Raw genomic sequence first — 72,089 nt, 5'->3', positions numbered from 1 at the left:
GAATCCAAACTTGTTGAGTGGTCCAAGTTTGTGATATATGTAGCATCCAAGCTCATTGAGTGGTCTGAGTTCATTATGGATGCGAGCATATAAGCTCATTGAGTGGTCCGAGTTCGTGATATATGTGAGAATCCGAACTTGTTGAGTGGTCCAAGTTCGTGATATATGTAGCATCCGAGCTCATTGAATGGTCCGAGTTCATTATGGATGCGAGCATCCGAGCTCATTCAGTGGTATGAGTTCATGATATATGTGAGAATCCAAACTTGTTGAGTGGTCCAAGTTCGTGATATATGTAGCACCCGAGCTCATTGAGTGGTCTGAGTTCATTATGGATGCGAGCATCCGAGCTCATTGAGTGGTCCGAGTTCGTGATATATGTGAGAATCTAAACTTGTTGAGTGGTCCAAGTTCATGATATATGTAGCATCTGAGCTCGTTGAGTGGTCCGAGTTCATTATGGATGGGAGCATCTGAGCTTGTTGAGTGGTCCGAGTTCATAATGGATGCGATACATGTAACACCCGAGCTCATTGAGAGGTCCGAGTTCATTATGGATGTGTTACATGTTATATGGTAGCTTTGGCTACGTATGTTTATGTGGCACTTATGTGCAAGTTTTCGTGTATCCAATAGTATTCCAAGTGTTCAACAAGTATTATAATTAATGATGCGATGAAAGTCCTGAGATGGGCATGGTAATGAAGGTAAAGTTATTTGATATGCTACAGATACGTACAGGTACGTATGTTATACTCATGAATAATGCTTTGTTACAGGATGATATATGACGAAAAGGTATATTCACGTATATGTATATGAATATTTGATTAATAAGCTAGAATGCTTGAATGATGAATAATCTTGGTGATTATGTTATTATGTCATCATATGATAGTTATCATGATATTGCACTAAAATAGTTTTGGACATCAGTAGTTGTGTGATTTCGAAAATCCACCAAAAATTATGGAAATTGAATTAGGGACTGAATAAGATATAATATTAAAGCTTATTGAATCTAGTTTCACATAAAAGAAACGGTGTAAGCAAAAGATTTTCATATTATGAGATATTTTAACTTTTGTAAGATAGAGGCAGAGTGCTTTCGTGCTCTCCTATCTCAACTTTGGAAAATCACTAAAAATTGTACAAAATTATTATTTATTAGAATTTATATGACTAAATCCTTAATGAGTCTATTTTCAAGAAAAATAGACAGAAACACTAATTGAATCATTTACTAAGAGATAATTAATTTTTAGTAAAGAAGGGTCGAAGCTGTCAAACAGCAGAGCAGGGGTGAGTTTAAAGAATAAAATATACTTATTGACTGACTACTCCAAAAATTCTGAAAATTTTATGATAAGAAGATATATGAGTCTAGTTTTAGGAAAATTAGCAGATCTTGATTTGGTGTTCTATAGCTCTAGATATAAATGATTTAGTGAGTATGACTCGAGAAAACAACATGACCAGAATATAAGTAAAAGTATAATTATGGTTATATTACCATGGAATCATGTTGATAATTTTCTTATTATTTTCATATGGACTTACTAAGCTTTAATCTTACTCCCTCCTCTCCATTTCTTTAGTGTTATCAGGTCGGCTCGGGGTTAGAGATCGCTGGAGGCAGCATCACACTATCAAGCTACCACCTTTGGAGTATTGTTGAATCTTAACGTCTTCAAGTGAGTGGCATGTATAGGGACTTAGTCATTATGATGTGTATTCTTTTGATTTGGCCAAGATGTTGGCTTAAATTGATTCGTTGTGTTTAGCAATGAGATGTGGCTTGTATGGATTATGGCTTGTAAGCTTATTTATCCAAGCTATTTATTGATGCCTTGTGATGTGGTCATGTGATTATAATTGTTTGACATGAATGGTTAGTATTACAATATGTATGCTTGATGAATGTCTTATGACCAAATGAAGTGGTCATAATCAGAGAATAAAAGTGTGATATGGCAGTAAGTCAATAATGCTTGAACACGAAATTGGTGTGGAATGACTTAGGCAAGCATGGTATAAATGTATAAGTAATAATCAAAATGACATGTTCAATTGATTGTGAATTGGTGTGTTTAGACTTGGTATAAAATGAGTAAGCAAAACACATGTATGATGACATATGAATATTACAATTGAGTCTTAATGGAGGATGTTTAATCATTTACTTGATGCTACATTTTATGTGTCTATAATATATTTAAGTATGTGAGGTATTAATGGTAACAAAAAGGCTTGGAAAATAGCCTAAGTGCTAGCCACACGGGCAGAGGCACGGCCATGTGTCTCAACTCTATGGAGGACACGGCCTAGCACAGGGTGTGTGATCTGTCCAAGTGGTTCAATTTGTTTTGCTGACGTCATAAACAGAGAGTTACATGGCCTGAGGACACGGGCGTGTTGGAGACACACGAGTGTGTCCCTGTGTCCACACGAGTGTGTGACCCTGTTTCATGAAAATTTTTATAAGTTTCCCAAAACTTTCTAAATTTCTCAGTTTAGTCCCGAACACCCCGATGTATGTTTTAGACCTCAAATGGCCCGTATAAGGAACGATATACATGTATTTGAAAAGTTTTAATTTCGGGAGAAATTTTGTGACTCGATTTTGCGTGTTTGTGAATGTTTAAGCCCGGTAACGCCTCAAACCCTGTCCCGGCATCAGATACGGTTAAGGGGTGTTACACCTGGATTCTTGTTCTTTCTCAATATCAGAGACCTATACAATGGGTGGGGATGCCACCGGTCTATCTTGGTCTTCTAAGTCGTCATCTGAGGAAGATAGGTCATAATTGTGAATGATTGGTGGAAACACAAGGAATTCCGGTAGTGGGGATGGCCTCAGTTGGCCTAATATGACTACAATAGAACTGCTCCAGGCTCTGGTATAAGCATAAAACAAATTTTGGGATCTCTCTATATATTCTACTGTAGCGACAAGCTTGATCTGCCTATTGTTAATTAATATTTTTTAATTTATTAATAATTTTGTACTCATCTATAATGAATTTCAATGAATAGTTTTCCAGGTTCATTCGTTCTAGATATATATATAATTTTTTTAGTTTTTAAATTTTGTTAATATAATTGTCATGTTAGCATCATTTATTACTTCAACACAGTTAACAGCTAAATCGATCAATTGGTAATTTTTATTAATAGAAAGATTAATTATTATTTTTTCATTAAATGCTCAATAGGTGGAAACTTTAATGAGTTTGATTTTTTTTTGGTAAGACTTATTTTGACGAGTAAAGACTAAAGACCATTTGTGTTAGAACCTAGAAGTAGCTTAAATAAATCTCACATGCTAATGTTATGGGGCTAGATCTTTCGTCTCGCGATCCGTGCGACCTTAAGCGATCCGTTCGTCCAAACTTGCCTAAGTTAGCCTTTACTCAAGTGAGGATTCTTTAAGAACTCCTCCAATGCACCAATTTGTAGAGTGGAAGCGATTTATGCTAAAAGAAGCTTACAAAGAAAAATAGAAAGAGTGTACACAAGGTGTTTGAGTAAATGCTCTCAATATTCTCTTTTTCACAAAGAATAATGAAACAATGAATGGAGTGAATACAAATGAGGGGGAGACTCTCTATTTATAGTTGAGCTCCCCCAAAACCAACAGTCAAGATTACAATATATCGACGGACGAGATTCATCCTATCCCTTAAATCATAGGATTTACATGATATGCCATCTCAAATCTAATCTAATCTTTGCAATATATGATTCTACCAATCCTCTAAGATTATTTACCAAAATAGCCTAAGTTATCATATCTTCATTATCGGGCCAACCAGCTTTAATCTGACAGGCTTCTTCAATAAATTACTGAACTGGGCCAGTTCTTGCGGGCCAAATGATCCCCATCTACACAATAAACCTCCATTGGATGCATTTGGTACAATGGTCATAGGCTTTGAACTGTGGCCTGTGACATTCTCCTCCACCCATTCTCGCAACGCCCTCATTGTGACTTCCGAATAGCACTAACTTGACTCGCCTCAATCTCATCTCGATGCCTTAGTTTTTCCCTTCCTTCGAGACTTTTTCCTCAGCTTACGTTGCTTCTTAACTCAAACTATCCTGCTCATTTCATTTACTCTAGTCAATTGTCCCACTTGCATCACTTCTTTACCCTTGAGGTCCGGTGCATCACCTACCTCTCCTATAGGTGGAAGACTTATCAATGACTCGGCCAATTCCGACACTTCACTCAAATTGAGTCTCATTGGTCCCAGCTTCACAATTTTCATTGCAACTTTTTCCTCTAAGTTTGATGACAAACTCACCTCTTCCTTGGGTGGAAGCCCCTTCGATAACTCACCCAGCTCAGATGTTCCCTTTCCTTTGAGTACGAATTGCTTTAGATAGTTCCACAACTTATGCAGACCACGACACAAGAAGTACTTTACTCGCTTCTTTTTACTCCTCTTTTCCCTCTTGGCTAAGGCTTTTCCCTTGCTCGAACTAAGCTTCTTGGGCTTCTTGTCTGCTCCATCATCCCCTTCGATGACAAACTTCTTTGGAACTTCCACAACCTATGCGGACCATAACATAAGAAGCACTACACTGGCTTTTTGTCACTTTTGGCCTCCTTAACTTTAACACCCCTTACGCTTGAACCAAGTACCAAGGCCTTATCCACCAACTTCTTCTTAAGCGCGAATTTTTTCAGACATTTCTTCAACATGTGTGGACCGTCAAAGAGAAAGCATATCAGCTTGTCCATTTTCTTCTTGGGTTTCTTCTTCCCAACTCATGGTTTCCCATTACCACCATTGTTGTCATTTCCATTGCCATCAACAACATCTTCTTGTGATCCCTTTCACATACGCCCCTTTCACATACGCCCCTTTCCTCAAACTTGGAAGACCCAAGCTTATCTTTCCCTAAACTAAGCTTGACCACGGACTCTACTACCGTCATGCCTTTCGAAAACTTTTAGACACCTCTTTGTTCCACATCCTATCTAACCCATTGCTTCAATCCATTCTAAAAAGCAAGCTATGCTTCTTTTTTAGTCACATTTGAAACTTAGAGCATGAGTTCCTTGAACTCTCAAACATACTCCCTCACTGTGCCCCGTTGCGTTATCCCTTGCAAATTTTCCCAAGCTTCTTCCTCAACAAGTTTTGGGTAAAATTGTCCCTTCAACTCACATTGGAACTCTTGCCACGTCTCAATCTCACTTTGCCTTTTATTTGTAAAATTGCCTCGCCACCATAAAAGCGTAATTTTAGTAAGAAACATTAAAGCGGTGTTTACCTTAACTGCATCATCCACGATGCCTTTGGCATGGAAGTAGCTTTCCATCCTCCACAAAAAAATGTCTACATCTCATGCAGACCTTGTCCTTGCAAACTCTTTCGGCTTCAAGACATCCTTGTTACTCAGTACTGCACTTAACACTCCTTTCCCCACGACTGCTCGGTACAAGGCCAGCTCTCCCTCGAGCTCCTCTGTTCTTGTACTCAAAGTCATCGTCGTGGCCATTGTTTCCTCCTTTAAAGCCTTCACCATGGCTTCAATTGTATCGTTACTCTTCGTCAGCTTCTTCTTTTGGGAATCTAGCAACTCTTGCACTCTATCCCTCTGGGAAGTGAGATACATGGTCACAGAGTCCCTAGACTGCTCCCTCAAGTCATCTATGCTTTCCCCAAGTGCATTGTCTGACTCTTTCACGTCCTCCATGGACTCCTCAAGTTTACCCATGCATTTCTCAAAAGCCAACAGCATCTCCCTCAAAGACTTTCTAGGCCACCTTTATTCAAACTCTTCTTTCGACATCCTAACGATCCCTTTGAACTAATAGCTCAGATACCACTTATCACGGGGCTAGATCTTTTGTCTCGCGATCCATGCTGCCTTAGGCAATCCGTTCGTCCAAACTTACCTAAGTCAGCCTCTACTCAAATGAGGATTCCTTAAGAACTCCTCTAAGGCACCAATTTGTAGAACATAAGCTATTTATGCCAAAAAAAGCTTACAAAGAACAACAGAAATAGTGAACACAAGATGTTTGAATAAATGCTCTCAATATTCTCTTATTCACAAAGAATAATGAAACAATGAATGGAGTGAGTACAAATGAGGGGGAGGCTCTCTATTTATAGTTGAGCTCCCCCAAAACTGACGATCAATATTACAATACATCGATGGACAAGATTCATCCTATCACTTAAATCATGGGATTTACAAGATATGTCATATCAAATCTAATCTAATCTGTACAAGATATGATTCTATCAATCTTCTAAGATTAGTTACCAAAATAGCCTAAGTTGTCATATCTTCATTATCGGGCCAACCAGGCTTTAATCTGATAGGCTTCTCCAACAGGTTACCAAATCGGGCCAGTTCTTGCGGGTCAAATGATCCCCATCTACACAATAGACCTCCATTGGATGCATTTGGTGCGATGGTCACAGGTTTTGAACTACGGCCTGTGACACTAGGGGCATAATAAAAATTTATAATAATATACATAAATTAAAATATTAAAATAAAATAAGATTAGTCAATTGTCTTTTTACTAGAAATGTGGGGTTTGTCTTTCTTTTTCTTATATATATATATTAGATTTACTTAAAAATAAATATATGAAAGTTATTAAAAAATTACAAAGGAAATGGTTTATATTGTTTATTTTTGAATTTATGAAATTTCTCATTTCATAACGTAGGTAATTAGATATGATCTAATATTCATTTTATGGAAGAATGTTATTTTTTTATTTTTTCATTTTTAATTATATAGATATTTAAGGGATTTCTTAAAAGATCATTTAACCATAGTTTTTATTATATTTGGAATAAAACTTGAAATGATATTTCAGTTTTATATTTATTTAGTTAGTTTTGAATTTTGTGTTTTCTATTTAGTAAGAAAATAGAAGTTGGTTTTCTTCTATTGCTCAATCAACTTATAGTCATATTCAACCCATTTGTCCATGACATATTAATATTATTTTATTTAAAAAATGTAAACAAATAACTTTTCGTGCAGGGACGAAGCTAGGGGCTGGCATGGGCCCCGACCCCCCTAAAATGTAAATTTATTTTTTTGGCCCTTAAAATTTTTTAAAAATTTTAAATTAGTAAATGTAAAATTGCACTTTGGCCCCCCTAAAATTATAAAAATTTGATTTAATCCTTTACAAATTATAAAGATATAAAGTATAAAAAATTAAAATTTTATCCGGCCTTCCCTAAATATTTATTCTGGCTTCGCCCATGTTTTCATGTGATTTTCTTTTTTTAACTTTATTTTCACATTTTCATTTATTTTTCAATCCAATAATATTGACAATTTATCTAGCTAAAAAAGTATTGACCATAATTCTCATTACCTATTCATTTTGTATTGCAATTATAGTATGATGTTCTCCGTAGCTATTTTATAAAAGAGTTACCCTTATCCATACTTTATTGTAATATTGAAAGAAAATTGTTTGAAACCAATTAAATACATGCTATTTTATAGAAATCTAAGATCTATATATTTCCATAAGAGGATTCACTACAAAAATCTAATTGATACTCCATTCAAATATTACCTTTTATCATATGCAATAAATGACAGAGAAAAATAATTGATATAAAGAAAAGCAGAATTCCTATATAATATCATTTCAAAGCATGATAAATTTAAATAAAAACAATTAAATTATTCAACAAAAATTCTTGTATGAGAAAAAAAAATATTTTTATTGTTTAATTAAAATTTACAAAATGCAAAATAATACATTTTTATTTACATCAATTAATATCTTTATTTTTGAGCAAATATATCTGTCGACACATTTGAAGGCAAGGTTAATCTAGTGATTATTTCAATGGTTGAAACAATGGCCACAACTTCAGGCACCGTTTCATTGTCTTACTTGTCTATTTAAGAGTTAGCAAATATTAGAACAAAAGTAGTGGGCTATCTGTTTTGAAGTTATTCGGACAAATTAGATTCCAAAACATGAAGACTAATTGAATTGAAATTGAAGAATTGAAGATTGGTTTCTTGTGGATTAAGCATGGTTACTTGCGGAACAAGTAAAATCACTTTCTATAATTGAAAACTTTGGATTACACTGAGACTCTTATAGAACTATAATCCCATGCTGATTTTTAATTTTACTTTATACAAAATTGATTAGACAATGACTCTTATGTAAACAAAACTTAAGTAGTATATAAATTCAAGTTTTGTCTAGGTTAAGTTGATTACAGAGAGTAACCGTGAGATTGAAAGCTTGGTAGAGCACAAGTTTGTGCAAGTCAAGAACACATATGTGTGCATTAATTATATAAGTTGTAACAGCCCGTTTTCAGTAAAATCAGAATAGTGATTTCGAGACCACGAATCTAATGAGTAAATTAATATTTTATTATTATTTTAATGCCTAAGAAATTTTAGTAAAGTTGTATAAAAATTTTGATAAAAACTTTTGACATTTACATGCTTAATTAAGTGAAAAGGACTAAAACATAAAAAGTACTAAAGTAGAGTTCTAGTAGCTAAAGGTGTTAAATAGCTATGGAACTTAAATGTAAGAGGACATAGATGGTAATTAGACCATTTATAATGTTAGTGGAATTATATGGAAAGGTTTTATTGAAATTCTTAAATTTTTTAAAGGTTATTTTAGTAAATGGTAAATAAGTCATACAATAAATAAGTAAACAAATATCATCTTCTTCCATTTATTTTTCTTCTTCAACTGAGATTGTCAATGAAGCCGTAGGTAGGGTTCGACTACTCCATTTTTGCTTGCATGGTATGTATTTCGATTCCATTTTTAATTGTTTTATGTTTTTGGAATCGTTGTAGCTTAATCTAGCTAGCCTAGGGACTATTTTACAAAATTGTTAAGATTTAGGGTTTTTTCATGGATATATTTGTATGGGTTTTGAAGTTTAATGGAAGATTTTGAGTCCTAGTTTTAAATAAACAAGTTTTGTAAAGGGATTTTTGATGAAATTGTCATTTAGGGACTTATTTATAATAGTAAAATTTCATTATAAAATTGTTAAATGCTAATTTAAATAGGTTGGTATATGCCCTAGTGAATTCGGCTAGCATGAAATGTGGATGAAATTGCTTAAATTTCAATTTACGAGCTTAAGGACTAAATTGTAAAGAAGTTAAAATATTAGGGGTAAAAGTGTAATTTTGCAAAAGTATGAATTTTAGACTGAATTGACTAGTATAAATATTAAATGGATTGAATTTTCCTATTTAGATCAAGATAGACCTCATACAAATCTAGATTGAGGAAAAGCTAAAGCCTCAGATTAGTTGATCTCGTTGCTACGTCTTTTTCATCAACGTAAGTTCATATAATTAAATAATGTTTTAATGTTATATTGATCTATATATTCATTATTATTTTCCATGAAATTAAATGATGGAAATCAAATGATGTTACGACGATTATCGAGCCCCGTTTGAACCTTAGGAATACTTAGGATATAAATGACATGTTGTGAAAAATAAAATAGAATAAAATAAATAAAAATAAAGAACACATAAATTTTACGTGGAAACCCTTTCGGGAAAAAAACCACGGGCAGAGGAGAAGAAAATTCACTATGTCGAAAAATTTTTACTCAAATACAAGAGGAATAGACTATGTCTATTTATAGGCTTGCAAAGCCATATTCTAGTAGGATTGAAACACCTTATCCTAATCAATATAAAATAGATGGAGTTTAATAAGGTTTAAAACCTTATTCTAAAATAAAATAAAAGAAGTTTAGTTCTATATGGATTTTACTTTTATTTTATTTTCCATCGTATTTTATTTAAATAAGAATTTGGGTCACTTAATTCTAACAATCTCCACCTTGACACAAATTCTCAATGAACAAGTTCTTCATCGCGAACTTTCAATAAACAAGTTCTTCACCTCTTCCAAAAACCCCTTAAGGGTTTAACTTCAACAATGAACACCAACCAAGTCTAAGCAATGCTCAAACTTGGTTATAGGAAGTGACTTAGTCATCATATCTGCAGGATTTTCATGAGTGCTAATTTTGCTCACAACAATATCACCACGAGCAATAATATCACGAACAAAATGATACCGAATATCAATGTGTTTTGTTCTCTCATGAAACATTTGATCTTTTGTAAGAAAGATGGCACTGACCGTCACAAAATATCGTGCTGATTTGAAGGTCTTCATTGAGTTCACTAAATAGTCCCTTCAACCAAATAGCTTCTTTACAAGCCTCAAGAATCGCCATGTACTCACCTTCAGTGGTAGACAAAGCGATCGTAGTTTGCAAAGTGGCTTTCCAACTAATTGCACAACCTCCGATTGTAAAGACGTAACTCGTGAGAGATCTTCTTCTATCAAGGTCTCCAAGAAAATCAGCATCAACATACCCTATAACTCCATCTTTAGTTCTTCCAAACTGTAAGCAAACATTAGTAGTGCCTCGTAAGTATCTTAAAATCCACCGAATCGCTTTCCAGTGTTCTTTACCAGATTCGCCATGTATCGCTAACCTGACCGATCGCATATGATAAACTGGACGTGAACAAACCATAGCATACATGAGAGATCCTATCGCACTAGAGTATGGAACATGTGACATGTACTCAATCTCATTATCCGATTGAGGAGATAAGGCCGATGAAAGTCTGAAATGGTCGCTAAAGGAGTACTAACAGCTTAGCACTCTGCATATTGAACCCGCAAAGAACTTTCTCAATGTACCCCTTCTGACTTAGGTAAAATTTACTTGCTTTTCTATCTCCGAGAATCTCCATACCAAGTATCTTCTTTGCTGGTCCTAAATCTTTCATCTCAAATTCTTCACTTAGTTGGGCTTTAACCTTTCTTATCTCTCTTTATCTTTTGTCGCTATCAACATGTCATCAACATAAAGAAGTAGATACACAAAAGAACCATCACTGCTTTTTCTTAAAGTAGACACAACTGTCAAAACTACTTCTTTTGAAATCATGAGAAGTCATAAAGGAATCAAACCTCTTGTACCCTTGTCTTGGTGATCGTTTCAAACCGTAAAGGGACTTTTTCAGCAAGCAAACATAGTCCTCTTTTTCGAGACTATAAAACCCTCTCGGTTGTTGCATGTAAATATCTTCCTCAAGTTCTCCATGCAAAATGCGCTTTTACATCTAACCGCTCAAGCTCCAAATCATGCATGGCCACAATACCAAGCAAAGCTCGAATCGAACTATGCTTAACAACCTGGAGAGAACACATGTGAAGTCCACTCGAATTTGATCAGTAACCCTTTGCAACAAGCCTTGCTTTATATCCGGGTTCTTCAACTCCTCGAGTCCTTTCTTTCTTTTAAACACCCATTTACAACGAATGCCTTTTTACCTTTAGGAAGTTTTACAAGATCCCATGTTCGCTTTTTGTGGAGTGATTCCATCTCCTCTTGCATAGCAAACATCCACTTTTCTCGAGTCTTCACAGCTAATCGCCTCGTAATAATTAAATGGCTCTTGATTCGCATCTATATCTTCACCACATTTAAAGCATAAGCAACTAGATCAACCTCGGCATACTTCTTTGGAGATTTAATTTCTTCTTGTCCTGCTTTTTGGCGATAGAGTATTGCGGTGAAGAAGCAACTCTATTCTCAATTTTTGTCTTGGCTTGAGGAGTTGATTCGGATTAACTGATGCTCCACCGCTTTTGGTTTTCTTTATTGGAAGAGTCTTTAAGAGATAAGTTAGGTAGCATAGCGCTTTCATCAAAAACAACATCTCTCGCTAATCACAACTTTTCTATTTTCAGACACCATAACTTATAGCCTTTTACACCACTTTATAACCAAGAAAACGCATTTAATGGATCTCGGTTCCAATTTTCCATTATCAACATGAGCATACGCAGACACCCAAAAATCTTTAAATCGTAATAATTAGCGGATTACCGCACCATACCTCTTGTGGAGTCTTTTTCTCAATGGCAACGGATGGAGATCGGTTGATCAAAAACATGCAAGAGAGGTCGCTTCGCCCAAAATGACTTCGTAAGTTGGCATTTGACAACATACATCGAACCTTCTCCATGATCGCTCTGTTCATTCGCTCGCAACGCCGCTTTTTTTGTGGAGTATGACGAATCGTCAAGTGTCTCATGATCCTTCGACTTGCACAATCTATTAAACTCATCGTAAGCGTAACTCTAAGCCATTGTGCACGGAGGTATTTTATCTGCTTTTCCGTCTGCTTTTCAATCATAATTTTCCAAGACTTAAATGTGGAAAACACATCGCTTCGCTTCGTGAAGAACGCCCAAACTTTTCTCGAAAAATCATCAATAAAGGTTAGCATATAATTAGCTCCACCTCTCGAAGGCACTCGACGGCCCCCACAGATCGTAATGGATATACTCCAACGCTTCCTTCGTGTTATGGATTCCTCTAGTGAATCGAACTCTCTTTGCTTCCCAAAACACAAGTGCTCACAGAAATTCGGTTTGCAAATTCCTTGCCCATTAAGAAGTCCTCTTTGCTTAATTCGCCATGCCATTCTCACTCATATGCCCTAGGCGATATGCCAAAGTTTAGTAATATCATCATCCGACAAGGAAGAGGAAGCGACAATTGCATCCCCAAAGAATAAAGAGAACCTCAGAAACATATAACTTGGCAATCTTTCTTTGCCCTTTCATCACAACAAGGGACCCTTTGAAATTTTAAAACCCCACTTTCATTGTGTATCTGCACTTTTGAATCAAGAGTACTCAACGAAATTAAATTTCTTTTCAATTCGAACATGCCGCACGTCACTAAGTGTTCGACAACTCCATCAAACATCTTAACTTTAATTGTTCCAACACCTGCGATTTTACATGAAGCATTATTTCCCATCAAAACAACACCTTCAGACATCGTTTCATAAGTTGTAAACCAATCCCGATTGGGACTCATGTGGAAGGTACAACTGAATCAAGTATCCACTCCTCGCTTACTTTAGAATCATTGATGAAGCAACTAGAAGTTCACCATCGCTGTAGTCTTCTACAACATCGCCTTCACCGGAATTTTTCGGTGTTTTCCTTTTGATTCGCAGCCTCCCTTTTAATCTTATTTTGTAGCTTATAGCACTCAGATTTAATGTGCCCTTTCTTCTTGCGAAGTTGCAAGTTTTACCCTGCTTGAAGATTTCGATCTACCCTTAGATTTACCACGAGGATTCCGTTCTCGTGTTCTACCACGATCATCATCAACATTCCGGTCTTGTCTCCCACGAACAATGAGACCCTCTCCCCGAGAGTTGGGTTTAACCACAAGATGCTTCATCTTATCATACGAGGTTAAAGAATCATAAACCTCATCAACCGTGAGAGACTCGGCTATATAAAATCGTGTCTCTAAAGGTTGAATAAGACGGGCAACGAACAAAGTAGAATCAACCCTAGATCTTCCTTATCATATTGAACCTCCATGGCCTCCAAGTTTGAGAGAATTTCTTTAAACACCGTTAAGTGTTCGTACAAACGCACCTTCCTCCAAACGATGAGCATAAAGACGCCGCTTCATATGCAACTTGCTTGTTAGAGTTTTCGACATACATATTTGTTCTAGCCTCTTCCATAATGCAATGCAGTTTTCTCTTTCATCACATCCTGCAAAATTTCGTTGGACAAATGCAGATGTAATTGTGTTAATGCCTTTCGATCCTTACGCTTCTTCTCTTCATCTGTTAATGTCGAAGGCATCTTATCTATCCCTAGCAGGGCATCCTCTAGATCCATCTGCAAGAATCGCTTGCATCTTAATTTTCCACAACGCAAATTTGGTGTTGCGGTCCAACAATGAATTTCATACTTCAAAGACGCCATTACCGTGATCGAGATGAATAACCCTAAGCTCGATACCAATTTGTGAAAAATAAAATAGAATAAAATAAATAAAAATAAAGAACACATAAATTTTACGTGGAAACCCTTTCGGGAAAAAAACCACGGGCAGAGGAGAAGAAAATTCACTATGTCGAAAAATTTTTACTCAAATACAAGAGGAATAGACTATGTCTATTTATAGGCTTGCAAAGCCATATTCTAGTAGGATTGAAACACCTTATCCTGATCAATATAAAATAGATGGAGTTTAATAAGGTTTAAAAACCTTATTCTAAAATAAAATAAAAGAAGTTTAGTTCTATATGGATTTTACTTTTATTTTATTTTCCATCGTATTTTATTTAAATAAGAATTTGGGTCACTTAATTCTAACACATGTCATTAGGGTTACCATGTTTCGAGTGTTGGTCTTGAATGTCCTATCGATGGCTGAGGTCCTGCATTTATTGTGGATACTCTAGAGCTTGTGTGAGCAGCATCTTGTAGCTTACATTCTGACCTACAACTTGTGTGAACAAACCCATTTCGCAGCTCATGTAAGCAACGATGTAAAGGAAAAGGAAAATAATGGTTATATGTTTAGCACACTTTGTGTGAGCTTCCTCGTGTATCCGATGTTATTCTGAATGGTTCAACAGGCATGAAAAGGAAAGGAACGATAGGTGTTCAAATGACTTATGTGATGAATCTATGAAAAGGAAATGTTTAAGTAAAGTATGTCTATGTTAATGAAATCAATGATTTCAAATGATGTTGTTCATGTATAATGACTTACCTTATGTTAATTCAAGTGAATTATGAGCGAGAACACTAATATGTATTGTTGATAATGCTTAGCCTTATGCCAAGCTTATGGTTGGATTGTATCATTTTTAAAATTTAAGGTTATGTGTTGAAATGGTAAGTTATGTTCATGTTTTATGAACTTACTAAGCATTATATGCTTACGTAGTTTTCTTTCCTATGTTTTATAGATAATCGAAAGCTCGACCGGTTTGGAAGCTTTTCGGAGATCTATCACACTATTTAGTGATTATATTGGTAGTTTTTGATGTTTTGGCCAAGGTTATAATGACATGTATAAGTGGACTTGCGTTTGAATGTTAGTTGATAAGTTTGGCATGTATATGTTATTTTTGTTGATGTATTTTTGGTACTTTTGATGCCTTATTGGTATGTGATAATATGACTAAGATATGATGCATGTTTAAGAGACCAAATGGTATGTTTATAGAGAAGTTCTAATACTCATGACTATGGTATGTTTGGAAGTGGTATGGAATTATGTAAGTATGATTGAGATATGGTAAATGTACATGTTTAGGTATGTTTGGTTAATCGAAATTGAGTTGCCTTATATGGCATATTGGTTGAATGGATTTGGTCATTTGAATTGGTCATTTTATGCATGTTTTGGTATGTTTTTGATGCCTTGGTCTTGGGTGCAAATTGCTTGTAGGTACATGTTTGTAATGGTGATGGAAATGGCTTGATTTTGGCCAATTTCATGTCTACACAGCTTGAGACACAGGCGTGTGACTCAGCCATGTGTGACACACGATAATGCGACACAGATATGTGTTCCCTGCAGGTTTTTAAGGCATACAAGTCAGGCAGTTACATGGCCTAGCACACGGGTGTGTGAGGCCATTTCGAGAGTTATACGGCCCGGCACACAGGCGTGTGGCTTGACCGTGTAACCCAACTTCGAAAGTTACACAGGCACAAACACGAGTTGGGACACAGTCGTGTGTCCCTATTTCAAATGTTACACGACTTGAGACATGGGCATATGTCTCAGCCGTGTGAGTCACACGGTCTAGCCACACAGATGTGTGACCCCTATAGTTCAAATTTTCTAACTTTTTCCTGAACTTTTCGAATGATTTCAATTTAGTCCCAAATTTTTTCTAAAGTGTTTTTAAGGCTAGATTAAAGGACGACATGCATGTGAATGAACGTTTTATGCCATGTTTATATTGAGGTACTAAATGTATGTTTAATGTTATGATTTTATGGTAATGCTCTGTAACCCTATTTTGGTGACAGATATAGGTTAGGGGTGTTACATAAGCAATCAACAGAGTCTCTTGAATTACAAAACTAAGTTTTCAAGGGGGAAGCTTAGTGGGAGAGTGATCTAGTCTTTGTACAATGGTGAGATCACTACATTAGTGAAAGTCAAATTGATGTTCAAACCTAAATCGATGGTTGGACTGTAAGAAAGATAGTGGATCATTACTCTAGGCAAGGCCATGCAAACGTAGACTGAGGTCAAACTGTAGCTACAATTCCAAGCATTATTTTAGCCGTAATTTCTCTTTGCAAAGAAAGTAACCTTTATTTCTACAATTAGTATTAAAGCCTCTCATTCAATAGTGATTATCCTGGTTAATATACTTGATCGAAATGGAAGGATCTTTTGTCTCACGCCCTCTTTGCTTGATGGAGTAAATTATGCTTATTGGATAGACTCATTCCTTTATTGAAATTTAAGGAGTAAAAACTCCCAAGTCGAGGCAACTTGGATTACTAAAGAAGAAATAACTACTAATGCCAACTCCAAAGGTATTTATGATCTTTTTTGTGGAGTTGATGTTTTTCTTACTCAATTGTTAAAGAAATGGCCAAGAAATAGTTTGGAACGAATAAATAATCTAAGTCATCCAAATCTAGAAAGGAAAATTTAATAACAAATTTGAGTCAAATAAATATGTTAAGGAGAAAAAATAGGGAATTCAATGTCATGAGTGACATGGTTTGGGGCATATCTAAGCAAAATGTGCTAATACCTTAGAAAAGAGTAATGAAAATCTCTATGCGTGACCTAGAGTGATAAGGAAACCAACTTAGAATCAGAGTTTGATGATGAATAGGTAAACAACTTTGTAGCCTTCACATAAAAGATGAGTGAACCAAATTCTTCTAATTGTGAATTTGTCGAGTGCAATGAAGAAAAGGAACATGAAGAATTGCTGAAAGCCTACAATCTCTTGTTGAAAAAATGGAATCTTTTGTGTGAGGTAAATTCAATGATTTCTACTGAGAAAGATTTTCTAAAGAATGAAGTATCCATGTTGGATGGTTAGGTAGATACAAAGCTAATGGAGCTTAATGGGCATTAAAAAGGGTTGAAAAACTTGAATAAGAACTAAAGGATACAAGGCAGACTCTCGAACAATTCAATTGCAACACTAGCAAATTGAATGTATTGATAGTAGCTGGAAAAAAAAGGATTAGAAGAGAGGTGGACCATTCTCTAGAGACAAAGGCAAAGTTGTTGTAGAAAATCCCACAAAGTTTTTAAGGCAGGGAACAACAACTTTATAGAGAGTGTTCAAAACAATAAAAAACTCAAGAGAAGCCTAAACACCATACCAAACTAGCTCAATCTACTAGGAGAAGATTATTTACCACTACTGTGGTGTTCCAGGACATTTTAGATCGTGTTTCTTCAAGATGATTAGAAATCTTCAATGGGAAAAAATTGCACCCACTATTTCTAGCATTGTTCGAAAGAAGGAAAACTTGTATGGAGAAGAAAAGATCAGCAATGTTTGTTTGCAACACAATAGTTTTTTAAATTTTTAATTAACAATGTTGGGACAATGAAGATCTCAAGTCTGAGGATCATATACATAGTTATCATTATGATTAATGTTGTGACTATTACATAATAATCCAAGAAACATACTCATAGTGGGTCAGTCTAGTATGTTGTTCTCTAAAACATACTTATGTATCGATTTTGACATCTCTATGTCAATGACAACATTTTATCATCAATCAACTACACATTAGTCTCAATGTATTATCATTGCCCAAACACACAATAATACTTGACTAAGGACCTTTTAAGAATAATCATATTATTCTCAGGACTTTATTATTAATCATTTTATTTATACACACAGAAAAAGAAACTGAAATAACAATGACAATGCCTAATATTAACAAAGAATATACAACGAGTATGTGATTACAATCATCACATGATTGGTCTTTGGGCATACTTTAACATCCAGGTAAATGGGTTAATTGGTCTTGATCCATTCATTAATTCATATATTAATGATAAAATTAGCAGGTCTCATTTAGGTGGTTTTTCCCTTAATTCCAAAAAGAGCAATGATTGTTTGGGAAATTTTTTGTTTGCCGATTTGGTTCAAGTGAACCTACTTTAATTTGGACAATAATAATTTTAAATCCCTTACTGACGAGTTCTCTACATGCTCGATCTGATGCTTCAATCCTATATTTGAAGATCCACCTGAAAAAGCCGTGATTTTAAGTCCTAGTGTTTTGGATTCGAGGAAACATTCTGATATAACGTTTAAGGAAAAAAGTGACCATAACATAAGATTTAATTCAAAAAGTGCTAATTTTTTAGGAGGTACTCAACTTAAACATGAGATAAAAGGATGTGGCTCTGGTGGAAAAAATGAGAATGGTCGGAATGGAAGAAAACTCAATAAGGTCATTAAAGAACAAGATTAATTTAAGGTTATGGGTGCTTCGATAGTTCCTCTGGAAAATACAATGAATTCCATGGTGGAATTATAAGTAATCAGATAGGAAATGACTTGTGCAAGGATTCTTCATGTTCATAAGAATTATAGGCCAAGGATTTAGGTTTGCCCAGAAAGTGAAAGGTGTAACACCCCTAACTCGTGACCGACGCCGGTGTCGGACACGAGAGGTTAACGGCCAAATCCTCTCAAGATACCAACCAATTTGACATTACCAGTCAGGCTGGAAAACTGCGTCACCGTTGCCTTAAAAATCATATCTCGAGTTTCAAAACTCAGAAACTGGTTTCGTAAATTTTCCCTGAATTTAGACTCATATACCCATCCATGGATTTATTTTTAGAATTTTTGGTTTGGCCAATTGGTACATTTTATTAGTTAAAGTCACCCATATTACAGGGATCGACTGCTCTGACCTTCGTGCGTTACAACTTGGATATCTCTCTGTACAGGGCTTTAATACTGGTGCCGTTTGTTTCTAATGAAACTAGACTCAAAATGGAATCTGTAAACATAAGGCATGACTCCTAATTCTTTCTGGATAATTTATGGAGAATTTTAAAAGTCGCGACAGGGGTCCCAGAAACCGTTCTGGCCCTGTCTCACGAGAACTTTAATATCTCTCAATATACTGCTCATATGGTCGTTTCGTTTCGTCCATATAAAAATAGATTCATCAAGGTTCAATTTCATAATTTACTCACTATTTAATTCTACTTCTACTATTTTTAGTGATTTTCAATCTCATCTCACTGCTGCTGTCCGCAACAGTTACTGCAGAGACTATGCCAATTTCATGAATCTTTCCTTGGCCTTAATCATCCATCATACATGACACAAGTTATGGGCACCATATCAAAATTAGAGTTTCTAAAACTCGTGGCTATAGGTTCTAGCATCCCACTCGATGACCACATAGGCCATTTTCACATGGCTTAAAGTTTACAACCCACAATTCGACAAAACAAAATAGCCTATACATGCCAAATGTTCTTCAACAACAAAACAATACCACAAGATTTCAGCGGTGTGATGACTCCAACGACGGCCCGATCACGCAAACAATACGAGTCCGAGAGACCTAAAATGGGTGACAAGAAAACACCGAGTGAGTTTACAACTCAAGAAGTCATAAGCATTCATTAATCCACCGATAAAGTTACTACTACATGTACAACAAATGAGGCTAGGTACTCGTCCATATCGAGTCTATACCATAATACCTCGGACCTTTCGGTCCAATCTCGCACCAAGTCATACATCCACATTTCATATTCTACACAACAAGATAATCAAACATTTTTACACATTAACTCATTTTCCAGCACAACCATACAATTTCAATCATCACATAGATTTAAGGCTTACCAAATTCAACCCCAAGCATGAACGTATTCTCTATTCGTCATGAGCTCGAGGTACTTACCCGATTCGCTGTCCGGATTAACTCGATAATGTCGCACACTCAGTGCCAATTGTAATACAAGAGCATATAGTGAATCCGCACACTTAGTGCTATATATTTTCAGCTCGCACACTTAGTGCTATAGAATCAAACTCGCACACTTAGTGCTGTACAATTTTAAACCCGCACACTTAGTGCCAATCTTGTCACCGTGTCCATTTATACCCGCACACTTAGTGCCGTGACCAATGCCTTATGCATTTTGCTGCCTTTATACATTCAACAATGGCATCATTCCATACACATACATTTTCATTTACACATCAATTCATTAAACACAATTGCATATATATTATGATCATTTAAATCAACACCAAATATATGCTTAATGACTTACCTTGTATTAGGTAAAATAGTTCCAAGTCGGCTACTCGATGACCTTCGATTTCCCTTGTTGGACGCTCTCCTTTAAGATCTTGAGCTAAATCAAACAAATTTATTTCTCAATCGACACATACACACGGCAACCATATACATTTCAAAGGTCAATTTATTCGTATCATTTGTCCATATATTAGCTTTTAACGATTTGGTCACTAGGGCGACCATATTTAACTTTCAAGCATTCATTTCTAATTTTAGTTAAACAATGCCGAATGCCATTAGCTACTAATGACACACACACACATATAAGCACATTTAGCATTTGATACATTCGCCTTAGCATAATTTCATTAAGAGTCCCCATTAGCCACTTCACTCATCAATTATCTCAACTACTTGATAATCCATACTTATCATGCTAGCCGAATATTTCTTATTCAAGTTCATCATCTTCATATTCGCACTAACATCACAATCTCATATCATGGCGAATGCTCCTCTTAAACTATTGTTCATCTAGATTTAGCATGAAACAACAATCATCACCCTTGTTAGTTACCCTAGTCAAAAACTCACTTATTCAAAACCAAGATTTCAACATGGGTTACCTAAAGAACTTGATAACTAGTTCAAATTTCATCCATCTAACTTACTAATCAAATGTGTACAACATTTCCACCATCTTCTTTAACATCTACCATGGCCGAACGCTCATATCACCATAATTTTTCAAAGATTTCGGCATGGTTAAATAAGGGGCTTAGAATCTAGCTTAAAACCATGCTAAGATTTAAAGAGCTAACTTGAATTCTTACCTTAATTTCCAACTCAAGGTGGCTGAATTTCTTCCTCTTTTTCCTCTTCTACACGGCTAAGAAGAACCAAAGTATGAAGCCTTTTCCTTCTCCCCTTTTTTTTTTTCGGTCATGCATGAGAATGATGGACACATTTTTTTTCTTTGTTTTCTTCCTTTAATTTTTCATTAGTTTATTTCCCATGCTTCTTTTTTTTATTCCTCCTTACATAATCCATTAGCTAGACATGTTTGAAACATGTTTCCCTTGCCCATAACTTGTCATGGTCAACACTTATCCAAAATAAATGGAGTATTTGACATGCAACTCCATTTATTTTACTTCATTCTTTATTAACCTCTTAAAATAGCCACATATATTTAAATCCTTCACATGAGTCCTTTTCTTTCAATTCACAATCAAATTAACTAAATCAAATAATTCAAAATTCACACATGTATTTTCACATATTCTAGACAATAAATATTACGTTTGAACATGTCGGTGACTCGGTTTAGCGGTCCCGAAACCACTTCCGACTAGGGTTAAATTAGGATGTCACAACTCTCCCCACTTAAGAAATTTTCGTCCCGAAAATCTTACCAGTAAATATGCTCGGGTATCGCTCTTTCATAGAGTCCTCAAGTTCCCAAGTGGCTTCTTCCATCCCGTGTTTATGCCACAACACTTTCACTAATGGAATTTTCTTGTTTCGTAGCTCTTTTACTTCACGCATCGAATGCGAACCGCTCTTCTTCATAGCTCAAATTAGGTGAACCTCGACCTCGGATGGAGTAATTACATGTGTCGGGTCGACCTATATCGTCAAGCATCGAAACATGGAAACCGTTGTGAATCTTTTCGAGCTCGGGGTAAAATTAATCGATACGCCATCGCCCAACTCGTTCAGATACTTCAGATGGACCGATGAACCTCGGACTCAATTTGCCCTTACGGCCAAATCTAAGCACCTTCTTCGTGGTGAAACTTTGAGAAAGACCTTGTCTCCAACCCGATATTCAACATCTTTTCTTTTCAAATCCGCATACGACTTTTGGCGATCCGGCGACTTTCAAACTTTCACGAATTACTCGAACTTTTGCTCGGCATCCTTAACCAAATCAACCTCAAGAATTTACCTTCACTAAGTTCAGTCAGAATAATGGGGTACGGCATTTACGATCGTATAAAGCCTCGTAAGGCGCCATCTTAATACTTGATTGAAAGCTATTGTTGTAGGCGAATTCAATCGAGGTAAATACCGCTCCCATGAACCACTAAACTCAAGGATGCAACATCTCAACATATCCTCGAGTGTTTGAATTATCCGCTCGGATTGACCATCGGTTTGGGGATGAAAAGCGGTGCTAAAATGCGCTTGGTACCCAAAGCATCTTGCAATTTCTTCCAAAATCCCGACGTAAATCTTGGGTCTCTATCCGACACGATAGAAATAGGCACCGTGTAATCTCACAACTGGGAAACGTACAATTCGCTAGTTTGTCCATTGAAAATCCCGACGACGGGGATAAAGTGAGCCGACTTAGTTAGTACATCGACAACGACCCAAATCGCATCCTTCTTACTCACTGACAATGGCAGTCCGGATACAAAGTCCATTGTGACTCGATCCCATTTCCATTCGGGTATCATGATCGGTCAAGTAATCCCGATGGCACTTGATGTTCCGCTTTCACTTGTTGACATATCGGACACCTTGAAACAAATTCGAAATGTCTCGTTTCATACCGGGCCACCAAAATTGGCGTTTGTGTCATTGTACATTTTAGTACTACCCGTGGATTGACATTCGACCACAATGGGCTTTATTTAGAATTATCGAAATAAGTTCAATTCTTTGGAACACACAGACGACTTCGAACCTCAAACAATCGTCATCATCAATTTGAAACTCGATTCCTTGTTCGTAACACACTCACCCGCTTTTGCAAGCAACTCCTCATCAACTTTCGAGCTTCCCGAATTTGATGAGCCAACAATGGTTTGGCCTTTAATTCGGCTACTAACACATTGTCGGGTAGAATAGACAAGTGTACATTCATCGCTCGTAAAGCAAACAGTGACTTCCGACTTAAGGCATCCGCAACCACATTGGCCTTTCCCGGGTGATAATCAATAACGAGTTCATAATCTTTTAACAACTCGAGCCATCGTCTTTGTCGCAGATTTAAGTCTCTTTGTGTCATCAAATATTTGAGACTTTTGTGATCCGAATACACTTGGCACTTCTCACCAAATAAGTAATGTCGCCATATCTTTAAGGCGAATACGATGGCAGCCAATTCGAGGTCATGGGTTGGATAATTTTTCTCATGTGGCTTTAATTGTCTCGACGATAGGCCACAACTCGACCTTCTTGCATCAATACGCAACCTAACCCAAGTAGGAAGGCATCACTATAGATGACAAACTCTTTGCCGATTCGGTTTGTACTAGAACCGGAGCTTTCGTCAAATGGGTTTTCAATTGGTCGAAACTTTTTCGACACTTTTCCGTCCATTCAAATTTGACATCTTTTCAAGCGGCTTTGTCATGGGTGTGGCTATCATCGAGAATCCTTTCACAAACCGTCGGTAGTAACAAGCAAGCCCCAAAAGCTCCTAACTTCGGTAACATTCCTTGGAGGTTTCCAATTGACTATGGTCGAAATTTTGTTCAGTCCACCGACACCGATCGCGACACCACGTGCCCCAAAAAGCTAACCTCTTTCAACCAAAATTCACATTTCTTGAACTTTATGATAATCGCTTATCTCGTAAGATTTGCAACACTAGCCTCGGTGTTCAAGATGTTCGGTTTCATCTTTCGAATAGACCAAAATGTCATCGATAAATACAACTACGAACCGATCCAAGTATGGCCTGAAAATTCTATTCATTAAATCCATAAACACCGCAGGGCATTAGTGAGCCCAAATGGCATCACCAAGAATTCGAGTGACCGTACCTCGTTCTAAAAGCGGTTTTGGTATGTCCGATTCTCGGACCTCAACCGATAGTACCCGACCTCAAATCTATCTTTGAAAACACCGAGGCTCCCTTTAATTGATCAAACAAATCGTCAATTCGTGGCAATGGATATTTATTCTTTATCGTCACTTTATTGAGTTGACGATAGTCGATGCACAACCTCATGGTTCCGTCCTTCTTCTTCACAAACAATACAAAAGCGCCCATGGAGAAAAACTCGGTCGAACTAAACCTCTATCCGTCAATTCTTGCAATTGAACCTTTAATTCCTTTAATTCCATTAATGCCATACGACACGGGCTATTGAAATCGGCGTAGTACCGGTACAACTTCGATGTCAATTCCACTTCTCGAACCGGTGGCAATCCCAGAACTCCTCGGAAAACATCGAATACTCACAAACCACGGTACCGATTCGAGTTTCCTTTCCGTCTCTTTACTTTCAAACACATACGCAAGGTATGTTTCACACCCTTTTCACATATCTTCGACGGTCATAGAAGATATTATCGCTGGCACTCCTTTTAAATCAGTAGACTCGACTCGGACTACCTCATTATTTGCACTCCTCAAATCAATGGTTTTCCTTTTGCAGTCCACCACTGCATCATGCACGGTCAGCCAATCCATACCAAGAATAACATCGAATTCATGAAATGGTAGAAGCATCAGATCGGCCGGAAAACAGGATTCTCGAATTATTAGGGGGCATCTCTTGCACACTTTATCAACAAGCACGTATTGACCCAAAGGGTTTGACACTGAATTATTTAATTCAAGAGACTCAACGGTAGAGTCTTATCGATGCTAAGGTTTCACATACATATGAGTGAGTAGAGCCGGGTCAATCAATGCAATCACAATAGTATCAAAGAGAGTAAAAGTACCGTTGATAACGTCGGGGAGGATGCCTCCTCGTATGCGCGGATGGCATATGCTCTAGCAGAGCATCGGGTCTCGGATCGGACGGCCGATTAGAGGCTCCTCTCTAATTACCACCCCTACCTCCAGAGATTCTCGGGGCCTACCTCCACCGTCGCTCCACTAGGTCTTGCACCTTGCGCCTTATTCCTCTCATCTAGCTCCGTGCAATCTCTAATGAAGTGGTCCTTCAACCGCATCCATAACAGCCCTATTAATGACTTACCCCAACATTCACCTAGGTGTCGTCTTCCACATTGGGGGCATTCAGTCTCTCTTGACGACTATTGCCCACACTAGCTACTCAAGTAGCTCTGGAGTCCGTCAATGGTCGGGCTCTAATGGAGATTCAGCATGTCGCCTCGACTTCATGGTGTCCTCCCCGAACCTCTTTACAGCCGAGAACGGAGCTTTACTCGTCGATCTTTTACGGTAATCTCTTGCTTCACATTCAGCCTTCTTCTTCTCCTTCCCAAGTTCTTCCGCCTTGCGTGCTCGCTCGACTAGTGTCACGAACTCCTTTATCTCCAAAATTCCCACTAGTAACTTTAACTCTTCATTCAATCCTTCTTCAAATCTTTTGCACATCGCAACCTCATCAGCCACACATTCCCGAGCATACCGACTAAGTCTTACGAACTCATGTTCAGATTCAGATACTGATCATCCCGCCTTGCTTGAGTTCCAAGAATTCCTTACGCTTATGATCGATGAACTGTTGACTAATGTATTTCTTTCAAATTGGATTGAAAGAAATCCTGTAACTCGCTCATTTGGGACTATGGAAATTAAAGTCCTCCACCAATAGTAAGTCGAGTCTCGAACAAGGATATAGCACACTTAAGACATTCATCGGTGTGCATGACAGTTCATCTAACACTCTAATGGTGTTATCGAGCGTAACTCGGCCTTTTCGGCATCATCAAGAACTATGGCCTTGAACTCCTCGGCCCCGCGCTTCCTAATCAAGTCCACGGTGGTTTACTCACCTCACAGGATCAATAACCGGAGGCATTGTGGGCTCTTGGGTGGAGTATTTAAATTCGGAATGGTTGGACAGCCGGGTTGGTTCGGGCATATTGCGCGACCCACTCATTCATCATAGTGAAGAAGGCTTGTTTCGCCCTTCATTTTGATTATTCGCGGATGACCGAGGCTCAACAGCGGTGTCCCTTGCGCAGAGCAGCCGCTACACTTTCAACGTCATCCGCCAAGGGTCTCTCTACCGGGTTCCATCGCTAATCAAAACAAAAATTTCAACCGTCAAGTCATCACATTATTAAGCACTATCAATTTGGCATGTATAGCTAGACTCACACGCCTATGGTAGTCCTAGAACCGACTAAACCATAGCTCTGATACCAATAAAATTGTAACACCTAACTCGTGACCGACGCCGTGTCGGACACGAGAGGTTAACGCCAAATCCTCTCAAGATACCAACCAATTTGACATTACCAGTCAGGCTGGAAAACTGCGTCACCGTCGCCTTAAAATCATATCTCGAGTTTCAAAACTCGGAAACTGGTTTCGTAAATTTTCCTGAATTTAGACTCATATACCCATCCATGGATTTATTTTTAGAATTTTTGGTTGGGCCAATTGGTACAGTTTATTAGTTAAAGTCACCCATATTACAGGGATCGACTGCTCTGACCTTCGTGCGTTACAACTTGGATATCTCTCTGTACAGGGCTTTAATACTGGTGCCGTTTGTTTCTAATGAAACTAGACTCAAAATGGAATCTGTACATATAAGGCATGACTCCTAATTCTTTCTGGATAATTTATGGAGAATTTTAAAAGTCGCGACAGGGGTCCCAGAAACCGTTCTGGCCCTGTCTCACGAGAACTTTAATATCTCTCAATATACTACTCATATGGTCGTTTCGTTTCGTCCATATAAAAATAGATTCATCAAGGTTCAATTTCATAATTTAATCACTATTTAATTCTACTTCTACTATTTTTAGTGATTTTTCAATCTCATCTCACTGCTGCTGTCCGCAACAGTTACTGCAGTAGACTATGCCAATTTCATGAATCTTTCCTTGGCCTTAATCATCCATCATACATGACACAAGTTATGGGCACCATATCAAAATTAGAGTTTCTAAAACTCGTGGCTATAGGTTCTAGCATCCCACTCGATGACCACATAGGCCATTTTCACATGGCTTAAAGTTTACAACCCACAATTCGACAAAACAAAATAGCCTATACATGCCAAATGTTCTTCAACAACAAAAACAATACCACAAGATTTCAGCCGTGTGGTGACTCCAACGACGGCCCCGATCACGCAAACAATACGAGTCCGAGAGACCTAAAATGGGTGACAAGAAAACACCGAGTGAGTTTACAACTCAGTAAGTCATAAGCATTCATTAATCCACCGATAAAGTTACTACTACATGTACAACAAATGAGGCTAGGTACTCGTCCATATCGAGTCTATACCATAATACCTCGGACCTTTCGGTCCAATCTCGCATCAAGTCATACATCCACATTTCATATTCTACACAACAAGATAATCAAACATTTTACACATTAAGTCATTTTCCAGCACAACCATACAATTTCGATCATCACATAGATTTAAGGCTTACCAAATTCAACCCCAAGCATGAACGTATTCTCTATTCGTCATGAGCTCGAGGTACTTACCCGATTCGCTGTCCGGATTAACTCGATAATGTCGCACACTCAAGTGCCAATTGTAATACAAGAGCATATAGTGAATCTGCACACTTAGTGCTATATATTTTCAGCTCGCACACTTAGTGCTATAGAATCAAACTCGCACACTTAGTGCTGTACAATTTTAAACCCGCACACTTAGTGCCAATCTTGTCACCGTGTCCATTTATACCCGCACACTTAGTGCCGTGACCAATGCCTTATGCATTTTGCTGCCTTTATACATTCAACAATGGCATCATTCCATACACATACATTTTCATTTACACATCAATTCATTAAACACAATTGCATATATATTATGATCATTTAAATCAACACCAAATATATGCTTAATGACTTACCTTGTATTAGGTAAAATAGTTCCAAGTCGGCTACTCGATGACCTTCGATTTCCCTTGTTGGACGCTCTCCTTTAAGATCTTGAGCTAAATCAAACAAATTTACTTCTCAATCGACACATACACACGGCAACCATATACATTTCAAAGGTCAATTTATTCGTATCATTTGTCCATATATTAGCTTTTAACGATTTGGTCACTAGGGCGACCATATTTAACTTTCAAGCATTCATTTCTAATTTTAGTTAAACAATGCCGAATGCCATTAGCTACTAATGACACACACACACATATAAGCACATTTAGCATTTGATACATTCGCCTTAGCATAATTTCATTAAGAGTCCCCATTAGCCACTTCACTCATCAATTATCTCAACTACTTGATAATCCATACTTATCATGCTAGCGAATATTTCTTATTCAAGTTCATCATCTTCATATTCGCACTAACATCACAATCTCATATCATGGCCGAATGCTCCTCTTAAACTATTGTTCATCTAGATTTAGCATGAAACAACAATCATCACCCTTGTTAGTTACCCTAGCGAAAAACTCACTTATTCAAAACCAAGATTTCAACATGGGTTACCTAAAGAACTTGATAACTAGTTCAAATTTCATCCATCTAACTTACTAATCAAATGTGTACAACATTTCCACCATCTTCTTTAACATCTACCATGGCCGAACGTTCATATCACCATAATTTTTCAAAGATTTCGGCATGGTTAAATAAGGGGCTTAGAATCTAGCTTAAAACCATGCTAAGATTTAAAGAGCTAACTTGAATTCTTACCTTAATTTCCAGCTCAAGGTGGCTGAATTTCTTCCTCTTTTCCTCTTCTACACGGCTAAGAAGAACCAAAGTATGAAGCCTTTTCCTTCTCCCCCTTTTTTTTTTTCGGTCATGCATGAGAATGATGGACACATTTTTTTTTCTTTGTTTTCTTCCTTTAATTTTTCATTAGTTTATTTCCCATGCTTCTTTTTTTTTATTCCTCCTTACATAATCCATTAGCTAGACATGTTGGAACATGTTTCCCCTTGCCCATAACTTGTCATGGCCGGCCACTTATCCAAAATAAATGGAGTATTTGACATGCAACTCCATTTATTTTACTTCATTCTTTTATTAACCTCTTAAAATAGCCACATATATTTAAATCCCTTCACATGAGTCCTTTTTCTTTCAATTCACAATCAAATTAACTAAATCAAAGAATTCAAAATTCACACATGTATTTTCACATATTCTAGACAATAAATATTACGTTTGAACATGTCGGTGACTCGGTTTAGCGGTCCCGAAACCACTTCCCGACTAGGGTTAAATTAGGGATGTCACAAAAGGTTAGTCTTCTTTTCTCTCATTATATCAATGAATTTGTCAATTTTCACTTGGAATTGTCAAGGTTCTGCCATTGTTAAGTTCCCTCATATTTTTCAGGAGTATAACTTGGAATTCAAGCCTAATATTGTTGGTTTATTTGAAAAACGAGTTAGTGGTGTCAAAGTAGATAGAATCATCGCTAAGTTGGTTTTTCAATATTCTTACCTAGTGGAGGCTATTGGCTTTTATGGAGGTATTTGGATTGGTTAGAAAGAGTCTGTTTGAGTGAAAATAGTTTATAATCATTCTTAATTTGCTCTTGTTCAGATTTTTAGATATGTGTTTGCTCAACTTCTTTATATCGCTTTTGTTTGTGGTAGTCCTGATAGCTAGAAATGGAAAAAGCTTTGGGAGGGGTTAAAATTTATTATTTCGATCAATAATGATCCTTGGGTTGCCATTGGTGATTTTAATGTTTTTCTATCCTCTAATGATAAAATAGGCAGAAAATCTAGTGGGAGAAGGTGTCCTCTTTTGGTGACCTAATGGAGTTTGTTGAAATTCAAGATTTGGGATTTAAACGACCCTTATTCACTTGGCATAGAATGAGTCTTTGAACGTCTCAATAGAGTAATAGGATATTGTGCTTGGATTAATGTTTTTCCTAATTGTACGGTAACTCATCTTTTGAGGTTGAAATCAAATCATCAGCCTCTTTTTCTTTCTTTAAAACTGGAAAGTATTATGCCTAAAGGTCGACCTTTCATATTTTTGGCCGATTGGGTTGAACACCCAAATTTTATCAAGTTCGTTAAAATAATTGGGATTTTAATAGGAGTATAGTGGATTCTCTTGATCATTTTACATTAAATATCAAATCCTGAAACAACACAATGTATGGCCACATTGGTGCTAGTAAAAAATAACTTTTGTGGAAGCTTTCAAGTATTTAAAAGGAGATGGAAAACATGACTTTTGACCTCTTAGCACATTTGGTAATGAAGGTGAGAGAGGAGTTGGAAGGTGGTCTTTATCATGAGGAATTATTATGGAAATAGAAAGCTAGATGTGATTGGTTGTGCTTAGGGGATCGTAATACCACATTTTTCCATAGATGCACCTTATAGAGAAGGAAGCACAATCAGATATATACACTGAAAAATGAAGATGGTGAGTGGCTCTTTGAAGAAGTTGATCTATAGTTAGAGGCAATGAGATTCTTCTAGAAATTGTATAGGAAGCATCCTGGTGGTATGAGTAATTTACCGGTTAGTAATTTCCCAAGGCTTGATTAGAGTGATCTTCTTCTTTTGGGCAAGGAGGTTTCGATGGATGAGATTAAGATCACAATGTTTGACATGTCTACGTTGAAAGCCTCAGGAAGTGATGGTTTTCATGCTTTTTTCTTCCATAGCCATTGGGATATGGTTGGTGAAGTCGTTTGCAAGTAGGCTCAAAAGATGTTTGCTGGACAAGCTATCAAGCCGAAGCTGAATAATACTCTAATTGTCCTCATCCCTAAAGTGATTAGCCCTGAGATATTTTCCCATTTTTAACCTATTAATTTATGCATGATTCTATACAAATTGGTTATGAAGGTGATAGCAAATTGCTTCAGAGTTGTTTTTCCTAAAACCAGGATTCCATTTATTCCAACGCAAGGATTCAACAATCGTTTAACCAAAATCATGAAACTATTCATACGCTCTTGAACAGAAATAAGGAATCCCAGTCTTTGCTAATTTTGTCATCATCTAATTGTTTTCGCATGGGCCCATTCAACTATGTAAAATATCATAATATGATAAAATAATCAATTAAAAAAAATCCTTTAATTCCAATTAAGAATTTATTGGGTCCTTTGGGAACAACCCCCAAAATTGCGAATTTTTATTCATCATTTTACCCTTTAATTACTCATAATCAGGCCTCGGCAGTGGAATATTTGGAGCTTGACAATTTAAAATAGGCTTTTTAAGTACTTAACTATTATTTAATAGCTGAAAATGGGAGAATTTATAACTTCGATCCATGCCGTAACATCTTTTTGAATGCAGTCAATTTGAATTGGTATTTTTCCCATCATCCTTATCATCATAATTATTGTGAAGAAACGTCGACAATAATTAGTCTTGGGTAGTTTATTTGTGAAAATGTATGTATACCCAAAAGTGGACCACGCCTAAAATCAGGTCAATGTTTTATTATTCAAGCTGATTCTATCGTAATAAGATCAGCTAAGCATTATTTGGCTACTCCCGGAGCAACTGTCCATGTAACACCCCTTCCCCGTACCTGACACCGGGACAAGGTATGAGGCATTACTGGACGCATACGTAGACATTCTGACAAAATACAGGTCATAAAATTTCTTTTTGTTCTAAAACAAATCATACATAATCATATTGTCACTATTACGGGCCTACGAGACCCAAAACATGCATAGGAGACGGTCTAGGGCTAAACTGAGAACCCAAGAAAAATTTCAGGAAAAATTTCCTATTTGAGCCTCACACACCTGTGGGGAGGCCTTGCACACGCCCGTGTGCTAGGACCCACCCGTGTCCATTTCTGTGTGGAATTATTTTTCATTAAGAAGCTGCAGTGGTTTTCACACGATCGAGCACACGTCCGTGTCCTTAGCCCGTGTCCCTCACACGGCTTGGCACATGCCCGTGTAGTAGTCCGTGTGATTTTAGCGAGCATTATGTTTATGACGTCATCATGTAATTCGAGGCACACGGCCAAGCACATGGTCATGGCCAGAGGCCGTGTCCTCAACACGGTTGAGACACAGTCGTGTCTCTGCCCGTGTTTTTACTACCATACAAACTGCCCTAAATTTTCAAAGTGCAGGGGACATACAGCCGGATGACATGCCCGTAGGGGTGACCGAGTGTCACACACGGCCTAGACACACACCCGTATGTCTACCTGTGTGGACCACTTGAACGCTATTTTCCAAGCTATTGGTCACCTTTAGTCAATCATACACCCTTATCTTTTAGTCATACCACACCAATTTCATAGTTTACCATATTCCTTACTATTAATCCATTTGGGTATCAAATCATGCAACCACATACAAGCAATTAAATAGGCATCCATCAAACAAAACATATCATTAACACATACACAAGTTAGCATGCATGCAAGGGTAAATTTAGGGATACATCCCAATTATTAACATGGTCCAAATCACATGGCCATATACAAAATAATTAATACTCAAATGGGCCATTAAATTGGCTACTTCAACATGACACATATACATAATATAGACAAATTTTCTATACATGCCATGAACGAAATAATTAAACCATTTATACTCAAATTTCTTGAAAATAGTGTGATCCGAGCTCCGACGTCCCCCGATCCTTTGAGCTAGCTTGACGTATCTAAAGAGGTGGGAAAAGAGAGAATGTAACACCCCGTACCCAAGACCGTTGCCGGAGTCGAACACGAGGTGCTAACCGACTTAATTCATTTACTCTCACAGTCCATTTAAAAATTTTCCAGACGACTGGCTAACTGCGTCACTGTCACCTTAAAAATCATAAATTGAGTTCCACAACTTGAAAATCAGTTTCGTAATTTTTCCCCAAAACTAGACTCATATATCCATCTACATATTTTTTTCTAGAATTTTTGGTCTGGCCAATTAGTACAGTTTATTAGTTAAAGCCTCCCCTATTACAGGGTGCGACTACACTGACCTTCATGCATTACGATTTGGATATCTCCCTGTACAGGGCTTCAATACTGATGCCGTTTGTTTCTATAGAAACTAGACTCAAAAAGGAATCTATACATATATGGCATGACTTCTAAATATCTCTGGTTAATTTATAATGAATTTCCAAATTCAAATCAAGGGATCCAGAAACCATTCTGGCCCTGTCTCACGAAAACTTTAACATATCATAATAGACTGTTCATATGAACGTTTCGTTACTTTCCTATGAAAATAGATTCATCAAGGTTCGATTACATAATTTATTCGCTATTTAATTCCATTCCTACTATTTTTAGAGATTTTTCACATCCACATCACTGCTGCTGCCAGCATCTATTTTTAAGGTAAACTTTACCTATTTCATGATCCTCCATGGATCAACTAGAGTTTGTCATACATATACCAAAAGTGATTATGAATAACCATTCCCATGACTAACCGTTACCAACATTTCCATACCTCTCGACGGACGACATACAAAATGATTATAATGCTATGATCAAAGTGTACTTAAGCCATTTTCGCATGGCTATCCAAATTTACACAAAACCGAAAGGTACATGACCTACAACAAAAGGGTAGTCCTATACATTAACCAAAATATCCTCTCACTACTAGTCTATTCTATACATGCCATAAGATATTCCAAAACGTAGCAGTACCAAACAGTGGATGGTGATAATGTGACTAGTTGCTGACGATCCCCGAGCCACAGTAGCTTCCAAATGAGATCTATAAAACAGAGGAAACAAAGTACACGGAATAAGCATTACAATGCTTAGTAAGTTTTAAGCCGTGTCAACGGATAACAATCAAATTATAACATAGTTGTTCGTATTTTTATTTCACTCTTCCTTCGGTATACCATCCCTTTTCCGAATATGCACGCCTCATCATATGTAATAGGCGAGATAAATTCTCACTTGATGGTGACCTCTTATGATCATAGGTACATTACATATTTTTTTACCTGACTTTCCACATTGACCAAATGCACAATAATCATAGAACAGTCTCATTGCTTTACTCACATGTGCATCACATAACGACCTTGTGATTTAGTCTAAATCAAACTTAAATATAATCTCAAAATACATACCTGACCAACTTAACGCATTGAACGTATTTATTACTAATTGTCACTGTGAAGTTGCATAATCTTACGCTTTACTTGAATCTTCAGCAAAACCTTTAGTTCAGGGCTTACCCAGACAAAATCTCCACACGTAGTCATCAGGTCATTAGAGCTCGGATATAGTACGAGCACGAAGCCTACGGTCATTAATCGGTGATAATATTCTCGCATAAAGCCTGCGGGGTTTTAACCCGGATATAGTACTAACACAAATGCCCTTCGGGACTTATCACATTTATACACTTCCACATCCATCACGTTGGCCACTCGGCCCTATCACATATATACACTTTCACATTCATCACATTGGCCATTCGGCCTTATCACATATATACACATTCACATTCATCACATCGGCCATTAGGCCTTATCACATATATATACACTTTCACATTCATCACATCGGCCATTAGGCCTTATCACATATATACACACTTTCACATTCATCACATCGGCCATTAGGCCTTATCACATATATATATCTCATACATATTTCATATTTTTCTTGTACATCAATTTCAGCAATAACTTATAAGCAACTCAAATAGTTTCATCAAAGTTTACAACAAAATCACATATTCACTACAAGTAGTTTTCCTGAGCAACAGTCACTAAATTGTTTATAACTGGAGCTACAAAACTCAAAATCAATTGCCATTAATTTTCCCCAAATGTAGACTCATGTATCTTTCATCCATAAAATTTTCAGAATTTTAGGTGTGGCCAATCAATACCAGATTTTTCTTAAAGTTTTCCCCTGTTTCACTGTTTGACTAATCTGACCACTCCTCACTACGAATCAAATTTCTCATTGTACAGAATTCAAAATGTGTTATATTCAATTTCATTTGAAACTAGACTCATTAAGGAGTCTAAGAATATAAATTTTACCTTATAACCATTTTTGTGCAAATTATAACGATTTTCTAAAAACAGAACAGGGGATTTCGGAGTCATTCTGATACCGTCTCACACAACTTTAAATATCTCTTTATAGGAAATTTCTTTGCTCACACGGCCTCTTTTATAAGGAACTAGACTAATTAAGCTTTTATTACATATTTTATTCAGCCTATAATTCCACACCAACAATTTATGGTGATTTTCTAAAATCACGTTACTGCTGCTGTCCTAAGCAAATTATTACAATTTGCTCTTAAATTTCCAAGTCCAAACACTTATGAACTTACCATTTGAGTTTAAAACATATCATGGCCACATCATATCTTATTAAATCAACTCATTATGTTCTATTATGATTGAATTTACTCAACGTTTAATCACTTAAAACTTACCTCGGATATTTTGAATAGTTGCGGATAGGCTACTCGATTGCTTTTTCTTTTCCTTTATCTGATTTTGACCCTCTTAGCTCTTGAGCTTGATTCAAACAAATAGATCTTATTTAATAACTTATCAAATTAGCTATTCGATTAAATACATGTATATTATACAATTAAGTGCGAATGATTTTATTAACTAGTTATTCAAGCATTATACATATCCTCTACTCATGCCCCATCGAACATAATACTAGCTTAATACCTTGCATATTAGGATTTCATAGACATCATTTAGTTTCACATAGTACACATATTGTCCGAAATCGACACAAGAGTCAAACACATCACTCAAAATGCCGAAATCCAATTAAGTCTACCATTATAGCATTATCATATTTATGTACTTGGTAAGTTGGGTTTGAACACGTTTGGCACTAGGTGTCCAACCAAATATTCCTTGAACACTAAACTCAATTTATAATCTTTCCTAATTAAAACATTTAACACCGATTAGACATGTTTACAAGCCTAGGCTGAATATTATTTTAGACATTCGAGAAATCATTTCTCAACTCGTGATTCACTAACTTGGGAGTTATTTTCTAACAAATTTTAACTTACTCTAATACCGAATGCTACTCAAGCTTTAAGCTCATGTCCTTTCATTATTAAGCAAATGTTATAACATAACTAACATCCCCTTTTCAATTTGAACATCAACACATAAAGAAATTAAACACAAAGATTCATAGCCGAAACCTATACATAACATCATTCAAGGTTTAATCCCCTAAATTCATGCACAAAGCCGAACCTATTGAGAGATGTATATAAAACAATATCTAGTTAGTACATTCAAGCTGTGACACCCCTAAATTGACCCTAGTCGGAAAGTGGTTTCGGGACCACTAAACCGAGTCATAAAAATAATTAGCCGTCATAGTTGATGCTCATTATATGTACATATGCATGTGTGAAAAATTCATGTTTGAAATTTTGTTAATTGCAAGTGAATTTTATCATAATAGGACTTATGTGTGACACTTTTGAAATGCGATGGGTTAATCTATAAGGACCTATTAATGCATGTTGTATAAAAGAAGGGTTTGCATGTCAAATTAGCCAAAAAAAATCTAGATGGTGGCCGGCCATGCTATGGGAAAAACATATTATAGACATTTTATGCTAATATGTGTGGGAAGAATAATAAAATATGAAGGGAGTGGGAGGAGAAACCAAAGTTGTCTCCCCCTTACTCCCCATTGCCGTGACTAGAGAAAGGGGAGGAAAAACAAAATTCTTTCTTGGTTGTTCAACATGGCCGAATAGAAGAAACAAAGGAGGGGAAGAATTTTTGGTCACTTGAGTCATTAAAAAGGTTAGTATATTATGTCAAATGGTGAAATTTTAACTTGTTTTAGGTAAATAATCATGGTTCTTACTTAGCCCATGCTAAAATTTGTAATTTTGATGGATGATTGGAGCATTCGGCTAGGGTATAAAGGAAGGATTTTGATTGTTTCATCTAAGTATTGATGATGAATGTGTTATGGAAAGAAATCGGTCTTCCTAAGAATATGATTTGTGAATGTTTATATTAGTAATAGCCAAATTAAAGAGGTTTGATGTCTTGAACAAATGTTGATTATATGATTCAAAATGAGATATGTTAATGATGAAGTATAATCGCCATAGAGGTAGCTCATTTTGGAAGTGTGATTTGTGGTATATTTTTCTTTGTGGTTGATTATAAAATTTGGCTTAAGTGAGGTAATTGGTAAAAGATGTGTTTATGATGTAATACATATGTTCTCATAAGCTAAGTTATGTATATGTGATATCTTGCATATTGGTTGTTATGGTAAGGTTTGAGATATTGACGTATGAATATGTTTTGTTTGTGGTTCGCAACTAATGGTTAAGTTGTTAAGTTACATGCTTGAGTTTAAAATGTGCCTTATATGTGGTTTATGAATTTGGTAAATGATAGATTGATATTTTGGATATTTCATTAGTCAAGTGATATTGTAAGTATGGTATTATTTGATTCGCACTTATGTGTAAAATTGGTAGTTATTATTTTGGTAAAATGTGCAAAATTTGGTAAGACCAAATTTTATACTTAAGCTTAAGTGAAGTTGTTAATGCTGTATATATATATATTAACGATTAATAAATCATGTGGTTTGGCTTGACTTAGTAAATAGTGAAGAAATGCATATTTATACATAGTGTTTATGAAAGGTAGTTTTATAAATGTGATATGAGTATTTTGTTTGTAAATGAGTAGTAAATATGTTAAGAATGGTTCTAAAATGTATATGGATGCCGTGTGATTGTGTTTGATTGGGAAGTAAATTGTTTGATTTAGCTCAAGAGCTTAGAGGATCAAAGTCGGATAGGGAAAAGAGAAAGTGTTTAATAGCCGTGGATATCTAATCGTCGACCACTTCCGAGGTAAGTTTTAAGTGATTAAACGTTGAGTAAATTCAATCATAATAAGACATAATGAGTTGATTTAATAAGATATGATGTGGCCATGATATGTCTTAAACTCAAATGGTAAGTTCATAAGTGTTTGGACTTGGAAATTTAAGAGCAAATTGTAATAATTTGCTTTGGACAGCAGCAGTAACGTGATTTTAGAAAATCACTATAAATTGTTGGTGTGGAATTATAGGCTGAATAAAATATGTAATCAAAGCTTAGTTAGTCTAGTTTCTTATAAAAGAGACCGTGTAAGCAAAGAAATTTCCTATAAAGAAATATTTAAAGTTGTGTGGGACAGTGTCAGAATGACTCCGAAATCCCCTGTTTTGTTTTTAGAAAATCATTATAATTTGTACAAAAATGGTTATAAGATAAAATTCATATGCTTAGACTCCTTAATGAGTCTAGTTTCAAATGAAATCAAATAGAACACATTTTGAATTCTGTAAAATGAAAAAATTGATTCGTAGTGAAGAGTGGTCAGATTAGTCAAATAGTGAAACAGGGGAAACTTTAAGAAAAATCTGGTATTGATTGGCCAAACCTAAAATTCTGGAAATTTTATGGATGGAAGATATACGAGTCTATATTCAGGGAAAATTAACGGCAAGTGATTTGGAGTTTTGTAGTTCCAGTTATAACTAATTTAGTGACTATTGCTTAGGAAAACAGCTCGTAGTGGATATGTGATTTTGTTGTAAACATGGATAAAACTTGTTTTAGTTGCTCATAAGCTATTGATTAAACCCATACGTGAATTCTAAATCGTGATATTGTAAAACGATATATGAGTGTTAGATGGATCTTTGATATTAAAATTTGTGAAATTGTAAGTTTATGAGTATTCGAATATGAAATGATAGTATGGCGTGAAATTGAATTATTCATTGGAAAATGATTGATGTAGATTCGGCCAAGACAAAGTGTATACATGATAGTATATGTGGTATGTGAAGTATATTTGGATAATTGTGATGTGGATACATGAAAATTTATATTTTGATTTAGGATTTTATGTGATGAATGTGAATGTGTATATATGAGATAAGGCCGAATGGCCAATGTGATGAATGTGAACATGCATATATGTGATAAGGCCGAATGGCCAATGTGATGAATGTGAACATGCATATATGTGATAAGGCCGAATGGCCAATGTGATGAATGTGAGCATGCATATATGTGATAAGGCCGAATGGCCAATGTGATGAATGTGAAAGTGTATATATGTGATAAGGCCGAGTGGCCAAGGTGATGAATGTGAAAGTCTATATATGTGATAAGGCCGAATGGCCAATGTGATGGATGTGAAAGTGTATAAATGTGATAAGTCCCGAAGGGCATTTGTGTCAGTACTATATTCGGGTTAAAACCCCGCAGGCTTTATGCGAGAATATTATCCTGATTAATGTCCGTAGGCTTCGTGCTCGTACGATATCCGAGCTTTAAAGACCCGACGGCTAAATGCTAGGATTCAAGTAAGACTTTGATATTGAGTATCTGCATTAAGTTACCATCAAATAAGTATTATGTATTTAAGATGTTCAGTACGATTACTTACTCATCGGTGGAGTGATTTCGAGGTGAATTATCAAGATCAAGGAGGTAGGTAAATGTGATTAATATTATAACTCCAAATATGAGAATGATCTAATTGGTAATGGTATGTTTGTATAATAAAGTATGTGATGAAATATTCTTTTGTATTAGTGCATATTCTGCCCAAAAGCCTTATGATTTGAGTATGGGTTGGATTGAGCTAGATGTGCCAGTACAAGGTAAGGATTATGATTTGTAAGCTTACGTATATGTGATAAGGAATATGTTTGGTTCTTTATGTGCCTATGGTAATTTAGTACTTGTTAGGTTGAAATACTTAAAAATATGAATGTGATTATGAACAAGTGGAAAGGATTATTGAAAGCTGAAAATTGATGAAGAATGTGCTTTGGAAATATTTGACCATCTAGGTCATTATTATTCGAAAGTATATATGTGACAGCCAAGTGTTGCGTTTAATGATATTATAGTTCGAGATGAAGCTCTAGATTAACTCCATCGAACAGTTGAAATGAATGACCAATGATAGTGATTGAGAACACCTTGTTTTGCTTAAAACTTACTAAGCATTAATTGCTTACTCCGTTCTTTGAATCTCTGTTTTATAGATTTTGGTTCGTCAGCTATCGGACTCGGGATTATTGAAGTCGAAGTCGCCCACACTATCAAAGCCCTTTTGGTATACTTTTGGTTGAACTCTGAAAATGGCATGTATAGGACTACCCCTTTTTGTTGTTGGTCATGGACCCTTTGGTTTTGTATAAATTTGGATAGCCATGCGAAAATGGCTTATATACACTTTGAGCTTAATATTATAATCGTCTTGTATGATGTTCAGTCAGAGGTATGCAAATGTTTGGGAATGATTAGCCATTGGAATGGTTAATCGTGATCATATTTTGTGCTATATATGCAAAAGGGCTAGTTGAAGCATGGAAACTACTTAATAGGTAAAGTCTACCTTAAAATTTGATGCTGATAGTAGCAGTGACATGAATGTGAAAAATCACTAAAAATAGTAGGAATGGAATTAAATAGTGAATAAATTATGTAATCGAACCTTGATGAATCTATTTTCATAGGAAAGTAGCGGAACGGTCATATGAACAGTATATTATGAGATGTTAAAGTTTTCGTGAAACAGGGCCAGAACGGTTTCTGGATTCCCTGTTCCGACTTTGGAAATTCATTATAAATTAACCAGAGATAATTATAAGTTGTGCAATATATGTACAGATTCCTTTTCAAGTCTAGTTTCTATAGAAACAAACGGCATCAGTATTGAAGCCCTGTACAGGGAGATATCCAATTCGTAATGCACAAAGGTCAGTGTAGTCGGACCCTGAAACAGGGGAGACTTTAACTAATAAACTGTACTAATTGGCTCGACCAAAAAATTCTAGAAAAAAAATTTTAGATGGACATATGAGTCTAGTTTCAGGAAAAATTTACGGAATTGGTTTTCGAGTTTTGGAACTCGAGATATGAGCTTTAAGGTGACAGTGACGCAGTTAGCCAGCTCGTCTGGAAATTTAAAATGGACCGTGCAAATAAGTGATTTAAGTCTGCGAACCCCTCGTGTCTGACTCCGGCAACGGTCTCGGGCACGGGGTGTTACACAAGCACCTACGGCATTCCCTTCAATTTAATACTAAGACAAACCAAAAGATTTATTCATGTAAATTCAAAAATTTCAAGTTCATCTCTTTCACATATAAATACCAAAATTAAGTATTAGTAGCTTAAACTCTATTAAACCTTAAAACATGAATCTATCCCCTACCATTTTCCCCCATGGCCGAATGCTCAAGACACCATAAAACTAAAAATTTTGTCATGGGCTATGTAATGAACTTAACATCTAACTCAAAATATGCTAAAAAAAATCCATAAGCTAACATGAATTTCTCACCTTATTCATGACTTAGAATCACCGAATGGTTGCTCCTCTCTCCTCTTAGAATCGGCCAAGAAGAAACAAGAATAAAGACTTGTTTCTTTCACCCTTTCCTTCTTTCTTCTTCTTCTTGTACGGCTAAGAAGAACAATGTGATGCCTTTTTTTTCTTTCCTTCACCCTTCATCCCCTTATTTTATTACTAACTCATTATTTTATTCTTTCCAACATGAACATTAGCACACCATGCTTAAAATATGCTATGACCCATAGCATGGCCGCCACTAGCTCAATTTTTGGGCAATTTGACATGCAAACCCCTCACTTCTATAACATGCATTAATGTGCCACTTTACATTTGCCTAGCACACTTCTAAATTTTCTCACATAAGTCCTATTTACTAAATTTCACCTACAATTAGCAAAATTCAAATATGAAATTTTCACACATGCATATATACATATAGTAAGCATCAAACATGACAGCTAATTATTTTTATGACTCGGTTTTGTGGTCCCAAACCACTTCCCGACTAGGGTCATATTAGGGCTGTCACAACTCTCCCCCACTTAAGAAATTTTCGTCCCCGAAAATTTCTACCGATGCATAGTTTAGGATAACGTCCTCTTATTGAATTATATTCATATAAACATTAGCTCATTGATAGCAATTGTAATTCATTATTGATTTCAGATCGAGCTATAAAATCATTTTCTTATCTTAAAACAAATACATAAACATTTCTACAAGTATGCACCTATATCTCATTTTCTTGATTTCATAAGCAATAATCACTTAATTTAATTCACAATGCATTTCAAACACATATTAAGCACATTTTAACATGTATAATTCACATCATCAACCCACATATTCATTCATGTATAAGTCAGAATCTCGACCGAAAGTACACACATACTCAAACACCCCAATAAATATCCTTTATAACTCCATCGTATCTCAATATTCAACTTAACTTATTTCCAACAGAAAATTCAACTTCCACACACCGAACATTTAATTCATTCAGCACATTCAATCACCGTTAATGCTACCCGATATAGTCGATTAGGCATAAAGCCTCAGATAGTACATCGGCATGGGATTTATGTTAGCACGTAACCCATATATCCAAAATTATCAGCATTCATCACAAATTCTTACAGACTTTCAAATGTCGAACTTAATCGAAATAATTTCTTGAATATGATTAACAACAAAAAATAGGGTCATTTAGCAATAGCACATATGACTTCATATACCAAGCATTCCATAGACTAAATCCATAACACATTTATAACTTGAATTCATTTCTTAACAACATATCCACCATCTTTTTACTTTCATCCGATTTTCTCATACCTTCCGTACATACCGTATCACTTATTCGATCTTACTTAATTTATCATCTTAAATATACCCGTTGAATCATTCAAATCATTACGGATACTCATTAAGCACATATAGTTTTACAATGCCATATCCTAGATATGGTCTTACATATTCTCACATATCGAGCCAATGCCATGTCCTGACATGGTCTTACACACTATCTCAAATCAATGCCTTCGTCCTGCATTTAGGTCTTACATGAATTCCACTTCACACACTTAGTGCCCATCGACCGATCTCGCACTCATAGTGCTCGGTTAAAGGAATTTGCACACACACAAGTGCCTCTAATCATTCACACACATAGTGCTCTTATTCATTCGTTATTACACATTGAAATGACTTAACCAAGTCTATAAACATCATGTATGTACACTTTTAAACATATCATCTCATTTAAGTTTGAATTCAGATAGTAATGAACACTTAAACTTTGCTCAAATTACCGCACGAAGCCTACTAGGCACGAAGGCGTTAATACACGCCACCAAAGATGATTGCTCTTCGAGACCTAGCCCGGATACATCACTAGCACGAATGCTCTTCGGGACTTAGTCCGGTTGCATTACTAGCACGAATGCTCTTCGGAACTTAGTCCGGATACATCACTAGCACGAATGCTCTTCAGAACTTAGTCCGGATACATCACTAGCACGAATGCTCTTCGAAACTTAGTCCAGATACATCACTAGCACGAATGCTCTTCGGGATTTAGCCCGGATATATCACTCTCAATTCTCATGTACATATACACATATAGCAATACACATTAGTATATCATTTACGTTACTTGAATACAAACACAACATGCTTATCGACCATTCAACTTCCAGTCCCATAGCCACATACAAAAATCACATTTATAGTCATAACACTCTTTCAAAATTGCATCACTTATACCCTTAATTCAATCCAAATCAAGATTCAAATACGAGTACATGATAATGCACTGATCAACTTAATAATTTAGGCATATCTAAGTGAAGTTATATCGCAAACTCTCATAGTCAGAAGCTTGCTACAGCTCGATCGGGATCAAGATTCATTACAATACAGCAACCACATTTTAATAGTCAAAAATCATCACACTATCATTTTATCACTTTATGCATGTATAAATAGACTCACGCGTGCTACGTTAGTCCTAGAATCGACTAAACCGTAGCTCTGATACCAATATAATTGTAACACCCCGTACCCGAGACCGTTGCAGGAGTCGAACACGAGGTGCTAACCGACTTAATTCATTTACTCTCACAGTCCATTTAAAAATTTTCCAGACGACTGGCTAACTGCATCACTGTCACCTTAAAAATCATAACTTGAGTTCCACAACTCGAAAATCAGTTTCGTAATTTTTCCCCGAAACTAGACTCATATATCCATCTATATATTTTTTTCTAGAATTTTTGGTCGGGCCAATTAGTACAGTTTATTAGTTAAAGCCTCCCCTATTACAGGATGCGACTACACTGACCTACATGCATTACGATTTGGATATCTCCCTGTACAGGGCTTCAATACTGATGCCGTTTGTTTCTATAGAAACTAGACTCAAAAAGGAATCTATACATATATGGCATGACTTCTAAATGTCTCTGGTTAATTTATAATGAATTTCCAAAGTCAGATCAGGGGATCCAGAAACCGTTCTGGCCCTGTCTCACGAAAACTTTAACATATCATAATATACTGTTCATATGAACGTTTCGTTACTTTCCTATGAAAATAGATTCATCAAGGTTCGATTACATAATTTATTCGCTATTTAATTCCATTCCTACTATTTTTAGAGATTTTTCACATCCACATCACTGCTGCTGCCAGCATCTATTTTTAAGGTAAACTTTACCTATTTCATGATCCTCCATGGATCAACTAGAGTTTGTCATACATATACCAAAAGTGATTATGAATAACCATTCCCATGACTAACCGTTACCAACATTTCCATACCTCTCGACGGACGACATACAAAACGATTATAATGCTATGATCAAAGTGTACTTAAGCCATTTTCGCATGGCTATCCAAATTTACACAAAACCGAAAGGTACATGACCTACAACAAAAGGGTAGTCCTATACATTAACCAAAATATCCTCTCACTACTAGTCTATTCTATACATGCCATAAGATATTCCAAAACGTAGCAGTACCAAACAGTGGATGGTGATAATGTGACTAGTTGCTGACGATCCCCGAGCCTGTAGCTTCCAAATGAGATCTATAAAACAGAGGAAACAAAGTACACGGAATAAGCATTACAATGCTTAGTAAGTTTTAAGCCGTGTCAACGGATAACAATCAAATTATAACATAGTTGTTCGTATTTTATTTCACTCTTCCTTCGGGCATACCATCCCTTTTCCGAATATGCACGCCTCGTCATATGTAATAGGCGATAAATTCTCACTTGATGGTGACCTCTTATGATCATAGGTACATTACATATTTTTTACCGACTTTCCACATTGACCAAATGCACAATAATCATAGAACAGTCTCATTGCTTTACTCACATGTGCATCACATAATGACCTTGTGATTTAGTCTAAATCAAACTTAAATATAATCTCAAAATACATACCGACCAACTTAACGCATTGAACGATTTATTACTAATTGTCACCGTGAAGTCGCATAATCTTACGCTTTACTTGAATCTTCAGCAAAACCTTTAGTTCGGGCTTACCGGACAAAATCTCCACACGTAGTCATCTGGTCATTAGAGCTCGGATATAGTACGAGCACGGCTTCACGGTCATTAATCGGTGATAATATTCTCGATAAAGCTCGCGGGTTTTAACCCGAATATAGTACTAACACAAATGCCCTTCGGACTTATCACATTTATACACTTCCACATCCATCACGTTGGCCACTCGGCCCTATCACATATATACACTTTCACATTCATCACATTGGCCATTCGGCCTTATCACATATATACACATTCACATTCATCACATCGGCCATTATGCCTTATCACATATATATACACTTTCACATTCATCACATCGGCCATTAGGCCTTATCACATATATACACACTTTCACATTCATCACGTCGGCCATTAGGCCTTATCACATATATATATCTCATACATATTTCATATTTTTCTTGTACATCAATTTCAGCAATAGCTTATAAGCAACTCAAATAGTTTCATCAAAGTTTACAACAAAATCACATATTCACTACAAGCAGTTTTCCTGAGCAACAGTCACTAAATTGTTTACAACTGGAGCTACAAAACTCAAAATCAATTGCCGTTAATTTTCCCCAAATGTAGACTCATGTATCTTTCATCCATAAAATTTTCAGAATTTTAGGTGTGGCCAATCAATACCAGATTTTTCTTAAAATTTTCCCCTGTTTCACTGTTTGACTAATCTGACCACTCCTCACTACGAATCAGATTTCTCATTGTACAGAATTCAAAATGTGTTATATTCAATTTCATTTGAAACTAGACTCATTAAGGAGTCTAAGCATATAAATTTTACCTTATAACCATTTTTGTGCAAATTATAACGATTTTCTAAAAACAGAACAGGGATTTCGAGTCATTCTGATACCGTCTCACACAACTTTAAATATCTCTTTATAGGAAATTTCTTTGCTCACACGGCCTCTTTTATAAGGAACTAGACTAATTAAGCTTTGATTACATATTTTATTCAGCCTATAATTCCACACCAACAATTTATGGTGATTTTCTAAAATCACGTTACTGTTGCTGTCCTAAGCAAATTATTACAATTTGCTCTTAAATTTCCAAGTCCAAACACTTATGAACTTACCATTTGAGTTTAAAACATATCATGGCCACATCATATCTTATTAAATCAACTCATTATGTTCTATTATGATTGAATTTACTCAACGCTTAATCACTTAAAACTTACCTCGGATATTTTGAATAGTTGCGGATAGGCTACTCGATTGCTTTTTCTTTTCCTTTATCTGATTTTGACCCTCTTAGCTCTTGAGCTTGATTCAAACAAATAGATCTTATTTAATAACTTATCAAATTAGCTATTCGATTAAATACATGTATATTATACAATTAAGTGCTAATGATTTTATTAACTAGTTATTCAAGCATTATACATATGCTCTACTCATGCCCCATCGAACATAATACTAGCTTAATACCTTGCATATTAGGATTTCATAGACATCATTTAGTTTCACATAATACACATATTGTCCCAAATCGACACAAGAGTCAAACGCATCACTCAAAATGCCGAAATCCAATTAAGTCTACCATTATAGCATTATCTTATTTATGTACTTGGTAAGTTGGGTTTGAACACGTTTGGCACTAGGTGTCCAACCAAATATTCCTTGAACACTAAACTCAATTTATAATCTTTCCTAATTAAAACATTTAACACCGATTAGACATGTTTACAAGCCTAGGCTGAATATTATTTTAGACATTCGAGAAATCATTTCTCAACTCGTGATTCACTAACTTGGGAGTTATTTTCTAACAAATTTTAACTTACTCTAATACCGAATGCTACTCAAGCTTTAAGCTCATGTCCATTCATTATTAAGCAAATGTTATAACATAACTAACATCCCCTTTTCAATTCGAACATCAACACATAAAGAAATTAAATACAAAGATTCATAGCCGAAACCTATACATAACATCATTCAAGGTTTAATCCCCTAAATTCATGCACAAAGCCGAACCTATTGAGAGATGTATATAAAACAATATCTAGTTAGTACATTCAAGCACCTACGGCATTCCCTTCAATTTAATACTAAGACAAACCAAAAGATTTATTCATGTAAATTCAAAAATTTCAAGTTCATCTCTTTCACATATAAATACCAAAAATTAAGTATAGTAGCTTAAACTCTATTAAACCTTAAAACATGAATCTATCCCCTACCATTTTCCCCCATGGCCGAATGCTCAAGACACCATAAAACTAAAAATTTTGTCATGGGCTATGTAATGAACTTAACATCTAACTCAAAATATGCTAAAAAAAATCCATAAGCTAACATGAATTTCTCACCTTATTCATGACTTAGAATCACCGAATGGTTGCTCCCTCTCTCCCTCTTAGAATCGCCAAGAAGAAACAAGAATAAAGACTTGTTTCTTTCACCCTTTCCTTCTTTCTTCTTCTTCTTGCACGGCTAAGAAGAACAATGTGATGCCTTTTTTTCTTTCCTTCACCCTTCATCCCCTTATTTTATTACTAACTCATTATTTTATTCTTTCCAACATGAACATTAGCACACCATGCTTAAAATATGCTATGACCCATAGCATGGCCGCCACTAGCTCAATTTTTGGGCAATTTGACAAGCAAACCCCTCACTTCTATAACATGCATTAATAGGCCACTTTACATTTGCCTAGCACACTTCTAAATTTTCTCACATAAGTCCTATTTACTAAATTTCACCTACAATTAGCAAAATTCAAATATGAAATTTTCACACATGCATATATACATATAGTAAGCATCGACATGACACTAATTATTTTTATGACTCGATTTTGTGGTCCCGAAACCACTTCCCGACTAGGGTCATATTAGGGCTGTCACAACTCTCCCCCACTTAAGAAATTTTCGTCCCCTAAAATTTCTACCGATGCATAGTTTAGGATAACGTCCTCTTATTGAATTATATTCATATAAACATTAGCTCATTGATAGCAATTGTAATTCATTATTGATTTCAGATCGAGCTATAAAATCATTTTCTTATCTTAAAACAAATACATAAACATTTCTACAAGTATGCACCTATATCTCATTTTCTTGATTTCATAAGCAATAATCACTTAATTTAATTCACAATGCATTTCAAACACATATTAAGCACATTTTAACATGTATAATTCACATCATCAACCCACATATTCATTCATGTATAAGCTGTAACCTGACCAAAAGTACACACATACTCAAACACCCCAATAAATATCCTTTATAACTCCATCGTATCTCAATATTCAACTTAACTTATTTCCAACAGAAAATTCAACTTCCATAGCAATTATCTCATAGTCATATAGCATATCAATATTCTCATCATAATAGCAAAACATCACAACATGATATATTATCAAAATAGCCAATTTAAGCATACAAATATAAATCAAACATTTATTAGAAATAATTAATGTATTTATTTGCATATGTACTTACCTCGGTACAAAATATTAGAGAACGAGCCTAAACCTCGTAAACCTTATTTTCCCCCGATCAAGACCCATATCTCGATTCTCTTGATCTATAATACCAAATTTAGCTCGTTTAATACATACACTATTTTACCCCGAAACTTTCATATATTTACAATTTAGTCCCTAGGCTCGGATAATGCAATGCATGGGATTTCTTGGTTACCCAAGCCTAGCCGAATATTTTTCATGCTCATAATAGCCCACATTTTCCTACATTTCACATTTTTCTATCCATTTTTACAACTTTTACAAAATGGTCCTTAAAGTCCTTTCCATGAAAAACTACTTAGTAAAAGTTGTTTACCATCATTTAAACTCTCATATCCCTCCTTAAAATCATCAAAACATAAGCTTTTCATGCATGGGTAAATTTCTAAACATGAACCCTAGCATGGAATATGGGTAGAGATAGAGAGAGCAAGTTACCGGGATTTCAAAAATACGAAGAACATTAAAAACGGGGATTGGGAGCACTTACTATGAGCTTGGAAAGGATGAACAAACCCTAGCTATGGTGTCTCTCCATTTTCAGCGGCAAGATGGAGAAGATGAGCTAATTTTTAGCTTATTTTCCCATTTTATTTCATTAGTATACCAAATGACCAAAATGCCCCTCAATACTAAACCTTCAAAAATTTCCATGCATGCCCATTTTTGTCCAAAAACTTAGAAATTGGGAAAATTACTTCTTGTGACCTTCTATTTAATAATCTAAAGCAATTTCATACAAATTGCTTCTAGAACACAAATTTTACAACTTATTTGATTTAGTCCCTAATTTCTAATTGGACGCCTTATACTTAGGATTTCTTTTCGGAACTTTAACATATGCATAATTTCATATTCTAAACCTCATTACAATCATAAAATCATAAAAGAAATATTTTAACATCGGATTTGTGGTGTCAAAACCATTATTCTGACTAGGCTCTAATTCAAGATGTTACATTTCTCCCCCCCTTAGGGACTTTCGTCCTCGAAAGTCTTCCCATTAAACAGGTTCGAATATTGACTCCTCATAGCCTCCTCTGGTTCCTAAGTGGCTTCTTCAACCCTGTGTCTATGCCATAGTACTTTCAGAAAGGCAATACTTTTGTTCCTCAGTTCCTTAACTTCCCTAGCCAATATCTTAACTGGTTCCTCACTGTAAGTCATGTCCGGTTAAATTTCAACCTCTGTCGGGGTAATCACATGCGAGGGGTCCGATATATATCGATGTAGCATGGACACATGGAACAAGTCGTGAATCTTTTTCAACTCTAATAGCAAAGCTAAACGATAGGCAACCGGTCCTATTCTCTCGGTAATCTCATAGAGCCCAATAAAATGAGGACTTAATTTTCCTTTTCTACCGAATCTTAAAACCTTTTTCCAGGGTGATACATTCAAGAATACCTTATCTCTCACTTGATACTCAATTTCTTTCCTTTTCAAATCCGCATATGATTTCTGTCTATCCAACGCCACTTTCAAAAAATCTTCAATCACCTTAACTTTATCCTCGGTTTCTTTGATCAAATCAACTCCGAAAATTTTACTTTTCTTGAGTTCTATCCAATACAAAGGAGTTCAACATCTTCGTCCGCATAACGCTTCATAAGGTGACATCTTTAAACTAGACTGATAGCTGTTGTTGTAAGCAAATTCAACCAAAGATAGATAATTTTCCCAACTACCTTGAAACTCAAGAACACAACATCTAAGCATATCTTCAAGTGTCTGAATTATTCTCTCAGATTGTCCATCGGTTAGTGGGTGAAAAGCAATACTAAAATTCAGTCTCGTTCCCAAAGTCGCTTGCAACTTTTTCCAAAATCGCGACGTAAATCTTGGATCCCTATCCGAAATGATTGATAATGGCAAACTGTGAAATCTAACAATCTCTAAAATATACAAATCGGCTAACTTATCTAGAGAATAATCTGTGTACCAATATAAAATGAGTTGATTTAGTCAATCTGTCGACTATTACCCAAATAGTATCTTTCTTACTTGGAGTCACTAGCAACCCGGTCACAAAATCCATAGTGATCCGATCCCATTTCCACTCAGGGACCATAATAGGTTGGAGTAAACCGGAGGGTACTTGATGTTCAGCTTTAACCTGTTGACAAATCAAACATCTTGTTACAAATTCTAAGATATCTTTTTTCATGCCATTCCACCAATAAACCTTCTTCAAATCATTGTACATCTTCGTACTCCCCGGGTGAACTAACATACGACTGTTATGTGCCTCGTGTAAAATAGTTTGGATCAACTCGGCATCCTTTAGAACACAGACTCTTCCCCGAAATCTCAAGCATCCATCGGAGTCATTCTAAAAGTCGGTTTCACTGGTTGATTCACACTGAACTTCCTTAGCTTGCAATTTCTTATCAAATTTTTTAGCTTCACAAATCTGATGAAGAAGAGTCAGCCTAGCTCTCAATTCAGCTAAAATGGAACCATTATTACATAAGGTCATCTGTGTATTCATTGCCCTCAAAGTGAATAGAGACTTCCTGCTCAGAGCGTCGGCGACCACGTTCGCCTTTCCCGGATGATAATCAATTATAAGTTCATAATTTTTCAACAGTTCCAACTATCTTTGTTGCCTTAAATTAAAGTATTTTTGAGTCATTAATGTAACACCCCATACCCGAGTCCGTTACCGGAGTCGAACACAAGGTTCACACAACTCGACTTAATCATTTTCACAGTCCATTTAAAATTTTCTAGACAAGCTGGTTACTGCATCACTGTCGCCTTAAAAATCATATCTTGAGTTTCAAAGCTCGAAAATCAGTTTCGTAATTTTTCCCTGAAATTAGACTCATATTTCCATCTACAAAATGTTTTCTAGAATTTTTGGTCGGGCCAATTAGTACATTTTATTAGTTAAAGTCTCCCATGTTACAGGGGTCGACTACACTGATCTTCGCGCGTTACAACTTGAATATCTCTCTGTACAGGGCTTCAATACTGATGCCGTTTGTTTCTATAGAAACTAGACTCAAAGAGGAATCTATACATATATGGAATGACTCCTAATTATCTCTGGTTAATTTACAATGAATTTCCAAAATCGGAACAGGGAATCCAGAAACCGTTCTGGCCCTGTTTCACGAGAACTTTAATATCTCTTAACATATAACTCATATGACTGTTTCGTTTCTTCCATATGAAAGTATATTCATCAAGGTTCATTTACATAATTTATTCAATATTTAATTCCATTCCTACAAATTTTAGTGATTTTTCAAATCCACACCACTGCTACTATCAGCATCTGTTTTCAAGGTAAACTTTACCTATTTCGTGGTTTCCATGGACCAACTAGAGGTTTGTCATACATAGGTCCACATATAATCATATTTAGCCATTCCAATGGCTGATCATTTGCCCAACACTTCCATTCAGTCCGTAGTAACATCATGAAACCATACGTATATACATAAACACAAATGGTCTAATGCCATACTCCACTTTTACGAGCCATTTTCGCATGGCCGTACACACATACATCACAAAAGTACTTGAAAAGCAACAAAGGGTAGTCCTATACATGCCATTTCAAAGCTCAACCAAAATTTGTACCAAAAGGGGCCTTGATAGTGTGGGAGACTTCGACTTCCAAAAATCCCGAGTCCGATAGCGGACGAGCCAAAAATCTATAAAACAAAGAAACAAAGAAACGGAGTAAGCAATTTATGCTTAGTAAGTTTGAGCGAAGAATTTAAGCACAACAGAGGTATAGCATTCATATAACTAAACGGATAATTCCGTATATACATACTTTCAAATCATTTCTACTTTACATTCCAACCCCTATGTTCATACATAAGGGATCATCTTAGCCAAATACCTAAGCTCATTACTCAACCGAGCGAATATTATTCAAGGAATTCAACTATTCCAATGCACATACGAACATACCTCATTGCTGGAATTTTTGCAAGCGTATTAACTGAAATTTTTACAGCAAGATTGCTCATTCCCGAATCACGTACCTTCGGAATTTAACAGGATATAGCGACTCGCTCGATTGTCTTCGGGACATAGCCCGGTTATAGTGATTCGTACAATTGCCTTCGGGAATTAGCCCGGATTTAATAACTCACACGAATGCCTTCGGGACTTAAGCCGGTTTTGGTAACTCGCACAAATGCCTTCGGGAGTTGACCCGGATTTAGTCACTTAGCACAAAAGCCTTCGGGACTTAGCCTGGACACCATTCGAATAAACATGCACATTTAACACTAAATCATGACACATTCGTATTTCATTTCCATTAGCAAAACTCAAATACAATACACTTATCACTCTTGCACATTTCGGTTCAATATCCACACACAAAGAGCATGATTTCGATTTACTTGAGACATGATCTAATCAAATCATAATTTAAGCTCTATTACTCAAGAACTTACCTCGGATGTTGTCGAATGATCCCGATGGCTATTCGACCACTTTTTCCTTCCCTTTATCGGATTTAGCTCCCCTTTGCTCTTGAGCTTAATTTAACAAATAAATTGATTTAATCATTTGAGCATCGAAAGAGGAATTCAAGGTACTTAGCCCACATTCTTTTTCATTAGACATTAAAGTCACATATGTACGGAAATCATGAATCAAACTCAACACATTAGTTAGTACTCTCCTTAGCCGAATTTTCCAAGCCAAGAATAGGCGTCAATATGCTTGCCTCTAACCGAATGCATGCACACCAATCCCCCTCATGTGGCCGAATATGCATGTCCATGTTGAGGCCAATTATACGCTTAATACCACACAAAAACAGCATACATTTTACTAACTAACGATTCCATATTGTAACTCAATACGCATCAATCATTTATTTCATAACCGAAACATCATCATATGCAAATATATACCTTGAGATAGTATATATGTCATACCAATACATCATGTGCAAACATCTATATATATATATATGCTAGAGCCGAATTTCAAAGTTGCTTATATCCAAATATAAACATATATCCAAAGCTCAAATCTTACCTACCATGCAATATGCATAAATCATACTTATGGATATACCATGGCCGAATACACCACAACACCATACCGTTTCGATTTTGGTCATGGTTAAACAAAGAACTTAATGTCTCACTCAAAAATGCTAAAAGAAAATCCAAGAGTCCTCAATCCACCATCACATGTATCATTATCAAGCTTCATATTTAGCATGCAATGGCATTAACACAACATCTACCTTGGCCAAATATCATCCCCATGACATAGCAAAGATTTGAACCATGGGCTAATAAGAACATCAAGTTAGCAACCAAAAACATGCATGAATCTCATGGCACAACATCAAACATACCTTAATCTTAATACAAGTATGGCCAAACCTCCTCCTAATCCTCTTCCAAACCAAGCATGAAGCAAAAACCCCTTCCTTCTTCTTTAGAATTTTCAGCTCAAAGAAATGAAAAAAAAGATGAACAACAATTTTTTTCTCTCTTTCTTCAACTCACGGCAATGGGGGAAACACTCACCATTCTTTTTTTTTCTTCCTTTCATTATTCAATTCCCATGCTCATTATTTTATTTTTTCTTACATACACCATTGTCCCAACATGTTTTATGACATGTTTTTGCCCATAATCCTTTGTCATGGCCGGCCACTAGCTATTAGGGGCTAATTTGACATGCAAGTCCTCCTTTTGATTACATGCACTATTAGGTCCTTATAGATTAGCCTATCACATTTCAAAAGTGTCACACAAGTCCTAATAACTGAATTCACATGCAATCGACTAAATCGAAGCTTGAAATTTTCACACATTCATAAATACATATTCTAGACAATAAATATTACGTTCAAACATTTCGGTGACTCAGTTTAGCGGTCCCGAAACCACTTCCCGACTAGGGTCAATTTTGGGCTGTCACAATTAAATACTTGAGGCTCTTATGATCGGTATAGGCAGGGCATTTTTCCCTGAATAAATAATGACGCCAAATCTCCAAAGCAACCGCTATGGCGTCCAATTCCAAATCATGAGTTGGATAATTCTTCTCATGAGGCTTCAACTGTCTCGAAGCATAGGCTACAACCTTTCCTTCTTGCATAAGTACACATCCTAGTCCATTCAAGGACGCATCGCTGTAGATTAGAAATTCTTTCCCTGGTTCCGATTGTACTAGCACTGGCGCCTCAGTCAATAGCATTTTCAACTTTTCAAAGCTTTGTTGGCACTTTTATGTCCACTCAAACTTAACATCATTTTCCAGCAGTCTCGTCATATGAGTGGCTATCATAGAAAATCCATTTTACAAACCTTTGGTAATAACCGACTAAACCCAAAAAGCTCCTAACTTCAGTTACATTCCTTGGAGGCTTCCATTCAACAATGGCAGAAACCTTACTAGGATCAACCCGAATACCATCACTGGAAACAATGTGACCTAAGAATCTAACTTCCCGAAGCCAAAACTCACTTTTACTGAACTTGGCATATAATTGCTTATCCCTCAAAGGCTGTAAAATGATTCTCAAATGTTCGACATGTTCTGTCTCATCTCTAAAGTAAACCAAAATGTCATCTATGAACACTACAACAAACTTATCCAAGTATGGACGAAATATTTTGTTCATCAAATCCATAAACACAGCCGGAGCATTAGTCAATTGAAAAAGAATAACAGGGAATTCGTAGTGACCATACATTATTCTAAAAGCAGTCTTAGGAACGTTTGTCTCATTAACTCGCAACTGGTAATAGCCGGACCTCAAGTCTATCTTGGAAAACCATGTTGCTCTTTTTAGCTGATCGAACAAGTCATCAATTCTTGGCAATGGATATTTGTTCTTAATCATTACCTTATTAAGTTACCGGTAATCAATACATAATCTCATGGAACCATCCTTCTTCTTTATGAACAACATGGGAGTACCCCAAGGTGAAAAATTGGGTCTCGCAAAGCCTTTGTCAACCAATTCTTGCAACTGTGACTTTAATTCCTTTAACTCAGTCAGAGCCATCCTATATGGAGCGATAGAGATAGGTGCAGTCCATGGCATTAACTCAATACAAAATTCAACTTCCCTAACTGGGGGTAAACCTGGCAATTCTTCAGGGAACACATCCGCAAACTCACATACAAAGACACTGATTCAAATTTCAACTCAGATTCCTTTGTATTCAACACATAAGTAAGATATGCTTAATACTCTTTTCTTATACATTTCTGAGTGGTCATCAAAGAAATTACGATTGGAAAACCATTAGGTTCATCTGATTTGACTCGAAGGATTTCACTATTTTCATGCCTCAATTCAATAACTTTCTGTCTACAATCCACTATAGCACCATGAAGTGTTAACCAATCTATACCAAAAATAACATCGAATTCATCAAACGGCAACAACATCAAGTCGGCCAGGAAACAAAGTCCTCTAATCATTAAAGGACATTTTTTGCATACTTTATCGACTAAGACAAGCTTACCCAACGGGTTTGACACTCTAATCACAAATTCTATAGACTCGACGGGTAAATTCATGCTAAATGTCATTTTTATGCATACATAAAAATGTGTAGAGCCTGGGTCTATCAAAATAATAACAACAGTGCCATAAACAGAAAATGTACCAGTGATCACGTCGGGCGGCGATGTTTCTTCAAGTGCTCGTATGGCATAGACTCTAGCCGGAGCCCTAGCCTCAGATCGCACTGCCATCTCTCATGTCATATTCTTGCTGTCAGCTCTAGTACCGGCACTTTTTGGGGGCCTCACTTTCGAAGCTAAACCACTCTGTCTTGCATTCTGAAATCTCTCGCCCATCTCGGGACAATCCTTAATAAAGTGGTCTTGAGAACCACATCTATAACACGTCCCATCATTCTTCCTACATAATCCCAGATGACGTCTTCTATAATATTCGCACTCACATCAATGAGGTTTAACGTCACCTACGCTAGCTACAGATGTAGCCTGAGTCCGAAAACCTGAACTTTGCTTCTTATTCCATGGGAGCTTCCTACCGATGCATAAGAACGAGAATACACATCTTTAGATTTCTTAGACTGAGTTGGGGTCAATCTGTTCATCATTCTCTTTCGTGTATCTCTAGCTTCCGATTCAGCTTTTTTTTTTCTCCTTTGTCAATTCTTCAACTTTACACGCCCGCTCAACGAACACAACAAACTCTTTTCGGTCAAGGACCTATTAACACCCTGATATCCTCATTTAGTCCGTCCCCAAACCTCTTACACATCTTAGTTTCAATGGGCACACACTCTCGAGTATACTTGCTAAGCCGGATGAACTCTCGCTCATATTCAGTAACCGACATGCGACCCAACTTAAGTTTAAGAAATTCTTTACGTTTTTGGTTGATAAACCTCTCGCTAATATACTTCTTCCGGAATTCCTCCTGAAAGAAGTCCCAAGTAACTGTCTCCTTAGGCACAACCGAAATCAAAGTCTTCCACCAATGGTAGGCATCATCCCTCAACAACGAAATAGCATACTTCCAACACTCTTCAAGTGTACAAGGCAGTTTCTCGAATACCCGAATAGAATTCTTGAGCCAAAACTTGGCTCTCTCAGCATCATCCTCAGTATTAGCTCTGAACTCCTTTGCTCCTTGTTTTTGAATCTTATCCATAGGAGTTTTAGAGAATCTCATAAAATCTATACCTCGAGGCATCATGGGTACAGGTTAAGGGTTCGTAGGGGGTGGAGGAGGTTGCGTCTGAGCAGCTAGGTTCACACGGACGAACTTAGTATACTAATCATTTATCATTTGGAAGAAGGCCTCTCTAGCCTCCCCCAATTGACTCACAGTTATGGGTCTACTTTCTTCAAGCACCATCTCTTGAGCGGGGGTTGGTGCATTACTTTCTACATCGTCTGCTACAGCTTGTTTGGGATCCATTACTATATGAAAAACACAGTTTAATATCGTTAGGATTCGTCACACTATCACCATTTACACATGGCATGTATCGCTAGACTCAGATACATGCTACATAGTCTAAGAATTGACTAAATCGTAGCTCTAACACCAATAAATGAAAACCCCTTACCCGTACCTGAGATCAGGACAAGGTATGAGGCATTACCGAACGCATATGTAGACATTTTGACAAAATATAGGTCATAAAATTTCTTTCTGTTTTAAAACAAATCATACATAATCATATTGTCACTATTACAGGCCTACGAGACCCAAAACATGTATAGGAGATGGTCCGGTGCTAAACCGAGAACCCAAGAAAAATTTCAGGAAAAATTTCCTATTTCAGTCTCACACGCCTGTTAGGAGGCCTTGCACATGCTCGTGGCTGGGACACGCCCGTGTCCTTTCCCATACGGAATTATTTTTCATTAAAATGCTGCAGTGGTTTCCAAACGGCTGAGCACACGCCTGTGTCCTTAGCCCGTGTCGCTCACACGGCCTGGTACATGCCCGTGTGGTAGTCCGTGTGATTTTAGTGAGCATTATGTTTATGACATCATCATGTAATTTGAGGCACACGGCCAAGCACATGCCCGTGGCCAAAGGCCGTGTCTTCAACACAGATGAGACACACGGCTGTGTCTCTGCTCGTGTTTTTACTACCATTCAAACTGCCCTAAATTTTCAAAGTGCAGGGGACACATGGCCGAGCGACATACCCATGGGGCTAACCATGTGTCACACACAGCCTAGACATACACACATGTGTCTACCCGTGTGGACCACTTGAAGGCTATTTTCCAAGCTATTGGTCACCCTTAGTCAATCATACACCCTTATCTTTTAGTCATACCACACCAATTTCATGGTTTACCATATTCCTTACTATTAATCCATTTTGGGTATCAAATCATGCAACCACATACAAGCAATTAAATAGACATCCATCAAACAAAACACATCATTAACACATACACAATTTAGCATGCATGCAAGGGTAAATTTAGGGATACATCTCAATCATTAACATGGTCCAAATCACATGGTCAAATACAAAATAATTAATACTCAAATGAGCCATTACATTGGCTACTTCAACATGACACATATACACAAAATAGACAATTTCCTATACATGCCATGACCGAAATAATTAAGCCATTTATACTCAAATTTCTTAAAGATAGTGTGATCCGAGCTCCGATGTCCCCCGATCCTTTGAGCTAGCTTGATGTATCTAAAAAGGTGGGAAAAGAGAGAAGGGTAAGCTATAAAGCTTAGTAAGTACATATACCAATAAACTACATTTTTCATTAATTGATAATCTAAGCATAAATACTTATAACATCATCATACTTTTCATCATATCATATATATAACTTACTTTTCACATTCATATACACATGCTCACCCAAATACATACCTTCTTATAATATCATCATATACCAAGTACTTATAGGGTTTTAGTACATACCTGTGCCCTCTTGCATACACATGGTTTACTTAAATTACTTTCAGAATTCACACTATGTTACCCGTTGAACACTAGGAATATGATTCAGAAACGCGGAAGAAATGCACCGAAGTGCCTAAATGTAGCCTTGGCTACCTGACAGAATATGCACTGAAGTCCCTCATATTACAAAATCACATGCCGCTCTCAACAGGGCTACTCAAAGAGCTAAAGAGTATCTGAACACAACTCAGGATACCCAGCACTCGGACCCTAGCATGTCTCACATATCAAATGAGCTCATAAAACACATAGCTATCCTAATGACATGTCACTTTTATCCTCAACTATTCCTAAGGTTCAAACAGGATTTCTAACTTCCAAACCTTTGTCGGACGTACTCAAATTGTGGCTTCATTCACATAGCAATTATCTTATAGTCATATAGCATAGCAATATTCTCATCATAATAGCAAAACATCACAACATGATATACTATCAAAATAGCCAATTTAAGCTTACAAATATCAATCAAACATTTATTAGCAATAATTAATGTATTTGTTTGCATATGTACTTACCTCAGTACAAAATATTAGAGAACGAGCCTAAACCTCGTAAACCTTATTTTTCCCTCGATCAAGACCGGTATCTCGATTCTCTTGATCTATAATACCAAATTTAGCTCGTTTAATACATACATTACTCAAAACGACCCAAAATTTATACTTGGGTAAAATTACTATTTTACCTCTAAACTTTCATATATTTACAATTTAGTCCCTAGGATCGGATAATGCAATGCATGGGATTTCTTGGTTACCCAAGCTTTGCCGAATATTTTTCATGCCCATAACAACCCATATTTTCCTTCATTTCACATTTTTCTATCCATTTTTACAACTTTTACAAAATGGTCCTTAAAGTCCTTTCCATGAAAAACTATTTAGTAAAAGTTGTTTACCATCCTTTATACTCTCATATCCCTCCTTAAACCATCAAAACATAAGCTTGTCATGCATGGGTAAATTTCTAAACATGAACCCTAGCATGGAATATGGGTAGAGATAGAGAGAGCAAGTTATCGGGATTTCAAAAATACGAAGAACATTAAAAACGGGGCTTAGGAGCACTTACTATGAGCTTGGAAAGGATAAACAAACCCTAGCTATGGTGTCTCTCCATTTTTGGCAGCAAGATGGAGAAGATGAGCTGATTTTTGACTTATTATCCCATTTTATTTCATTAATATACCAAATGACCAAAATACCCCTTAATACTAAACCTTCAAAAATTTTCATGCATGCCCATTTTTGTCCAAAAATTTAGAAATTGGGAAAATTACTTCTTGAGACCTTCTATTTAATAATCTAAAGCAATTTCATACAAATTGCTTCTAGAACACAAATTTTACAACTTATTTGATTTAGTCCCTAAATTCTAATTGGACGCCTTATACGTAGGATTTCTTCTCGAAACTTCAACATATGCATAATTTCATATTCAAAACCTCATAAAAATCATGAAATCATAAAATAAATATTTTAACATCAAATTTGTGGCCCGAAAACTGCTATTCCGACTAGGCTCTAATTCATGATGTTACAGTCCATGTGCATTATGGAGAAATCCTTTACGAATGAGATACGTTAGTTACATTTATATATGAAAAATTGAGATCTAGTGATATAAAGCGGGGTCTTCCAAAAGTGGAACAAGTGTTAGAAGTGCGTTCGATTGATTCGATATCGATGAACCTAGAAAAGATAATTGAGGGTTGGAACGAATGCATAACAAAAATTCTTGGAATTCCTTGGGAATTCGTGATTGGTGCTGAGCTAACTATAGTGCAAAGACGTCTCTCTTTGGTTAATAAGATCCAAAAGGTTTGTCGATATCAGGGGGTACAGATCCATAATAGGCATATAGAAATTATTGTACGTCAGATAACATCAAAAGTATTCGTTTCAGAAGATAGAATGTCTAATGTTTTTTTTACCCAGAGAACTGATTGGATTATTGCGAGCAAAACGAACGGGGCATGCTTTAGAAGAAGCAATTTGTTATCGAGCCATTTTATTGGGAATAAGGAGAGCATCTTTGAGCACTCAAATTTTTATATCTGAAACAAGTTTTCGAGAAACTACTCGAGTTTTAGCAAAAGCTGCTCTCCGGGGTCGTATTGATTGGTTGAAAGGCCTGAAAGAAAACGTTGTGCTTGGGGGTATGATACCCGCTGGTACTGGATTCAAAGGATTAGGGCACAAAGGGGACTCCAAAACAATTATCAACAAATGCATGGCACAATCTAGAGATAAATCACAGGTTAGTGCATATATCAATAACATACAAAGTGAAAAAGGCAGTTGCTCTGGGATTGGCTTATAAGTTAGCCCATATCATTGCCACAACAAGTCTTAGAAAGAAGAAAGAGATTTACTTGCTTGGTGTTCCTAGGTATGCCACACACCAATCGAAACTGGACCGACCACGAAAGCCAGACTGACATGAAGTGCCGGATCGTAAAGAATGAGGGTGTTGAGAGCCCCTTCATCAGAAACGTTCTCATTTTCTTTTAGGCCTTACCCCCGTTGAAATTGAACAGGCATTTTGGAAAAAGAAAGGTAGAGGACAGGCCATTTACAACTGATGGGGATATCAAAGTTTTGATATTGGACCGACTAGAAAGATTAAAACTACCTTGGAGGAGTTCTGTGATTTTTTTAGTCATAAAATTAATACAGGGAAGAAAATTTTATTTTTCTCCAATAGGGTTGATGAGGATTTAAATGAATGTATTGGAGGTATCCTTGGCTTTCAAACAGTGACATATCTTGATACATACTTGTGAGTTAGATTATATTATAGATAGATATAGGTAATGTTAGATTTGTTAGTTAGAAATTATAAAAGAAAAGAGAATAAATATAATAATCTAAAACATTAAAAATGTGTAAAAATATCTAATTGGATATAATATAAAAAATAAAAATAATTTTGACATAATAAATAATAAGTTAAAAATAGATAACTTTAATCTTTTTTGAATGCAACCAGGGATATTTATTAACTTTAAAAAGTAAACATCTGACAAATGAATAAAAATAGACTAAAAAACAAATAGAATACTCTAGAACTAAAAAAGAAAACGCCTGAAAACTTTGATATCCCCATCAGTTGTAAATGGCCTGTCCCCCACCTTCCCTTTTCCAAAATGCCTGTTTAATTTCAACAGGGGTAAGGCCTAAAAGAAAATGAGAACGTTTCTGATGAAGGGGCTCTCAACACCCTCATTCTTTATGATCCGACACTTCATGTCAGTCTGGCTTTTGTGGTCGGTCTAGTTCTGATTGGTGTGTGGCATACCCAAGAACACCAAGCAGGTAAATCTCTTTCTTCTTTCTGAGACTTGTTGTGGCAATGATATGGGCTAACTTATAAGCCAATATCGGAGCAACTGCCTTTTTCACTTTGTATGTTACTGATATACGCACTAACCTGCGATTTATCTTTGGATTGTGCCATGCATTTGTTGATAATTGTTTTGGAGTCCCCTTTGACAAGAATATCTGTGAATCCCATGTCTTTCCCCATGAGGATTCCGCCTCAAAGACCGTAGCCACCATGGAGTGGAGGTAGGACTTGGTTGCTTTGATTTCCCCTTTATAGTTTCTCACTACTATCGCAAATGTCGACTGATGGTTCTGGTCATCAAAAGCGACATCAAAATTGATTTTGATAGTTGATTGTGCAGAGACCTTCCATTTGTCATTTTGCTGGGCGTCACTGATTTGTTTCTCATTTAGTCCATCAATTTCGCCCAGGTAATGCCTTACATAACTAGCAGCCTCTTTTCCTGAATAAGACTTTCCCTCATCTAAGTTCTTGTTCTTGTCCATCCAGAGTACCCAAATACCACAGATCACCAGTCGACGTTGTGCTTCTGTACATTTGCTGAAAATCCAGGTAAGCCATTCAATGCATTCATGTGACTCGCTTTGCCTAAGCCAACTACAATTTAATTCCCTCCATAATTCTTCTGACACAGGACACTCCACAAAGACATGCTGAAGGGTTTCAAATCCATCTCTACATCTTAGACATATGACATTTGGGCCATTCTTCTCTAGTGTAGATTAACCATTGTAGGAATGAAATTCCACGATACTTTCCATGCCAATATCTTAATTTTATTAGGAAGTTGTAATGCCCACAATTGTTTGTAAAATGGTTGGGTCATAATCTGTGAATCGGTAGAATAAGTAGTAGGAATTTGGTTCTGCAGCATTTTGCAAGCACTACGTACTGTGAACTCTCCCGAGTGCTCCCCATGCCAGAAGATCATATCTGGATGTGCTTCGCTCGCCAGTGGAATATGCAGGATTCTATCCGCATCATCAGGTTTGAAGGTAGTTCGTATCAATTCTTCCCTCCACATCCTATTATTCCCATCAATTAATGCTGCAACCATAGCAATATTAACATTGGAAATACGATGACGAACTCTAAAATTATCTGCCCCGAGCAGCCATGCATCATCGTTAATGCTAATAGTGTTGCATGTGCCAACTTTCCAACCCAGTCCCTCCTTCAAAATACCCTTCACAACCCAGATACTTTTCCACGTATAAGATGGCTGACGTCCCAGTTCTGTTTGTAGAAAAGTAGTAGTCGGGTAATATCTCACTTTTAATACTTGTGCTAGTAAGGAATCTGGTCGATCCATTAACTAGTATCCTTGTTTAGCAAGAAGAGCCACATTAAACTTTGCCATATTTCGAAAACCCAGCCCATCTACATTTTTTAGTTCACATGCTTTCTTCCAACTACACCAGTGTATTCCTTTCCGACCATGTCCTTTTTGCCACCAGTATCTTGCAATAATCAATTCCAGTTTATCACACAAAGACCTTGGTAACAAAAAGCACATCATGGAATAAGTTAGAATTGCCTATAACATTGATTTGATGAAAACTTTTTTCTCTCCCTGGACAACGTTCTAAAGCTCCAACCATCTATTCTCTTTTTAATTCTATCATTCAAATTCTGAAAGGAAGATCTTTTATTTTTTCCCACCAAATTAGGAAGACCCAGATACTTCTCAATATTATTAGATCTACGCACTCCTAGCAAGCTAGCAACCATAAGACGATCTGCTTCTGAGGTGTTTGTACTAAAAAATACCATGGGCTTTTCAAATTTCACGCACTGCCCAGAACACTCCTCATACTCTTTCAAGACTTCTTTGATTTTACAAGCTCCTAAATTCATTTCCTCTCCAAAGATGATGCAATCATCAACAAAAAGGACGTGTGAAATCTGTAGACCATGCCTACATGCCTTCAAACATTTAATGTCCCCTCTCATGATAGTCGTCCGTATAAGTGATGAAAGACCTTCACTACATATAAGAAATAGATATGGACTAAGAGGGTCTCCTTGCCGTAGCGCTCTCATTGGTCTAAAACATTCACCTTTTGTTCTATTTAACATAATGGAATAGGAAACCGTAGAAACACATTTCAAAATAAAAGATACCCAAGAAGGTGCAAAACCCATTCGCTCCATCATAGCCTTCAGAAACTCCCATTCGACCCTATCATAAGCTTTACTTATGTCCAATTTGAGAGCCATATGTCCCATTTTACCTATTCGCTTCCTCTTAAGTGTATGCATGATCTCATAAGCCACTAGCACATTATCAGTAATGAAACAACCTGGGACAAAGGCACTTTGTACTTTATCAATACATACTTCTAGAGCATTTTGAAATCTGTTGGCTACTGCCTTAGCTATTATTTAATAAATGACATTGCACAGACTAATAGACCTAAAGTTTTTCATATCTATGGGTTGTGAATTTTTGGGAATTAGAACAATATTAGTGGTATTAACACTGTCAAATTCCCATCCCTGATTTAAGATTTCTAAATAAAAAGACGTTACCTCATTTTCTACTATATGCCAGCATTTTTGGAAGAAAATAGTTGGGAATCCATCATCGCCGAGAGCCTTTGTGGGGCCTGTTGACTTCAATGTTGTCCTTACTTCCTCTACAGTATATTCTGATGTGAGCTTTGCATTAGTATGGTCATTGATACATCTTGCCACTCCCTCTAAAATCAGTTCTAGGTTGCTAACTCCTCTTGACCTAAACAAGTCCTGAAAATAATTCTTTGCAATTGTTTCCATCCCTTCTTCATCACACACGCTTTCCCCAAGGCTATTCTGCAAGCTGTTAATAACATTCGCCTTATGTCGCTGGGTGGCCAACCTGTGAAAGAAAGCGGTATTTCTGTCACCCACTTTTAACAAATTTACACAAGCTATTTGTTCCCAATAGACTTTATCTTTATCAATTTCTTGATTAAGATGTATTTTTGTATTAATAATTTCAGCTAGGTTATCGTCAACCCTATCCTCACCCAATAATCTGTCTAGTTGCCTATGTAATTGTTGTTTGACCCTTTGTCTTCCTTTCTTTACTTGTTGTACCCATTGACTAATTTTTTGTTTGAGCTGTTCCAACTTAGCTGGTAGTAGTCCTTGCGTGCTGTCCCAGTTGTCCTTTGCCATCTTATCAAAGGATCTCTCAAGCAGCCACCATGCTTCAAAACGAAATAAAGCCTTTCAAAAATTTTTATTCGCCTTCTCAGTAGTCAAAAGGAGAGGAAAATGATCTGAGTGTGAATAAGAAATATGTTGAATCTGTGCATGTGGAAAAGCCGAAAACCATGCTTCAGTCGCCACCCCTCTATCAAGCCTTTCCCGTATATTTGTTACAGCGAACTTACCCCTTTCCTATGTGAACCATAAACCTAAAAGCCCTACATCCATTAATTGACACTCGTCAAGAGCATCACGAAAAGCCTCTATTCTTTTTTCCTCTCGTGGGACCCCTCATCTTTTCTCAAAAGAATAAAGAATTTCATTAAAGTCTCCACAGACTAACTAAGGGTGAGATCTAATTTGGCCTAGCTGTCTCAATAAATTCCAAGCATTGCACCGCTCATTTGGGAAAGGGTTACCATAAAATGCCATTCTTCACTATCCTATTTTTCTTTTATTAGACCGTCTATGTGGCTATTCGAGATACTAAGAACTGTTACCTAAATATCATGTTTCCATGCCAATGACAACCCACCTCTCAAACCATCAGCTTGCACATCAAAACCATTCGCATACCCACAAGTTCTTCTAATTCTCTTCATTCGCATACCATTCACTTCTGTCTCCATAATGAAGACCAGTTAGGGATTATGCTACTTCAGTAAAGACTGAAGCTGTCAAATCGCTCGAGGACACCCCAATCCTCGAACATTCCAGCTTAGCACTTTCATTAGCTCCGGTCGACATGCCTTTTGGCAGCCGTTGATCCAAAGTAAGGAGGGACCATTAGGCAATCTCCTATGTCCTCCAATATAGAAGATTTTGCCTCATTAGACTCTAGTCTGCCCTTTTTGTGGGAAGGAATATCATTGTTCAAATTGCCACGCAATTCCCCCTTAGATTTAGGATTTTTGCTTTTACATGGAATAGTCCCCATTTGAAGGTCATCGACTGGACCTATTCTGCCTTTACGCGTCCATCATGGTTGCTTTGGATTCCCCCGATTACCCATTGCAGATGTATTAAGAATTGCCCCAACAACCACTGTTTCTTCCCTACCATCACTTTCTACAAAGCGATAACCCATGTTGGCTTTTCTGGCAACCATACCATGCGGAGTCTTTGTCGTCTTTACCTCTTCAGTGAACATTTCCGTCGACAAGTCTGCCTGTAGTGTATCCCCCATCTCCTCCTTCTCTCTTGTGTCTTTATCTGTCATTAATGAAGTTAGATAAGGAATCTGTTCGTCATCTTCCTCATTATATAAACATTGTTATGTGAATTTCTTGTTTGTCATCCCCAGTTGTAAACTTTCTCTACCCACTAACTTAGATTCGGCTTTAATGCTACAGAATAGGGTAGTTCACCATCCCTTATAACTTTTCCCTGTCTAATCACCGCATCACAATCCTTTGCTATATGACTCATTATTCCACAACCAAAGCAAAAATTCGGCAAAGATTCATACTTAAACGGTAGCCAAACTTTCCTGGTGGGCCCGACAGTAATAAAAATACCCCTTGGAAGAGGTTTTCTAGCATTTAGTAGAATTTGTATTCTACAGGATTCGTCTTTTATATCCGATCGCAAAATTCCTCCAAACGTGGAACCTATGGCTTGCATCAAATCTTTCTTGTCTCACTTCGGAGGATACCAATTAATTCTTAGCTAAAACAGAGAATAGATCAATTTAACCTTACTTCGTTCTATTGCTTCTGACAGTCTTTCAAAGATAATTAATTGTTTCCTGAATAACCAAGGTCTGTCATTCATGATCGCCTCCAAATTATCCTCATCCTCAAAAGAAATCTGAAACAAATTCTGCCTAGTCATATAAATGTCGAATTTCCTTTTAGTTTTCCAAATACTCTTGACTTGTGCACGGAAGCTATCTGGATTGTACGGCTTGTTTGTCTATACTGAACATAGTAAAGAAAAGTTGTACCTAGAGAGCTCTTAACCGTCAGTTGAATTAACTCTTCTGCTAGTAAAGATACTTCCTCCCCTGCCATAAAGGCCAAAGGTCACTGCCCCACTCTACCCCAACCACCGTCACCCCTGTTCTTTGGAGAATTAGGAGAGAGCACTCTTGACCTAAACAACTATTCGGACTTAGATAACTTTAATCTTATTTATTTCCCTTATAATCACTTTTACCCCATATGGCTCTATTAAGAGTTGGTTTTATGTTTTGTCAAAAAAGAAGAAGAAGATGATGATTTGATATAATACATAGATAAAAGATTTCCAATATAATGTACCATATTTAATGTGATAGCATCTTGTCATATATATATATATAATTAGGTATAGTTCTTCTCAACTCTTAAATAGGAAGATAAACGCAATTCAGTACACTCAAATTCACATACTCTTGCACTGACAATAATATCGATGACGACTAAGTCTTAACATGCCTTTTTTTTAAATGTAGAAAAAAAATTTATATTAATATTTATTTTTATAATTAAATTAAATATAATAATATAAATTAGTTATTAATTTGTAAGTTGGACCTTGCTCAGTGGCGGAGCCAATGGGGGGTTGGCAAGCCTCAACCCCTCTAAAATGGAAATTTTTTTCATTTAGGCTATTTATAATTTATAAAATTTTAAATTAATAATGGTAAAATTACACTTTAGCCCCAAAAAATAAAAAAAATTGATGTAATCTTTTAAAAATTATAAAGATATAGACTATTAAAATGGTGAAATCGTATTTTTACTATCGTAAAAATTTACAATTTAATTCTGACCCCTTTAAAATAATTTTCTAGCTCCAATACTAACCTTACTATATATCTTATTTCAAAGAACCTTTGTCAAGATTCGACTAGTAGCAGCGGGCTATTACATTTTAACTTGGCCTAAAATGGAAAAGTTCTTCACATATAAAACATTAATTTTTCTCAGTAAAAATATACTTGGGTTAAGGTTGTGATTAGAAATGCTTAAAAAAATATTTTTAACTTGAAAAACACTTTTGGAAGAAAAGTTGTGCTAAACGAGTAATTTTGGTTGAAAAGAGTGGCTTTTCAAAAGCACTTTTACTCAAAAACTAAAATTTTTAGCTTTTCTTGAGCCAAAAGCACTTCTTGAAGTATTATTATTTTTTCATTTCTCCATTTTTTTCTCCCATTTTTCATTCACTTTAAATCACAAATGCTAATGTAAAATTTTTAATATTTATATTTGGTATATAAATATTACCTTTTTGAAATTTTAATCCAAATAGATATAATATTTTAATTTGTTAGGTTTATGTTTTGTATGTTATGTTAATATCTAATATGAGTTATATATTTAAAATACATTTTAAAATAAAATCATTAATTAAAAATAAAAAAAGCATTTCTTAAAATAATACAAATGTGTTAATATCTAATTACAAATATTTAATGGTTATATTTAAATATTTAAAATATATTATATATATTCTAATTAAGTTTTATAAATAATTAATATTAATTTCTTAAAATATTGAAAATTTATATTTCATATATTAAAATATTAACAACAAGTTGTAATAAATTATTTTTATATTATTGCTAAAATATCATAATATTAACTAATTTGAACATTATTTAAATGTATATTTGTTACTTTATAATACCATGTCTAAAATGAACATTTTATTTCTTAAAAGTACTTTTGATAGCAATACTAAATACTTAATTTTTAAATCTAACTTTTCAAAACTAATTCTCAAAGACAATTTTCAAAAGTAATTTTCAAAAGTAATATTAAACTAACCCAAATCACATCCACAGTAGGAATGAACTAAAAAAAAACTATATTTATAAAAAATTATTCTAACAGTTGAATTATAAGTAAAATGATATTATCAACCTCCATTTCATCCTTAGATACAGAGGCAAAGCCGTAACAATTTTTAGGGTGGATGAAATTTTAATTTTTATATTTTATATCTTTATAATTTGTAAAAGATTAAATCAATTTTTATAATTTTAGGGGGGCTAAAGTATAATTTTATCTTTATTAATTTAAAATTTTTAAAAAATTTTAAAAGTCTAAATAACACTTTTACATTTTAGGGGGGCCGGGGCCCATGCCAACTCTCTGGCTTCGCCCTTACTTTGATATTAATTTTTTAAGTAATAATTTTTAATTATTTTATTTAATAATTTCATATAAAAATAATAATAGACATAAACGTCATATTTTTCCTTACAGAATTAGGTGAGCAGTTTCAAGTTTCTTTTCATGATTAAACACAAACAATTAACATTTCTTATCCATTATCTGATTCCAAACATAAAATCCAAACTGGTTTTCTTGGGATGAATTGTGCCAGGTTCTAACTTCTCTAGGCCCAGCTATCTCAAAATCTTTCTCACTATGGTGAGATGTAAAATCTCACTTATTTGCCTATATTTATTTTATAATGGAATTAAAATAAAATTAAAGTTTTACGAATTAAAATAAAATTTAATATGTATGATTGTATAAAATTATTTACATTAAATTAAAGTTTTTTTAATTTTTTTTTGGAAAATTAAATCAACGTTTATTTATTGGTTTAATAATTAAAGACTGTATCCATCGTCCCAAACATCAAATCCAAGGAAGAGGTTTCCATAGCAAGAACATGTACACCATACAAAGGGTTCTATAGTCATAGACGCAGTGGCCTTATTTATAACTAAAAAGACTGATGCATAAAACAGGGGACACAAATTGACGAAGCAAAATGTTTCAGCAAGCGACCGAAGAGTCGGCAAATTAACTGATCATTAATCTCTGATGTAGTCGATCTTAATGTTACCAATAGAAACCAGACCCTTTCCTTCTTTAGGCACCAAAGTCACCAAAATACTCTCATCACCTTCAACATTCAAATCCTCCAACAAATCTGTTAATGGCAATGTTAAGTTAGTGTTAAGCTTCATCCCAGTCTTGTGATGGTTATGCGGTAGATTCGTAAAGCTCCCAGCGAACTCTGAATCTTCCGGTTCAGTCGGTGTCTCGTCGTCTTCATCATTAATGTACACATCGAACTTCACTGCTGCATCTCGGTCTAGTTGAATGTTTTGTAGAACCAAAACTTCTTCTTCATCTTCCTTTTCGAGCTTAGTCCTTGATTTCTTTGGCCTTGGAACCTCAACGCGCACTAGTTTGTCTAAGGCTATAGGGAAGGCAATACTGATAGGGGTGGTGTTCTTTGTTTCCGCCGCCACTGCTTGACCACCACTTTTACCCCGACCTGACTTTCGAGGAATTGGCTTGTTTTTGAGCCATGGAATATTAACTTTTTGGTAATCATACCCGAAAGTCTTCATGTTAAGGCTATCACGAACCTTGACTCGAACCAGATTTGCGTTCTCATCGTAGAAAAGAAACGAGGAATCGAGCCAATCTGTATCAGTGAAATCAGTTCGCTTCTTCCCTGGTAATGTCCTCCAAATGCTCCACAATCGGTCGACATTGGAGTGATGAGCGTAGAACAACGGGTCTCTACCCGCAGAGTAGAAGTTCCCCATGTCTTCAGAAAATGGCTGTCGCTTATCTCCAACCCACCGGTGAACGGCTGTGTGAGGATTGTTCTCAATTGAACCCATTCCTGGACTGGGATCATCGCCGGCACGGTACGCCGCTCCAAGGAAAAGAGAAGCGGTCTTGTAGGTTACCATTTGCCTGTACATCACGCTGAGGTTACTTTTTATTTGATCTCTCTTTGATAATTCTTCCTCAGTGCCAGCATAATCAAGATCGAGCATATTGGGTGGTTGGTGGTTCACGTTGCGCTTTTCATCATAGACTGGAGAGTTAGGGTCTGCATATATTTTAGGGATAGCCATTCCTGGGGGAGAATCCCAGTTCCAAAATGGCATCGCGAAATTTGGATCACCAATCAGCTTCCCCAAAATCCTCTCGTAGAAATAGAGATATAGCCTATGGAATGGGAAAAAAAGCCATGAGAAGTGAACTTGAAGTTGTTGATCCGGAAACCCGACTTGATCGTAAGCTCCATTGCAATAGGCACAATGAACATTGGCCTGTTGCTTGAAACTACGAGGATCATCATCAGGGAGAGCTTTCATCAGCTCCATGGCCTTTGTAAATTTCTCCAAGTAGTTAGCATCAACTAA

At 36.2% G+C, this 72,089-nt stretch overlaps 1 protein-coding gene across 1 annotated transcript in view; it reads right to left on the bottom strand.

Annotated features, from left to right (window-relative positions):
• Window positions 1-70,554: 70,554 nt before the first annotated feature.
• The window catches only part of LOC108481031 (polyphenol oxidase, chloroplastic-like), a 2,187-nt gene continuing 652 nt past the window's right edge, over window positions 70,555-72,089 (bottom strand). The window contains exon 1 of the mRNA XM_017784197.2: window positions 70,555-72,089. This exon is cut by the window's right edge and continues 652 nt beyond it. Coding sequence (XP_017639686.1) covers window positions 70,734-72,089 — 1,356 coding nt within the window. The 3' untranslated portion in view covers window positions 70,555-70,733.

Source organism: Gossypium arboreum, chromosome 6 (assembly GCF_025698485.1).
Source record: "Gossypium arboreum isolate Shixiya-1 chromosome 6, ASM2569848v2, whole genome shotgun sequence".
In the NCBI taxonomy this organism is placed as follows: domain Eukaryota; kingdom Viridiplantae; phylum Streptophyta; class Magnoliopsida; order Malvales; family Malvaceae; genus Gossypium; species Gossypium arboreum.
This window is presented reverse-complemented; position numbering and strand designations above follow the sequence as displayed.